Genomic DNA, 72,089 nt, shown 5'->3' with positions numbered 1-72,089 from the left:
ACACCTTGATCTTTTCCTTGGTACAGTTTTTCTTATAGCAATTTTCTTTGTGTTCATATCTTGAGTTTCATCTTTACCTTGTTCACCATTTTCCTCTAAGGAATATCCCACATATAATACGTTAAAAGCACTATCATATCGCTCTCGCTAAGTAAAATCAATATCTAAGTAATCATCTTGTTCATCTTCCTCATTACAGGTTCTAGCACTTGTACCCTCATGGGTAAGATCAACTGTAATTTTTTCAGATGCACATTTATTCCCAAAAATAATAAGTAAGTCACCATACTCTCTACCATTTTAGTCCCTTAGGTTAGTTTTCTTTGGATGGCACTGTTAACACAAAGAAAAAGATAAAACATGAATTAGAACTCCGCATAAATTAGAAAAAAAAAGTTCAAATTCAGTTGTCGGTAAATAACACACACATTCCTCAAAGTAATTGTTTCACATCTCGTTGGTTCTAGTAATAATGTTCTTACTGTCATCCCAATCGAATCCAGAAGCACAAGATTTAAACAAATCCTGGTAGTAACCAAATCTAGTCTTGAACCATCTACATTTCCCTTTAAAGTTCTCATAAGATTTGTTACAATAACATGCTTGGTTAAATTTTGGAAGTATGTAATCTTCCACTACTCTCTTAGTAAAACATCCATTAGTGTCTTTCTTCTTCTCAAGTGTAGCTTCTACTAATAGTTCCAGTAGTTTTTCAGTCTCTAGTGTTGTCCATTGATTATAATTCGTATTCATATATGTATTTTTATTCTTCTTAACATTCTTTTCTTCTTGTTGTTTTCAGCAGGTTGGCTAGAACTGTCCATTCTATGGTGTGACAGAAAATATGGACCCAAAATTAAGCATAGGATAAGAAACTAAATCCTAATACAATCATTTCACTTCAAAACTCAACTAACAAAATTATCAAGATATAAACATTTTTTGACAATGCAGTATAATACTACTGCCTTAATTAGCAGAAAAACACAGCATACGCAGGTTAAAAGAAAAATCAAATTCAAACAAAACATTTCCATGCAGAGCAATCAGAATTATTCTCCAACAGATGACTTTCTTGAGAAAAATATTGTTGTGCAGTCAGTGGAGAGGAACAAACAGCCTACTGCTGAGTTGTGTTCCAACATCCAGTATGTCCAAAAAGGTCACTGAATCACCAGAGTTTGGATTCCACAATTACAGAAGTGAGATCACAAGTTGTGCGTGGGTCTTGCTCTCAAACAACAAATGAGATGGCCATAATGCAGAAACGACTTTTTGAGATTGAAAACAAACAGTCAAATCTGATGGATATGTTGCAGGTATTTTCTTAAATGAGATGGCCATACACTTTAATAATTGCATGTGCCAGTTGTGGTTATAGAGTCTCAAATGCATGTTAAATACATGTTAAAGAAAACTTAAATATCATACAAGAAGCATTGCTGTTAAAAACGATAATATGACAAGTCTGATCGGTCAAACCAATTCTTAACGAATAAAACTTGGTGGAGTTTTACCAGTTTGTGTTGCTTGAGAGGTTGCACCCCACTTCGCCAACTTAAGATGTGTGAACACGTGAAACACAAACAGATGATACTGGTGTATAGTTACATTGTGTGGATAACAATGTATAGGGGAAGGGACAAAAAAAGGTAAAATTTTGTCTTATGTTGAACTTAAGACCCTACCATTGTATCACTGGGACTCTCTCAAGTATTTGATGTAATTTGTACACTACTCTTTAATAACTTCCTATCTACTTTTCATTAAAATATCATGTTAGTCTTTTTTTCATGACCTATGTTTCTTTAGCTTCATCTGGTTTTTTGAGTTGTTAGCTTAACTGCTCTAGGTCTAGCACATACTCGTTAATATTTTCATACTCTGTTACTGGCAAGTAACCTATGTTTAATATTGCCTATAAAAAAGCTGATGATGGTTGTTAGTCACATTGTTTTGATCATCAATTTCTGTCTCCGAAGATAAGCTGAGGGGTTTCAAATCGATAATATTTTACTGCAGTAGATTAATTTCCTTCATATAAGATACAAGTATGTTTCAAATGGCTAACTGATGACCATCAAATGTAAAACGATAATCTAAGGACGGCTCCATGTTTAAAGTTCATATGCAGTGAATAATTTTGAAACGAGAAACTAGTTTCAAAAATATAAGTTCCACAAACGCTCTTTCCAGCTTCAACATAAAGCATATTCCTAGTATCTTCACATCCAAAAATTGCAAAATACTACCAGATTACATAACTCTATGGATGGACATAATCACAAAATTCCCTCAAAACACAGAAAATACCGCGTTTCTCATTTTTCAAGTTTTGAGAACTAAAAAATGGGTTTGAGTCATTTTGGAAGATTTTGTTGTTCTAGTTCTGAAAACCAAACCATATTTTGAGCCAGACTAGACATGCACACAAATACAGAAAAATAAATCATTCACTAAACATGCAGAGATTCAAGATCTCTCGGGGGAAACAACGCCTCTTTCGAACAACAAGAAGGTCGATCTTGATGTTGGTGACCCTAAATCTGTGACGTGAAGGTTCAGGGTTTTTGACGGAGAGTAAAGAAGAGGGTTTTGATTGTTTATTAATCCTTTTGAATAAGAGGGTTTTACTTTTACGGAATAAACCCCAAAAACTGATACGAAAAATAATCAAAACAGTACACTAACAAATTATTAACATTAAAAACAAACAATCATGGAGATCAAAGAAGAAAAAAGGATGAAAAAAAGCATACATGAAAGCTGAGGCGTTTCCTTCATTCTCCTATGTTTTTCTCTGACCAAACTCCCTCCCAAATCTCTACTCATTTGAGAGATTTGTAATGATGCAAAAATACAATATAAACTCCCCAGAACTCCCCAAAACAACTAACTCCCTAGCATTATAGGGTTTTACGACTAACAGGGATTTTAAGAGGGGAAAAAAAACTGTTTAGTCCAAAAACGCATCAAAAGTACGGATTAGTCCATCCCGAATTAACTAGTTACAGTTTAGTCCAAAAGTTATTTAAAATATGTAAAATATATATATATAACCTTCTTTATTTACCATTTATTTCAAAGTGACTCATGATTATGTCAATGATTTTAAATATTATTATTATTATTTTATTATTTTTTTATCTTTCGAACGGTTTGTCCAAAATTCACAAACTTTATATCGGAAATCTCTTTCCGAGAGCTATAAAAAGAGTACCCATATGACAATATAATTCTCATTTTTAAAAAATCTTAGTTTACACTGATGTACAAACATGTACACATCTAGAAAAATCCAGAAAATCCAAAGACAAGACAAGATGCACCCGTCCGTACACCACATACAACTTGAATCGTCCACCTAAACACCACTAACAAGCATGCTATTAAAATTTAACACACGGCAAGTACCTAAACATAGCAAGCACGCTATTACAATCAGAAAATCCAGAAAATCGTCCATCTACAAAACCTGTCCATTGTTCTTTTCCACTTTCTTAAGCTCCCTCGAAAAGTACCTAAACATATAGCAAACGCGCTATTAAAATCATCCCATGATATCGAATAACGACAGCTTAGGTTTTCATCAAGAATTAGTTTTCTTATATTTTTGAGAGAGCAAAATGATGTACAATTATGTACACACCTATAAAGATCTAACATCCATATCCACAAAACATACCATATATTACAATGGTGTACAACTATGTACACACCTAAAAAATCCAACTAATCCAATATCATATATGTAATTGAAATTGTACAATGGTGTACAGACCTACAAAAATCCAACAAATCCAACATACATACCCACAAAAAAGACCATAAAATCATGAGAAAGCATAATGGCGATTAACTATGTACACCTTACAAAACCCATCATCTATACCTACAAAACATGCATATATTGTTAATATCAACTATGTACAGTGGTGTACTGATGTAGATTTTAGATAACCAAAATTAGTGATTAAATGAAACCCAGATATATCCGCAAGCGCACAGGTCAATAGTAATATAGGTAGCAAATGCGGTTCGTTCCCACAGGGAGTGTGAAATACTCTACCAACTAATACCAAAACTTAAATAATCAACAAGATAATGTTTTAAGGATTTTTAGAAATTCGGAACAAAATGAAATGATAAACAATTTAAAGATAAACAAAACGAGTGTGGGTTATTAGGATTTTCGGTTTCCACCAATTAATTATGCAAACTCTACTAATCTTTAAAAGTATATTCCATACTTTTTCAAATATTGTTTCTCCGCTATAGTTGTCTTCGCTTCATGAGTAGTGATTCTAAAGCATTACCTATCTATCCTTGCATACCACGTCTAGGGATTTAACCGAAGCATGCAGTATCAATTCAAAAGCATAAATAATCTAGAAAATCACATAAACAATAGAATACCAAGCCAAATGAAGAAAACCTACTAATCAATCAACTCATTATTAAGCATATAAATATAGAGTTTTCATAATAAAATTGGGTTCTACCTAGACCCTAACATAGCTTTAGCTAGCCATGCTTTCACAAAAAATCATAAAAAAATTAAAATCAAATAGCTAAGTAAAAATGGAGAAGAAAAACTCCAAACCCCTTTCTCTTCACGGCTCTGTGCCGCGGCCGTCTTCCCAAAAGAACTCCCTCCCTCTCTGTATTTCTGTCTCATCTCTATATACGTCTTGCGACAAGAGTGATTAGACCTAACAGATCATTTTCCAAGAGCCCAAAATGGACCGTACAATAATTTCCCAAAGGCCCATTCAAAACACTGACACCAACTTCCGAAATTAGACCCAGCAGCACGTTTTACTTCCTGTCAGTTTCTACCGAACCATAATATTGGGCATACCAAAATCTTCCAAGGCATACTGAATGAAGACAAAAAAGGTTGTGAAATAGCAAAATCAGATAACCCCTTAACCCAAAAAATTTTAATGGCAAATATGCCCTTTACGTATTAGTGTTAATAATCTTGATTAGTGATTAAATATTTTGTTTAGTGATTAAAATAATTTTCAGAATTATAAGAGTTGTTTAGATGAAAAATTTGAGGAAAAAAAATCAAAATTTTGGTTTGGTTAAGAAGGAGAGAAAGAGAAAGAGAAAGTGAGAAAATTCTAATTCTTGATTCAATGGAGGATGAGGAGGGTCATATATCATCTAAAAAACCTAGGAAAATGCACATCAACTACACCAATGATTCCCAAACCATTGGAGGATGAAAAGGTTCGACTTACATTTATGAGCCGAGCCAATACCTTTATGAACAGTTCGGCTAACTGAAACTGTTTAGGTATGCGCCGAACATTTGCTAGATACTAGTTCGGCTTGTATAAAATTTTCCTAGAAAGCCGAACCTATTCCTGAGAGTTCTGGAATAAAAAATGTTAATGGTTCGGCTTATGTAATGAAAATCGTATCAGCCGAACTGTTCATATACACTTTCAGGCTGAAAATTTGAAGAACCGTTCGGCTTAAAAAACAACAACATTATGCGCCGAACTTAGGTTCGGCTCACAACGCAACTAAATTATGCGCCGAACCTAGGTTCGGCTCACAACTCACCTAAATTATGCACCGAACCTTGATCTGAAACCTGGATATTGACAACTAATGAACAGTTCGGCAAGCTGAAAGTGTTATTGTTATGAGCCGAACCAACTAGTTCGGCTTGTTTAAAAATATCGTAATGAGCCGAACCTAGTCCTGTGTGATCTGGAAGAAAAATTATGTGAGGTTCGGCTCATAGATGTAAGCCGAACTGTTCATCAATGGGTTGGTTCGGCTCATAGATGTAAGTCGAACTTATTCCTGAGAGTTCAGGAATAAAAAATGTTAATGGTTCAGCTTATATAATGAAAATCGTAGATTTTAACCCATTAAAATCAAGTAGATTTTATCTTCATCTTCAAGAGAATGAAAATACGAAGATAACGCAAAAAGAATGAGGTCATTCCGACATTGGACGAAGAAGTTATGATCAAAACAAGATCGAAAGAATTCAGTCTACAGCGGGAAGTTCGGCTGATAACTCATCAACACGAGTCAGCCGAACCTAAAGCCTATAAATCAATATTTTCGAAGTGTTTAAGGGTGTATAGGTCATTGCATACCCATTAGACACCCCTTATCAATATACCCTGGTTAGGAAAATGACTTTGTATGCCTATAAAGTTTTTGGTATGCCCAATATTATGGTTCTTTCTACCAGTAGCTTGCTTTCCATCTCCACTAATGTAAACACGATCTGCAATTAGGCCCACAGTCACCACCAGCATCAATTAAAACACGCAGTAAGAAGACATTCCAGTTCGTCTTCATTCGAAGCAACACCCCTGTGGAAATCCAATTCAGCTGGCATATACATCTCTTCTTCCTTCGTCGAGCTAACAGTGACCAGCTAATACCCTCCGGCATAACCACCTACTCCACATTCTACTTCCTGATTCGAAGCTTCCTTTTTCAGGCATCTCGCATTCGAAATAATCTCTCGACCACAATCACAACAACCATGGCAGCGATACCAGCTCCTTGCCATTGAATGTAAGAACGAAACTCCAAACCCATCTCAAACCTAAGCCACTACATAACCGAGTCTCACTCAAATCCAGTACCAAAAACCCTTGTCTCGCCGCTGCCAAGATAAACCCATTACTTCCATAACCCCAATGATCTTGCTGCCGTAGAGAGCTTGAGAATCACCTAATGCCAAATCTGATCTTCATTCACAATCGTAGTTGCTGCCAGGTTCGCCTCTTCACCTTTCAATCTGCAGTTTCATGGAGTGCACGCAGACAACTTCGATTGCGAACTCCTCTTGTTACTTCCACCACGACCAACAACATTCTTGTTCTCTGACCAGCTAGAACAGCTTGCTTCACCGGAAACAGCAGCTTAGTCATTTCAAAATGCGTCTAATTATTATCACCTGCTTTAGCACCTAGATTTGCTGCTGCCTTTCCATTCGAGTGCCTGGAAGTTTAAGTACAAACCGGCCATCACAAACATCAATAACCAACAAATTCCATTGAGACACAGAGAACAAACCCCGCCGGAATCGAGCTGGCCATCAACCACACAACCATTACTTGTTGTAACGGCTCTTCTTTGCATCTGCAATTCGACTTCAATTAGATCGCAAAACTCATTTACATAGAACCCAATATCACCAGCAGATCCACTCCACCACCTCCTGTGTCTATTGACCAACCAATTCTCGTGGCCACCACTGTCCACCATTTGCCTGCAACTCTTCCATCCATGACAACCAGCTCAGTTCCATGACCTTCGTAACTCCAGTCACAACATCACATTTACCATCTGCAGTAATCTCTCCACTGCCAACTGTGCATTTCAATTCCCAGTAAAGAATCCTTCTTGCATTGCTCATACTTCCATCGCAGGTAGCGCCGAACACCATTTTTCTTCGCCACTGGAGAATACAGCTCAACACTCAAACTTCTCAGCAAAGGCAGCACCCAATGCTCTTATCTCGACACTAAATCAAGTTCGCAGCACCACTTCCTTTCTGTTTTCAGCCCGTCCAGGTCTTGGCACCTTCGGTCGAGACCATTTAGCATCGCACCTTCTTTCTCATGTCCGGCCAAGCATTTATCACTGTCTGAAATTTCATCTTGCCTTCCGTTTGCAAACCTGCATCTTCTGCATCTCCCCTGCCTTGAGTCCGTATGTTCACAGCTCCATTCTTCTTCTCACCGACTACAACACCTTTCTTGTTTGATGTGCAGCTAGGGAGTAAGAACTCCTTTTGCCAAAAGATTGCACAAATGTGCTAGGCACTCCAACATCCCGCGTGAACCCTTCTTTAATTAATTCTTACTGGACTCATGCGTAAGCAAGTAGTAAACAAGAGAGAATACTCTGCTTCTCAATATCATCCTCTCTGGCCGTAAAATGTAAGTAAGCAGTTGGTGAGACCATGTGTTATCTTTAGCTTAACAATTGAATTGTCACTTATCTGGTGCCATGATTAACTCAAGTGGTTGCTGATATATTGAAATACCAGGCCAACCCTATTCGATCATTGTGATTGCTGATATATGGAAATACCAGGCCAACCACATTTGGCCATTTTCGTCGCAAAGACCATTAAGTCTCACATTTTGTTGTTTATTTGCCGGATGATCGAATTCACTTGTACTTTCTACAAAAACACTAAAATAGTATTAGCAACTAAAATATCGAGTCCTACCTAATATAAATATGGGTATAAAATATAGCACTTACGTGCGTATGATGTACAACTATGTACACACCTATAAAAAATCTAAGAAAATCTTATTTACCCATCTCAGTTCCTAATAAACCATTTTTCTATTCTAGAATTGACTGCCCAGATATTATAGTGGGACTGGTTTTGTAAGTTTAAATTCATGGTACATCTTTGGTTATAAAGAATATCATTTCCCTTTGATTAAAGGAAAACATAGATTGAAACATGACATGTTATCATATAATGAATCTTTAGGGAGAAAAGGGCACCAATGCTACGAACCTCTTCTGCATCAACCAGGTATTCAGAGAAGATCACTGAGATCCGGGTTGTCAAAATTGCAAGACATATTATACATTTAGAGACCTCAGGAAATTCACTGTCGTCATCAACATCGTCTCCCCCCCGAGTTAACATCCCATATCATATTTGAGATGCAAACATAAAATGAAAAATAAATCTAAAATATAAGATTCTTGTATAGTGAGAACATGTGTACAACTATGTATACATAAACAGTTAACATGTGTACAATTATGTACACATTAACAATCAACATATGTACACCATTCTACACATTAATAATCAACAAGTGTATAATTATGTCCACATTAAGATAAGAATGAATATGAACTTACCACAGTATTACTGACAGCCTTATGTACAAGGTCCTTCAGTAAACTACGAACCTGTAATAATAACATAATGTGTGAAATGGAAGCTGAATTTCCAAGGTACGATCTTGTGAGATTATCGACTAGATTTAATCCTTGAGCACTGCAGTTATACAATGAACTGCTAAAAAAAAACTTTTTTTGCAGTGGTTATATGTGATTGCATTTTATTGATTAATTTTCTCGCATACAATAGATAATGAAATTGAAAACAATATCCTAGTTAATCACTCTTGAAAGTATCTCGATACCTGGAACTAAGCAGGTGACCAGCTGCTTTTTTGCCAGTGTAAAGAGCATCAACCCATGTTGCATTAAGCAATGAACTAAAAACTATAGACTTCTTTTGCTTGAAATAAAGTTACTGGTCATGATCACATTTAAGGGTGCACACGGTACGGTTCGGCTCGGTTCTTGCCGAGGCCGAGTACCTGTACCTCCTTAGCCTCGGTTCCAAAATTTTGGACCGATACCTGTACCTTGTACCTCGGTTCCGGTACCATTCGGTACACGTACGGTACCAGGTACGGTACCGGTACCGGTACCTATCGGTACTAATTAACTTCAGAGAGGTGTGGTGTTCGCAAACAAACTATAACTGCAGTTTGAGTAGTAATTAACTTCCTAAACTGTGGTACAATAACAAGTCATATGCTAGTGCAGTTGTGCAATTGCTATAATGACTAGTGTGTTGAACTGATGATGCTTCTGCTCATCTTTGATGAAGAATGATAGAGATAGGTGGTTGTGCTGGTTGCGATGGATGGACGTCGGTAGCAAACGAGAATGATGATGTTGATGATGGATAATGAAGACTAAGATGGTTGGGAGAGTTGCAGCCGAGGAATGGAGAACAACTCTGACAAAACAGGGAAGATCCCATCTGCCATTGTTGATCATGATGATCGCAGTTGAGAGAATGATGATTACTGCCAATGAAGAGGGTGACGTATCAGTGGTGTTGCTGTCATTGACTTTCGAAGTTGAGCTTGGTTTCTGAGACTGTTGGAATTGGAGCTTGGCAGTGATAAGCTGGGGAGGTTACCTTCTCCGCACCTTCTTCAGTTGCAAACTCAATATGGCAATGTCCACTGAATTTTCCATTATCAAGTGAAGAGAAACGCACATCGATAATTTTCCCAGCCCTTTTAAAGAACTTGATCCTACAACAACAGCGAAAAAAGAGTGTTGAGACAATGAAATGTGGCGAAGGTTAAAAAGTAAAAATAGGATATGTACGCACATATCTGATTTAGTAATGAACAAAGATAGGTGCTTGGCAATAAGTGTTTTTGATGCTCCAGTGGTTTCGGTTCCATATCGGTCAATTACAATTTCCATGTTACACAAGTTTTGGCCATCCAACTCCAATGCCTGCAATGATAAATTATTCATAGAGTAAAAGCTAACAGAGAACTTTCAACAAATTACGGAGCACAAACTGAGAAGTCTACCTTCTTTGCAGCTTCTTCAGTTGCAAACTCAATATGGCAACTTCCCTTGTACTCAATATGGCGGATGATTGCAATTAAACAGGCTATACATGGTCAATGATGCCAGCTTCACTTGTTGACATAAGAGTTTTTTCACTATCTACTCTGTACCTTTCTCAGCAACCCCATCGAACACCACCAACATTCGAACCCCATCTCTTCATTTCAACAGCAAACACCACCACCTCTCATCTCTGAACATGATAAAATTCAATTGCAATCTTCACTATAACATCATCATCGCCCCCATTAATAGAATCACTACCAAATCTTCACTATAACTCCACCTGTAGGTTCAGCTTAACTATTTTATCCCACTATCTCCATTTCTGCATCACTAACAACATCATCCCAACACTAGTTTATTCCATTAATCTAAACCTCACTGCAACTCTAAGAAATTACAGCTCCATTCACATAATCTGCACCACCATCCCTGGAACTAAAGTTCAACTGCATACTCAACTCCTCTTTTTCCCGAACTACAACTCAACTCAACAATTTCATTACCTCCAGCAATCCAATAAATCACTAAACCTAATACAATTCAACTTCTCAAACACTTAACCAATTCAATCATCTCCAACTCTGACAACTAGAGCCAGTTATACCAAACAACTATCTTAACTATAACTCACAGATTCACATACATTCATATACACTCAAGATAATCAATAATCTACCAATTGAAACGAAAATACTAAACTTAATCGAAAAAGGAATCTTACCCAAGCGTTAGAATCCTCTGAAAAGCTGAATTTCCAATTCAAGTTTATAACATGCATTCAAACTCTTCAATTCGACCAAACCCAATCTCTAATAATCCATGTAGAACCTTAAATTCAACTTCTAAATCTCATTTGAGTTCCTCTTGTGAAACCCTAACTCTTCAACCTAACATCAACAGCTTCTGAACATCAATTTAAACAACAACCCATTGATTCTGCGTGCAACAGATACTCGGTATCGTTAACAATTCTTCTCAAACCCTTATCTCAAGTTGGGGAAGAACACATGAACCCTAACCCTTCAATTTCTCAAATCAAACTCCCGAATCAGAAACCCTAATCTTCATCCTCAAATATGCCTTGATCTCTGCTCAACCCTCACGATCTCATAATTTAATTTCATCTGTCAAAACTTTCAGAATCGCCAGAGGCGAAGAACAGAAGAAGAAAGAAAGGGAAGTAGGAAACTGAAACCCTAACCGGCTAACCCTTACTTTATATATCCCTTTAAATCTAACGGCTAATACTGATCCTTATCCCCCAAATCTAACGGTTTATATAATTCGGGATTTTCGGTCCGGTACGGCACGGTACTTGTATTGGACCGTGTACCTGTACCTCTCAGACCTCAGTTCCTATTTTTGGGACCGGTACCTGTACCTTGTACCTCGGTTCGGTCCAAAACCAGGTACGGTTTCACCGGTTCCGGTTCGGTCCGTCGGTCCGGCTCGGTTCCTGTGCACCCTTAATCACATTCGAAGGAACTACTCCAAATCTGATAAAAATAAACAATACCAATAAGGATGTTAACAAGAAACCATCAAATTATGGCAAATATATTAAATTTGTCGCACTAAGCGGAACAGAATTATGAATAAAGGATACATTGAAGCCTAGAATGTTTTTACAATTAGACTTATTTTTTCTTCAAAAATTGTAAGAAAAATACCCGCCCGCATTTTCACTTGAACAATTTGTGTTTTATGACCAACTTGGGATCAAACAAGCACATTACCAACAGTCAGAGACATAAAAAGAACATGAATTTAAACACCTCAATATAGTGTATCGAAACTTGAATCTTAGAATCTTAGATATAAATTAAGTTCGGAGGAAAACGTGTTTCAGGAGATTAAGAAATGGTGATGTCATTTTGCTAAAACAAGCAAAATGTGTTGGTAACAGACTAACAAGAATTTCCTGATTATAAGGACACGTTGACACTTCATGCATCTTTTCATAAAACCCTAAATTATACTAAAAATAAAGACCCATGATGATGTAGGTTACGTGATTGAGTCAACTAAGTCGAGCACAACGATTCGAAGAGTTATAATAAAAACCATTTCCCCTATCTGGACCAAAGTTACCGTAACAAAATTAATGGTCATATAGAGTTTGGAAACAAAGTCAAACATATTAGCAAATTTGCATCTAGTAGAATTTTTAGGATCATCGATTGATCCTATAATTTATCAAGGTTTGAAATAAGAAAAAAGTAACAAATGCTCTAAGTCAGTAGGAAGCTACTGAGGTTGGTGTCTGAGTCCGCCAAATACTATAATCAATATGAAATGTTGTAGGGATCTCGGTCTTGAAACTAGTTACTGCTATTGAAGAAGATGTGAATGAAGACAAAGGCAATGATGAAATTATTGATGCTAAAGAGGATCACCACCCACCATAATTCAACTTAAAAGATTAGATCCAAAAAACAAAATAAAATATAAAACTTCTAAAAATAAGACCTAAAGCTACCAAAATAAGATGAAAAGAGATGAGACGATGAGGATAAAGGTGATTTGATGTCAATGATGTGCTCAGACCTGCTTCATGGTACAAATATGAGTAAAAACAGTTTCAAACGTCGTAGCATGTTGGGTACACACAACTTTGTAGTTAGCTAAACACTTTACAAACCTCTTACATCCTTATTACATGATAATCAAAACTTTCAAATGACATTCTTTCTTTTTTTAAATAAAAAGAGAAAAGAAAACTAATTTCACTAAAGTACTGGGGCATAGCCCAAAGTACAAATAAGAACGAAACACCCAACAAGAATTAAACACTAGAATGCTCTAAATCCCAAAGGATTTGAGTTAATACAACTGGAGGAATATCATTCCCTGAGATTCTAGAACATCTACTTATTCTTGCAAATTAATTTAGTCAGCCTATCAGGAGCTTCATTTGCACCTCCAGGAATAAAACTAACACCAACAACATTTAAGTATTTCATTCTAAATCTGAGTTTTTATTTAGCTTGTTCTTCCCTTTTAATAGACATATTGGTACTCTTGACAGTTTCCACCATATTTTTGTTATCTCCTTCAATGAAAATGTTGAATTGTTACACCTGAAGATGGGCATCCCTTTTTATAGCTTCCAACAAGATTAAAGCTTCAGCTTGCTCAGTGTACCTTGCTCTTTCTGCAATTATTCTTGCCTCCACCAGTTTTTCTGAAACATTTCTAATAATTAGAGCCAGGCATGCAATACAGTTATATTTTGTAAAAGAAACATCAATATTTATTTTCAACCACAATGAGGTCTAGTCCATATTATATTTCTATGACTACTTCTAACCCTTAGGTTGGTTAGTATCTTCGCATATATTATTGTTATGGGATATTTAATTCTATGTTAGAGTTATTGCAGAAGTGCATCATTGTGTAATAAGTATTTCTAGAAGGCTTATTCCGATCTTCAAAAAACAGTTCACATATGGCTTTCGAGATGAACCACATAGGTATAACAGTCCTATTGATAAGATAATGCTACTTAAAAGATATCTCAGCTGCCTATTGAGTCCAAGATTTCATCAATTGTTGAATATTCAGAACCTCACTTATGTTATTTAGGATGTTCCAGTCAATTTGTCTCCAAGATTCTCTTGCATAAAGGAAACTGATTAACATATGAGTGGAAGTTTCTTCTTCCAGACTATATCTCTTGCAAATGACACTTTGAACTTGAGTGTTTCTGCTCAGTCTTTTCATTACTTGAAGAATATCATGAGAAAGTTTTCACATGAACAATTGACATTTTTAAGTGCCAAACTTCAACCAATATTTGCATCCATCGTCTTTATTATTTCCTTGATATTGATCTCGAAGAATGAAATTATAAGATGATTTAACTGTGAAGTGACCAGTCCTAGTAAGAGGCCATTTTACCTCATCTTTTTTTGTCAACATAGTACCTGATACTAAGATTTTGTTTTAGTTGAATTGGATTGAAACATTGATTCAAGCTTGGCACATTCCAAATATAATTATTTCCATTAAAGAATTCTACCACTTTCATGTCTTCATTCCTCAAAGTTCAGTTAGAAACATTATTCTTATTATCATTATGTTGCCCACCTTTGATCTAGTTTGAGTGATCTTTATATCATAAGAGAAGGTTCTCAAGAATAAACAAACTAGGTACAATCAAAGTTTCAACAACCGTCAGTGAATCAAGTCAATAATCAAAAAATAAAATAACAATGCAATTATCTTGTTTCCCACAAACGGTACTCGTAGAGCTTCTTGATCCCATAGAAGTATTTAAACGAGCAGTCGTAAGAGATATCGCCTAATTAGGGTACTTTCTTCTCCGAAAAGACGGCTCCACCAGAAACTACACGAATGAAGTTTGCCTGGCTGTTAGTATAGTTTTCAAGAAACAAAACTAGTGACAAAACCCCTAGGTGAACAAACTAGTGATAAGAAAAAACCGGTCATATTATTTTTAACAAATAAAAACCATTTCAAACAAAACTGGGACAAAAACCCCAATTCAAATAAAAAATTTAAAATTTAGTTTTTATTTGATTTCTAAATTCCAAAACTGACCTTCCCTATATAAAAACATTTTTCAAAGGAAAGTTTGGCCAAAAGAAAACAGTAAAAACAATATTTGTTCTCTCTGAATCCAAACAAATCAGATACTAGTCTAATTACGATTCTTCTTTCCTAGTTTTCTTCGTTTTTTTCAGTTCCATATCTCAAAGATTCGTCATCGTCATTGTCTTCTCCCAATTTCTTCGTTTTAAATTCAAAGATTCGTCATCGTCTTCTCCCAATTTCAATTCAAAGATTCAGAGAGCAATTTTAGGTTTGATTGAAGAACCGGAAGAGAAGCTACAAGTTTTGAGATCTGTTTATTCGAGATACGTAGAAGAATCAAATTCAGTTGTTTATTCGAGATCTGGTTGCAATTCAATTTAGCTGAAATCATATTTCCGCTTTTCAAGTTGAAATTGAATCTCGAATTGAAGAATCCAGCTGAACAATCAATCAACTTCGTGTTGATCATCTTCGTCTTCATATTAATCTTCGTCTTCAAGGAATCAATCAACTTTTCAGGTATTCAATTCTCTTTTTTGTGTTGATTTTTGATTTTGTTTGTGTGAATTTGCTAGTCACTCTTGTCGAATAAACTGAATTGATGTTAGCATATGATTTTTATGTTTGTGTTGATGTTCTTATGAAGGATTCCATCTCTTTGGAACTGTTTTTCAAAAAAAAAATTGTTGTTGATATTCACATCTGGTGAAACTGTTTTTGGTTTCATCATTTTGTTCTGTAGATTATGGATTCTGTTCTCGCACTTGTATGTCACAAAGAAGATTGTTTAACTCTTCGTATTGGCCTCCAAGAGTCTTTTGCTAATTTGAAGACTAGTATATGCTCAAGTTGGTGTGAATTCTCTCCTCCTTCTATGGAAATTTTTCACATGGTTGATGATCAGCAAAAGGTCATTCATTCTGATTTTGATCTTCAATGTTTGGCTCTATTTAGTATGTATAATAAAGAAGGGATTATGGAGTTACTCGTAAGTCACAAAGCTGAGAGTTCTGGTTCAATAAGTTCAGGAATTATAGCTTTTGATGACCAGCCACAAAGTTCTGGAATTATACCTTTTGAGAAGCCACGGATTGATTATGATGTTCCAGATAAAATTAAGGAACCGTTGAAGTCTGCTCACTGGTTACATCTTTTCAAGGAGTTGAACAGTTGTTTCCGGGAGGTGTTGAACAAGTTCGTTGTGATTTACAGAAGTATCACGCAGCAGCTGGTTATGAATACATGGTATATAGGAATGAGAAGTTGAGGATTGGTGCACGTTGTGCTAATAAGAACAAAGAGGAGAAATGTGACTGGCATTTATATGCTGTGTCTGTTGATGGTGTTGTAGGAAGTCCTTTTATTATCAAGGAACTAAATAATCAGCATACTTGTGTTGGTGGATTTGTTAACATGCCAGGATATCGAAGAAACTAGTTAGTAGCTTGATTATTGATGAAATTAAACAGGATCCTAATAAGAAAACTAAGCATATTATGGAATCTTTTACGAGAGACTTCGGCTTTGACATTAGTCGTTATTATGCATACGCAGGTAAGAAGCATGCACTGAATACTTCATGGGGAGAGAACGAGAAATCTTTTATGTTCTTGAACTGGTATAAAAACAAGTTGATTGAAACCAATCCTGGTTCTCACGTGGTTTTGGAAGTTGAAGAAGGGACCATAATTTCAGAGGATGTTTATCTGTTTTGAAGCTTGTAGTCGTGGATTCAATTTCTGTCGTCCTGTATTATTCGTTGATGCGGCTCACTTGAAAAGCAAGTACCTTGGTCATATGATGGCAGCAACAGGTCTAACCGGAAATGATGGTAAGGTTTTTATCATTTTTTTATGTTGGTTTCATCATTTTTTATGTTGGTTTCATCATTTTTTATGTTTGGTTTTCATCGCATCTTATGCTTGTGTTATGCTTTCTGTTCATGTTACAGAAATCTTCCCTCTTGCTTATGGTGTGGTTTCATCGGAGAATGAAGCGAACTGGAAATTTTTTGGATAATTTGAAGAAAGTCCTTTCTCCTTTGCGACCAAAGCTTACTTTTGTGAGTGATCGAGGTATTGGATTGGTAACACAAATTCCTATTGTTTTTCCTGAGGCTTTTCATGGTTGGTGCTACTGGCATATGGAATGCAATATCAATACATGCTTACCAAAGAGTTGCAAAGTTTATAACAAATATGTATTGGGACTGTTTAAGAAATGTGCGTATGCTTCTACTCATAAAGAATTTTCAGAGAATTGGGATAAGTTGAGGAAGGTTCAAAATCAGAAGTTACAAGACTATCTAAGTAGAGCTCCTCTTGATAAATGGGCAAGTTTTTTCTTCAAGGGTCGACGATATGGTAGGTTGTGTTCAAATATTGCTGAGAGTTTCAATGGTTCGGTCGTTGAAGAGAGAGAGAAGCCTATAGCCATCATGGTTGATGAGATCAGGGTGAAGCTAATGGACCAAATGTGTAAACGTCGCGAGGACTCTGCTAACTTAATGAAATAGCGTCAAACTCTATGTCCAGAATATGAAGCTCTACTCCACGACAACAAGATGCATGGATGTAACTACCAAGTCACCAAGTCGTCGGAATATGTGTTTGAAGTTCATGCTTCATTAACACAGACTGTCAATTTGAAAAGAAGAACATGTTCTTGCAACCGTTGGCGTATTGACGGTTTCCCGTGTGCCCATGCTGTCCGTTGCATCATGGTGAATGGAGAAGATCCTTACAATTATGTTGAGCACTACTTTACAGTAAAGTTCTACCGAGAATCGTATAAACATGCAATCAATCCTGTTCCCACAGTCGAAAAGCCCGTGACAGTGTCGCCGAAATCGATGGTTTTTGGTCCGAATAATGGACTACAACCAGCACGTCCATCGAAGAAGAAGAGGATTTCTAATACAGGTTCAGTTGCCAATAAGAAGATGAGAACCTGTGGTTCCTGCAAGGTTTTGACCACCCATAATAAACGGACATGCCCTTCTCGTCAGATTTCATGAGAACTTGTAGTCATTTCGACTAGACTACAATATGTGGTTCCTGCAAGTCATCGAATTTTACTCTTAGTTTCGTTTGCTAGACTACAATATGTGTTTCATTTACTATTTCATATTTTTTGTTTTAGAAGTTAATATGCTGCAGGTGTTTTCATTTTATATTTTGTCTAAGAATAATAAGTTTGATTAAGTTTAAATTTTTCAGAATTTTTACAGGCCTTTATAGTTTGGTGTAACCGAATCAGGTTTCATCATTTTTTGGATGAAACCAGATAGGGTTTCATCTTATTTTGGTGGAACCATTGTTTTACTGTCACTTTTTCTTCTATATTTTTTGACAACACAGTAGATGATGTTTTGTCTACTGTTTATTGGTGCCGCAAATATATGACACATCATTTATGGATAGTTTTTATAAAAATGAGACATCATATTTCTGTAGACATAAGCTTTTAAGGAAATACAACTGAAATAGCACGAAATCGTTTTTTATATAAATTGTAACCATTTCACAAGTACTTTAAACTTCAACTAAAACTTGAATCTGCAAGGAGAACTGTATGTCAAGGAGTATCATCATTACAATAACCATTTCAAAAGTAATATAAAATTCAACTAAAACTGAATGTTCAATAGGACGGGCACGACATGCGAGTACTATTATATATTGTCAAGGAGTATCTTCAACGCCAACTTTGGTCTCATATTATGCACCTTTTCTCGTATATCATCTGTAGACATGTTTCCTTTCAAGAGGCTCTTCATGTAATAGCAAACATGCAGGCCACAATCGTTCCTGAAAAACCAAAACAATGTCTCAATTGTTACAAAGTGACTAGCTGAGAGTGTTCTGATATTAGTATCTATATGTAAAGCATTCGGTTACAAGTGATGTAATAATTTCAAGCATATGCATATGTGAACTATAAACTTCCAAACATAACTTACCCTATTTGTTCACAACATGTAGGGTTGTGCAAAGAGTATGTTGTTGGCTGACTTGCCTGCTGATCACAGGGGAGCTTTGCGTCGTGCTGTGCAAATGCTGATACTATACGTTGTTTCATGCTTTCAGCACTTTTTCTGCATTCCTCTCCCGTGGAAGCCAAGGAGTTGTAGTGATAAAATTCCCCGGTTTCAAAATCAAAAGTAAGCAATGTCCAATGGTTTACATCTCCAAGTGATGTCAGCAACGGAACGAACAAAAACCGCACGCTATAATCCATTTTGTCGATGAAGCCTTCTATTACAGCACCACATTTCTTTCCTAATGAGTGACATGTCTGAAACAAAATACCAGATAAAAACTCCTTAATTAGTTACAGACATGCAAGTTTGATGAAACCAAACTTTGTTCCATCAAAATTAACCATATAAACAACATCATTTTTTGTTTTCCACAACTATTTTTTGTGCCAAAAAATTTACATTAAAGAATTTCGGAGTAAACTTACATAGGCAAATGTGCTTATAAACACAGCTCTCTGGTACTTTGTAGAACCATCTTGTTTCAAATCATTTTTTTGATGTTGTTTTGCAGCTTCAAAATGTAGAACTCTATAATGTCTCCTGCGACGTCACCCTCTCTCATCAAATTATCCATCATCTTCCCCGATATATGTAATTGAAGATTTAAATGCTCCCACGCCGTTGACCTGTTAATTTTATTTTTTAAAAAGCTAGTCAATGATGGATAAAAAAAGGAGAAACAATGCATAACTTGGAACAAAATTTTGATGAAACCAGTCTTGGTTACATCAGTTATTTCCCAATTACCTTTCATTGTTCTTTCTGAAAAAAGTGGTCACGAGGGGTTTGTCATTTCTGTTGAGTACTTTAAAGATCTTCAAGTTATCAACTAGTTTCAACTTCACCCCCTGTACTTCCTGCACCTTCTTGTTCTCCTTGCACTTACGAGCTGTAACCTTTCTTCTTTTTTTTCACACTGGTGTTGTAATCCTGCATTCTGATAGGTGGAACCAAATTCCTTCTGTCTTCCCTCATTCTTGTAACCATGTTACTCATCCTTTGCGCAGCACTGAGTTCTCCCTGTCCTTTCTCTTGACTGTCACACTGCGACAGTCCTAAATCAAATCCAGGTTGTTCATTCTCTAACTCAAGTAAATCACTCGCCATCTTTACAGCTGGGTAGTAGTATACGCTTCCAACATTTGGCTTTGACGACGAACAACCTTTCTTATTGTATTCGTATTCCATTTTCCTGATAACATCTTCATCAATTACAAATTTAGTTTCGTTTTCTTCTTGTTCAATAATTTGCTTCGACGAAGAATCTTTGCTCATTTCAGATTCCACCCGCTCTGCCACCTTGATATCCTCAACGGTATTTGGAGTCAACTCAGTACCCTCTCCTTCTTGTTCATCATTAGTGACTGGCATCGACGAAGAAGCTTTGCTCATTTCAGATTCCACCCGCTCTGCCACCTTGATATCCTCAATGGTATTTGGAGTCAACTCAGTACCCTCTCCTTCTTGTTCATCATTGGTGACTGGCATCGACGAAGAAGCTTTGCTCATTTCATATTCAACCCGCTCTGCCACCTTGATATCCTCAACGGTATTTGGAGTCAACTCAGTACCCTCTCCTTCTTGTTCATCATTGGTGACTGGCATCGATGAAGTAGCTTTCTCCATTTCAGATTCAACCCGCTCTGCCACCTTGATATCCTCGATATTATTTGGAGTCAACTCAGTACCATCTCCTTCTTGTTCATCATTGGTGACTGGCATCGATGAAGTAGCTTCTCCTTTTCAGATTCAACCCGCTCTGCCACCTTGATATCCTCGATATTATTTGGAGTCAACTCAGTACCATCTCCTTCTTGTTCATCATCGGTGATTGTCTTCGACGAAGAAGATATGACCTGCTCTTGTTCAGATTCTTGTTCATTTATCATGTTAACATCCCTTGTTATAACCTGCAATATTAAGATACCTAAGTTATTTTATTTTTCATCTTCCTGTGTCAAAACCCTAATGCTGTAAAAATCAAAAACTTCTGAAAGAATAAAAAGAACTGGCCAATTCATCAAACAAATATTAACTTGAAATGATGAAACCAAATCTGGTTCCATCAAAAGAATGATGGAACCAAATCTGGTTTCATCAAAAAAATGATGAAATGTATAAGAAAATTGTAATATATGCGAGTAATTCAATTGTTACTAAGAAAAATCAAATCTATCTTTGTACCAGTTGTTGTTCCCTGTCCTCGGCATCATATTTTGCCAGCAGTGATTCTTCTTCTTTAGAAAGAACATATGTAGTATTGGTCCTAAGCTTTTCAATCAATGCTCGTGCAAATTGGTATTTGGCTTTGAAGGAGTTAGCTTCACTGCTAGCACCAACATTTTTTCATCTTGCACTTTAATCGGCACTTCATTTTCTTCATCTGGCACAACAATTTCCACTTCATCTACGGGATCAGCCAAGCGCATTTCTGATTCGTCATACTGAAGCAAGAATGATCCCTTTCGGTGACCAATATTCTCCTGCAGTACACAAGAAAAATTGGTTTCAGCTAAAAATTTGATAAATCCAAAACTGGTTTCATCAAAAAAGTTAATCTGAACAAGAAAATATTTACCAAAATTCGTTTAAAATAAAACAACGACATTCCAAGAAAAGCATTTTTAATGGTAACAAGTAATGGTAAGAACTCATAGCAATAATCTAATAAAACCCTCGAAGATTTCGAATATTGTCTAACAAAAATATCAAATAAAACCCTCGAAGTTATCTAAGAAACAAAAATTCAGCTAGAATTTTTGATGAAACCAAAATTGGTTCCATCAGAAAAGTAAATCTTCTAAGTAAATATTTACCTTAGACCAAAGTTCTGTTTTTTCTTCAAGATTCTCGAAGTTAGACAATACTTGTTGACAGATGTTGCTAAGGTTCCATCTAGCAAACCTCGGATACTTGTCTAGCCCATGCTTTCTTTGTGCGATCTTTGTCATCTCTGCCAACCAATACTGCAAAAAAAAAAAAAACAACCAATATTCAAATTAATCATCAAAAACAAGTCGCTTATTATTCAACAACCATATTGAAAAAAAATACTGAACTTATGAAAAAAAGAACAAATCTTAACTTACCAGAGGGTATATTACACAACCAACAACATTTCTACGTCTGTTCTGTTTGTCATTATCGAATCAAGTACATAGTCATGGAAGACTTCCGGCCAGCACACCTTGTTCATATCAAACACCATATACAAGTACTTTGCTGCGAGAGTCTGCCCACATTTGTTAGGGACAAATACTGAAACCAACAGAAACATTACGAAAAACTTGACAAAGTCATCCGCTCTGGTTTCATCATTTGCGGCTTCCAGCATACGCTTTTCAATATCGGTTTTTTTGTCTTTTTATTTCCAGCAAAATAATTAGCCACAAAGACGTTAACCTTTTTAACCAGATCTTCATCAATGTCGTCTGCTTCTACATAATTCACCATTTGGAAACCAAAAGTCACAGCAAAATGTTCTGGAATTGTCCGCAAAATCATTTTCCTTGATCTTGCTAATTTGAAACAATACGGGAGCTTACCATCAAGTCTGTTTTCAATTGTACTTAAAAACATTATTACTGCTTTTGTCTTTTTGATGAGCTCATCTTTGTTCATTACGCCATCATAGAACGCTCAAAGAAACGCCAGAAAGGACATGATTTAAGAGCTTTCAAATGCAGTTGTTTTTTTATCAACGCCTTAATTTTCACTGCTAGCTCGCACAAATGATGCAATGAGCACCTGTATGGTTCCTTATCTCTTTTTTTACCTATTGTGAAACCAAAATTAAACCATAAGAGAATAATAAATAATAATGATGAAACCATAAGACATAAACTTGTAATGATGAAACCATAAGCACGAACAAAGTGATGAAACCATAAGCATAATTGAAACTTGTATGAAACCATAAGATTACGTAACACAGCGCCAATCTCCACAGTTTGAATTCAAATCAACAGCCAATAACAACTCTAGAAGTAAACCAATAACTAAAAATGATGAAACCAATTTTGGGTTTCATTAAGAAACAGAAAATGATATCTGGTTTCATCGCAAATCTGTTACATCATTCTTGCAGACCTAAACCTAACAAATGAAAAGTGATGAAACCAAAATGGTTTCATCAAAAAGACCATATTATTATGATGTAACAGATTAACAATTGGTGGAACCAATTTACCAATTGGTTGTAAAATGATGAAACCCAGAATGGTTTCATAAAAAAAAACAGATTATACTTTGGTTTCATCAAATAAACAACAAATGAAATATGGTTTCATCAAATAGAAAAAAAAATATCTGGTTGCATCAAATATACAAACAATTGAAATCTGTTTTCATTTGGTTACATCAAACAAACTGAAACCTAAACCTAAACCAAAGAAACGATGTAACCAAATGAAAATAGAACCTAACCTAAGAAATGAAACCTAAAAGCAAACAGAAAACCAACCCAGAAATCAAATGAAACCTAATAATCTTTTGAATTCAAACTCGAAATCAACTTGAAAGCAAATTCAATTTCTTACCTTTAGAAGATGGTTTCGCTATTTTCTTTAGCTTTTTATCTTTCTTTTTCGCCTGTTGATTTTGTTTCTTCGCCATTTGTGGTTGAAAAATTAGGTCAGATTTTGTAGCAGTGGTTGAAGTACGCAACCATAGAATAAGAGAAGAAGGTAAAATCGAGAAGATGATGACGAATACAGATTGATTTTGAACGATTTTGGCTTAGGGATGAGCAGATTGATTTTGAACGAATACAGGAGCGGATTGATTTTTGAACGAACAGATTGATTTTGAACGAACAGGAGCGGAGGTTTTAAGAAATTTTGAACAAAACGCAGGTTGTAAAGTAATAAATTAGTGGGTCGTTTTCTTTCTCAGTTTCTTTTGGGTTGAATTAGGGGAGGGTAGTTTAGACAGTTTATGATATTTGGGGTTTTTGTATCACTTTTGTTTGGATGGGTTTTTTGTAGATGGGTTATAACCCCTTTGGGGTTATAACTCGCGGACCGTTCAAGAAATGCAAACTCAACTATTTATAGACCAAGGTTGTTTGGACAACAAGGAAATTCCAAAACCGAAAACATTCTCAAGATATTCACATTAAAGTACGGTTTTCCTATTTCCACTTAAATGCCAAAACCATATTTCCGAAAACATTCATAGAAAACTTCTATTATTAGTGTAGCACATTAACTAATAATATTTTCCAGAGGATATGTTTTAATTGCGGGTAATTAAAACATATATGATGAAAATCATAATTAAATGTTTTTCACTTTTTCGGTATGGGATCACCTTGAGTATCAAGGAATATCTTTGAATCATAAGAGTGGTCCAATAAGGAGATGTAATTTCTATGAACTTCAGTCGTTTTTTCCCCCTTCAATTGACTGCTTCACTCGTGTCTTTATGCACTAACTTTGAGGGTTTTATATGATGAATTTTGGAATAGACTTTAAAGATTTGAGTTCTTTGACATTTTTTTCTTTTTGTTAAACTTCTAGTCATTCAAGGAAGTATGTATGCCTTCTTAATATCCCTTCTCGTCTCTGATCAATTAGCTTTGACAAGTCTTATTTCTTTTGAACTACAGTGAGACTTGCATGGTATTTCATGTCATTTTGATTGCGGAATTTGTTGTTTGTTAAACTATATTGACTTTACATGATGTATTTAGTCTCTTCTTTTTGAATTTGCAATTTCATTTCATTATCTAAAAAATTTCTGTGCACAACTATACCAACATTTACGCACCTTTATTCCTAGTTTCCAACTTTTTATTTAGACTAGGATGTTCTTCATTTGTTTTATTTTTAGATTTGAGTAGATTGTTGGACTTGGTTAATTGGCTTCTACAGTTTTTTTGGTCATAATCATGTATTAATAGTATTATGCTGGTGAAGCTTATCTGTAAATCACATTGCTTGCTTTCATTGTTGTACTTCCCTGATTAATACTATTTCTTTTCCTTTCAACTCTCGTTCCCTTGCTAATTTATCATTATCTTTACTGCAATCCAAATCTTCAAAGCCCAAATTATTTGTAAATGTTGGACTATCCGCGGACACTGGTGGCAATAGTGGCAGTGGGATTGGTAATCACAACACAGGAGGAGATGGAAACAATGGTGGAGGAGGGGACTCTGGTCGACGTAATAATGATGGTGATGGAAATCCATACAACCAATCTTCTGCATCTAGTTTTGGAATTTTAGGGTTTTTACTGAATGGTTGGAGATCTAGAGTTGTTGTCGTTTAAGGTTTTAATGGAAGAAATCGTAGGTTTGAGTGCATGTGTTCTTGGTGATATGGCATCTCGCCCTAATCTTGGGATTAACGAGCTGGATTTTGTTTTCTCAACTCTTGTTGTCGGATCAATTTTGAATTTCGTTCTTATGTATCTGTTAGCCCCAACAATGGGTTTAGCATCTTCATCTCTTCCTGCCATCTTTGCTAGCTGTCCACATAGCCATATGTTTGAACCCGGGATGTTTACTCTTCTCGATCGATTTGGGACCTTTGTTTACAAATGAGTTGTTTTTGCTGCAGTTGGGTTTGCTGTTGGACTTGTTGGAACTACTATTTCGAATGGATTGATTCTAACGAGAAAGAAGATGGATCCTAATTTTGAGACACCAAACAAGCCTCCACCTACACTTTTGAATGCAATGACTTGGGCGACTCATATGGGTTTTATCAGTAACATTAGACATCAAACTCTCAACGGGATCAAATTTTTGTTAGCAAAGGGTTTCCGTCCAGTTGTGTTTAATGGCTCAGTTGTCGTCTTGAGGTGGACGAATAATGTTCTTGGAGGAGTTTCTTTTGTGACTTTGGCAAGGTTGACGAGATCTCAAAAGGTCGAAGGGAAGCCGGCTGTTAGCATAAAAGAAGGCGTTGAGGAAGAAACAGGAACTGCCGAAGAAAAGGTTAATTTGGTGGAAGAGAAACGAATTGTAAGTGAGTTGCATTGATCAAGTGAATCTCTAATCCAGCAAACTTTGTGATGTATATCTTAAGAACTCTAATCAAGCCAACACTAAATGTTTCCCTTTAGATTTCTCCCCATTTCTCTCTCCCTCCCTCCCTCTCCTGATAATAGTTGCAGTGTTAATTGTGTTGTTTTTAATGTTCTGGAATAATACTCAGTAAGTTGAAAAATAGTGAGGTCTAGCTTGTTATACTTGGAGTATGTGTAAAACCAACTGATGATAGCAAACTTGATAGAGTTTTGGTACATTTTCATATTAGGAAGCATTATTTTAGGTCATATAAATTCTCCAACTCTCATAGATAGTCTCGTTGAAGTAGAAGAATTATTTATTTTAGGATGCTTTGGATGGCTTTCAGCGAAATCGAATGTTTCCTCTAGTGATATTAATATCCTATCTCTGTGTTGCTACTTCTCTTTCCTTCTAGTTTGATAATCTAGTAGTATTTTGTACATGAAATATCTTTTGTTCTTCCTGGTTTTCACGACAATGGAAGATTCAGTCGGCAATGGAAGATTCAGCAATTGATGTGCAATGAACGTCTTTTTATTTGCATATTGGAGACCAGCGACCCAAAAGAGAAAAAGAGCCGGTTTTGTGACATATAAGTAAACCATGGTTTCTTTGCTTTCAATCATCAAATTCTTGCACCCATGCTAAATCTTACAGTAGTGATTTTACAGTAGAATTCCCTGGTTATCTGACGTGGTCTCTATACGTACAACATGGAACCTTTGTTATGATGACTACGACGTGCCTGTTTAGCAACGAGCATCTTTATAATACCCAAACAGGATGCAAAAGTCCATGTAACACATTTATTTCCTGTTGTCCTTTCCCCATCACACAACAATTACATCTTACGGTTGGGGCAATGCGTATAAGAAATCTCATACTCTTTCTGGCCTTCTCTAGTGACAATATTATTTTGTACTTGCTATTTAGATAAGAGCAGAGGATAACTTAGTTATTTCCTAATTTTAGGACACCCCTTAAGTATTGGGAAGGTGGCCTCAGTACGTCATGATCCCCATAAAAATGAACGATGCCCAAAAAAAATCGTTATTTTCCAAATTCTCGCAGGTCAGGTCCTATTTTGGATAGCAAGAGATAAGCCCAAGGATATTGGGCTGCATCCTAGTGTGCCCTAGCTGTCCAACCGAGAGCAGATACTTTAAAGAGAAAGGAGGAGAAATCTGTAATTAGAGACATATATCTTTACTCTATTCTCCTCTTCAATCAGTCCTGAAACCCTAGCGGCTGTTTCTTTCCAAGGTCTGTTCCTTGAAAAACTTCTCCCAAATCCATGAATCACGTTACTTGTTTACTAGGTTGGTTGATTCTTGATTGCGCTGACGATTTTGTTTGGGTTTTAACAGGTTCAGGTAAGTTTTGCTAGGAAACAATGGCGCCTCCAGCGAAAGGTACTACTTTCTCCTAAAAGTATTATTAATTCTTTGTTTAGTTAGATTTGATGCCAATGTTGTTGTTCTTTGCTAGTCTTATTTGATGGTTGGAAAGTCTTAACCTATAGTTGCGAATCTAATTTACTGTGACTTTGTTTTTTGATAATAGAATCATTTTAAAAATGACTCTTGGTTTTTCCCTTTTGCTCCTGTCTCACTACGTGTGAAACTATTCGTCCTTCTAATAGTTTTTGACGACCTAGATAGTGAATGTTATTAGAGTTGTTTATGCAATGATCTACTTAGTCGGTAGTTAAGTGCAGATTCTAGGAGTTTTTTTTAGTGTAGTTTTGATGAACATGAACATTAAATTAGGAAATCCTAAAAGTAATAGACCGGAAGAACCCTTTTGGGATGAATGACATGTATCACAGTGACCAAAGAATTTTTTAAAATTTCTTATGGAAGATGGTGTTGATAAAAGCATTCCATGTGGTTTGTCTTGTTGTTGTCTATTTTAAGATTTTCAACTTTGGTATTGGCTTTTAACTTGTTAGCTTCTAATCCACAAAATCAACTAAACTCTTTTTTAGAGGCTAGTGCTGTTTAATTTCTAGCCCAATATGTTGCTGTAAAATAAGAGGTGAAATCTTGAATAAGTTGTAAATTACTGTTGTGAAGAACACTATTAAATGTGTGACAAACCCATTGTGCGACTGATGATGAGATATTTGATCTGCTTACTGTTTGTTGTATCTTCCAACCAGCACAACTTCTAATTGTAGGTGTTTTTGATCTTATGCAGTAGGTACAAAGAAGGGCGACCCAAAAGCTCAGGCTGTGAAGGCTGCAAAGGCAGTAAAATCTGGTGCGTCAACCTTGAAAAAGAAAATTAAGAAGATCAGGACATCAGTCACATTCCATCGCCCAAAGACTTTGAAGAAGGAAAGGAACCCTAAGTATCCTCGCATCAGTGCACCTCCAAGGAACAAGCTCGACCACTACCAGATTCTTAAGTACCCACTTACAACAGAATCTGCAATGAAGAAGATCGAGGACAACAACACCTTGGTTTTCATTGTTGATATTCGTGCAGACAAGAAGAAAATTAAGGCTGCAGTTAAGAAGATGTACGATATTCAAACCAAGAAAGTGAATACCTTGATCAGGTCAGCCCTTCTACTCTCGGCGAATGATTGATTTGCCATCATTTTTGTTCCTTTAATAGAATACACAGTTTATTTTCTGAAAAAATATCTATGCAATGTTTATCAGGTCCTTGATTTCTCAAGTTATATACAAGCTAGATGCTAGATTAGTTAAAATAAATGTATCTGGGTTTATGGTTCAGCTGGTCTGAGCTGACTCTTTACTGTCAGATTACTTCAATTTCACTGTAGGCTTACACAGATTGTTGGCATCAGCAATTAGATTTGTTATATTAACTGTATTACTTTGCAGTTTGGTTAAAGGACGTTCTGCATAATCTGAGTTCTTGTTTGAAGATTTGGTACTTGTTGTGTAAACTGTATACCTTCAAATAGTGGTTTATTAATGCTGTAAATTATAGGTTTCGATTTCGAACATATTCAACTTAGTTTATATTGTGGTTAATTGATGCTGTAGGATATAGGTGTCCCATTCGAACACTTTCTACTTAGTTTTTATCTTGTGTAAATGAACACTTCAGCCTAATTTAATGTTTCTTGATGTGTTCTTGTAATTTCAGGCCTGATGGAACCAAGAAGGCTTATGTTAGGTTGACTCCAGATTACGATGCATTGGACGTGGCTAACAAGATCGGTATTATCTAGATGCAAAGCAGGTTTTTGGGATTTAAGGAAACTTTTTACTGAAGTGCCTACTAAGGCCTAAGGGTGTGTTTTGTTTAGTGAGTTATAGTAGAGAGATAGAACAACAAATTTCAGTTGACACAATTTCCATCAGCTTTTTTTTTCTTATTGGTCTATTTAATTTCAATGATTCAGTTCATTTTAGACCGGGATATTCCTTTTTTGCAATCTTTGAGTAATCAGTTCTCATGGCAGGTCTTTGTTTTTTTCTTTTAGTTCTGATGCCTAATTTTTTTCCTTTTTCCTTTTTTACTCTACTCCGAGCAGGAGTAGGACTGTAAATAATGACCAAAACTACTTGGCCTGCCTCTACCAGGAAAGATGGTGGTTCCCCTTCCCAACTATTACAGACCATATCGAGAATGTTTAGCTAGTTATCCTCCCTCTTTTCGAACATGTCGAGAATGTTTAGCTAGTTATCCGCACATTTATTAGCCAGCTCCCATGGATAGCTTGTATGGGACTTTGATGATCAGACTCTATAATAATCTTCCTGACTGTAGCCTCCATTACACTCCTTCCAGAATAGCTGAGCTCCCCAAATGATGAGCATCCAACACCCCTTTGAAACTGCTGCACTTTGAAGCTACATGAGTACCTGCACCATTATGAAAGATTAGTCCATATCCACCTGTTTTAGTTCTATCACAATAAGATACATCAGTGTTAAGTTTAATAATATCGTTATCAGGTGGCTGCCACTTAGGATCTACTATACTCTTACCATGACTATTGTTTTTCTTAGAAGTTGATTCAGCTAGGGTTGTTCATGGTCGGTTTTGGTTCGATTTCTTGCCAAACCTAAACCGAAATCAATACTATTGGTTTCTAAAAATCTAAACCAAACCAATCCATTGACCATTGGTTCGGTTTTCAAAGGGTTCCAGTTGGTTTCGGTTTGTCCCAGTGGTTTTTGGTTAACCAATAATTATGTCAAACCAAAAAAAAAAAATACGTAAATTTACAGATAAAAAAATCGTAGTTGCCGATAGTATTGGTTTACACAAATTTACAGACAAAAAAATAATAAAATAAATATCAAGAATAGTTAAAGCTTACTCTAAATCTAGAGATCAAAAGAAGATATATAATATATCTTAATTTAGTTGTTGACAAATAAAAAAGAAGGAAGATAGGAATAAAAAAGTCGAGTAGCAGCAGCTGTAGTTGGGGGTGGAGAAGAGAGGCGACTGAGAGAAGGAGAAAGAGAAAGAGGGAGAATATCATAATGAAATATTAGATTTAGGGTTTCTATTTATCCTCTAAATCAATGGGTAAAATCTAATACTTGTAAATCAACTGTAGAAACTAAGTTTAAAAATTAATCGGTTTTCCAATGGTTTTTGGTTCGGTTTTAGAGGTCAAACCAAACCAAAACCAACACTATCGGTTTTCCACTTTCTACACCGTAACCAATCCATTAGTAAATTGTTCAGTTTGGTTTCTTCCTAATTGGTCTGGTTTGGTCCGGCTCCAGCAGTTAGTTCATGTTATAGACAGATTTGCATCTACTGCAGATAACATTCTCCTGCCAGATTCTTCTACTCAATCTCTCTTTAGATGGAACAATGTCTTTGATACATTTCCAGATAAAGAGTTTAACTCTTGGGATGACGTCTATGTTCCATACTTCCCTTCAAATATCATCTGAGGAAGGTTTATAGATAGCTAGTCCATTGTGGTTTATCATATTGTAGAGTGCATAATAAGCTGACTTTATCGTAAAATTCCCATTCTTGGTAAGGGACCAATATAGCTTGTTTTCAGAGCAATGTGGAATTCTCATATGCAGAATCTGTTGAGCAGTACCTGGATCAAAGAGATTGTTAACTTACTGAGTTCTCCAACTTTTAGTATCTTCATCAATTAATTCTGAGACATAAGTATACGAAGAAGGATTGCTTGCAGTGCTAGAAGGAATAGGTGGTGTATCTTGATGCAGAATCCACTTGTCCTGCCAAATGAGAATTTGCTTACCGTTACCAATTAACTAGCAGCTGAATTTCTTAAAAAATTCAAACTCAAAGCTAACGCTCTTCAAAGACCAGGTAGAGTTGTTAGAGCACTGCTCGGTCGAACTCACAAGCTAACGCTGACTTTATCGTAAAATTCCCATTCTTGGTAAGGGACCAACATAGCTTGTCAAACTCGCAAGCGTTGCTATCTCAAGCTTGTTTTTCAAGTTTAGTTGCCAAAACTATAAGTCTTGATTTCTAGTCTACTTATAGCTAAGTCTCGGACTAGGATAGAAAGTGTAGTTGAGTTCTAGACTCCACGGAGTTCATCATGCAAATACGAAGAACTACTCAAGGAACTGGTGGAACTTCATCGACTAAAAGATATGTGGAGACTTGAACTTATCTATCACTCAAAAATCGCATTGCTATATAGACTTCGATTATACACATTTGCTATTTCGAGCCGAGTTTATCTCGCTTATCTATTTCTAGAAATATGTGTTGGTAAGCTTTCGCTTTGTCCAAGTTCATCTTTACAAGTGACGAAAGTCATGTTGATTATTTCAATATCTTGGAAATCGCTTTGACGAAAAATAGTGTGTGAATAACTTCTATTTAACATCCTCTAAGAATGTTTCAATGATTGATATGAGAGTTTAGAATATATAACCTTGAATGGATATAAACATTGTATGTGAACTCATACTTGTGTATTTCAAAATCCTTGAACTACAGTATGTGTACTTTACTGGTTCAGGATGTTCGGAAGCTAAGTCCGCGTACCCGTACGCGTACTGCCGGAAGTTCACATCCCGTGAATTTCTGCTGGAGTTTGTCAACTGAAAACAAACTCAATTTGGGTACTTAAGTATGTGTACCGGTATGCATACTTTACTGGGTTATTTTCTAAAAATGGTTTATTCGTGAACTAAGACATATATAAACTAAGGAATGCATTTTTGCAAACCGTGGCTATAATGTTCATGAATCGATTCGAGTGAATCAAAATCGTTTTTGTTTCGATTGTATCTTATATACTTCTATGAGATCTAAGCAATTGAACAACTCTCTAACTAGTTCTTTTGAGTCATCTGAACTAGTTATGGTGAAGATGAATAAGGTTGATATGAAAGTGCTCATATGGCTAACCATTGGTTAACTAATGTTGAACCAACTAGGTGTACATGTTTAGGTACGGTTACAAAAACCTAAATGAACGTGCATTTCATTTGTGTATAACAAGCCAAGGTCGATCTAACGGTTGAAAGATATTAGCTTGAATCTAATCAGGTTTTTATCTAACAGTGAATATTGAATGCTTTGTTACCAAGGTAGAAGTGATTGCAAACCCTAATTTGAAGACTATATAAAGGAGAACTCTAGCAACTAGGGTCTTGATGAGTGCTAAAAAGTGCATATTTCTATATATTTTTCTTGGCAATTAACTCATCTTTTGTGTTCTAATTCTCCATTTTAACCCATATTCTGTATTTTCATTGTTTTCAAGAATAAATACTTTTCTTAATTAATTTTGCATTTTTAGGTACTAAATAAAGCCTGGTTAACTCACGGAGTGAAAAGAGCAAAGAAACGACAAAGACTCCCGCAGAAAGGCAGCGAAGAATGATGTTTGCAAGAGCCGGACCAACTAGAAGTGGGCTTGGAAGGAATAATTTGTTCTTAAAGAAGGAGCGGGCTCAGAATTGTCTAAGCCCAAACTCTAACCTAAGTCCAAGCCCAAGCCCAAAGCCTGCCTAAGCTCGTAGCCGTCAGATTGGATCCACAGATGCATCCAACGGTCGCTCAAGATCTGCCTCCTTCTCGCTGTTAGATCGATCCATCATCTTCGCATCCAACGTCTCATCCTTGCTGCGCATCAACATTTGCTACACCCGCTCAACACCCGAGTACCCAATACCTATACCCTAACCCAAACACACCCTAACCCTAAAACTATCGGCTTCTCCTTCTTCTCCCCCTTTCTTCTCCTCTGCAACTCCACGACCACCACCTGCTCCGCCACCAACTCCTTCTCAACCACCACAACCACCACCATCTCTTCTCAAATCATCATACACACTCGACCCATCACCTATATCACGTTCTAATCTCTCTCAAATAACTAATTTCGCCTATTCTCTCACCTCTGAACCCTAGGAGTGAGTTGGTGAAATTAGTTGATGATATAGATCAATTGGAGGCGTGGGAAGCATCAGAAGACCGTAAGGAAGCATGGGTGAGAGCTATCAAGAGTTTGCAGTGATTAGGTAAACCTAATTTCTATTTCTTATAAACCCTAATTTCATAATTTGGGGATAATTGGGGGAACATGATTTTACGTCTAATTGAAGCATGGGTTGGTTGATTGGGTTGTTATCAGTAGGTTAGGTGAACCAATTTTGGGTTTAATTGTATTTTTTTACAAACCCTAATTTTGCTGTTAATTGGGGATTTTTTGGGATTTCCATTGTATGTATAAATAGGGGTCTTTGGGTGTTGTAATGGTCTATGCCTGGATTAGCCAGAGCACCCTTTGGAGGCCTGGATTAGCCAGTGCTCTCCACTGTTAGGTTTTGTAATTTTCTGTTTTAATTCTAATTCTAAATTTCAATTTCAATTACTCTTTATGTTTATCATGTTCTAATTTCATGTGCTAGGGTTTAGATGAAACTCTTGATTGTATGTTAAAATAGTAATCATGTCATTGTTCTTGTAGTGCTAAAAATGAGTTAGGACTGCTAGTAACCATTTGAATAAGCAAGCCTGTGATCAGCTGTGCTGTAGAAAGACAGCTGATGCTAGGGGTAAGTGAGTGATAATGGTTAAGAATTCAGTCCATTTGAAGGACTGTGCTTAATTGAAGTAGGGAAGTTAGTAAACTTAGTGATCAAATGCACCTGTGATTGAGTGTGTTGTAAGAAGACACTCAATGCTAGGGGTGAACTAGAGAACTTAGGGGATTAACCTTCTACTAATGCGGATTGCTAGATAACTGGTTGAGCAAACAAGCCTGTGATCAGCTGTACTGTGAGAAGACAGTTGATGCTAGGGGTAAGTTAGTAAGATTAGTTAAGTAAATCATCCATAATCTTCCCTGAGATGAAGCAAGAACATGATTTGATTAGGATCTGCCTTAGTTTAGGATCAAGAAGTGGATTCAAAAGCCCTAGCATGTTCCTGTTTACTTGCTTTACATTCTACTGTTTTTCAGTTCAGTCACTGCCATCATCTCAAGTGTGTTTTAACACAACCAAGACTCTTTGTTACAACTCAGTTTTAGTGAAACCTTAAGCTTCAACTACACACACCTTGTCCCTGTGGATCGACCCGTATTTGCATTGTTCTACACCTCGACACCGTGCACTTGCGGTTATAATTTCTGTGACTCTTTTAGAGAGCCACCAATTTTTTGGCGCCGCTGCCGGGGACTCGGTTAGCGGCGCTGTTGTTGTTTTTGTTCTACATTTGTTTGCTGTTGCAGGTATTGTTGCTGGCTAGCCTTTGCTAGCTAGCTAGCTAACTGTTGTCTGTTGCTGCTAGACCTTTCTTAACCTTGCTGTTGGGCCTTGGTCCTCCCTGTGAAGCATCATCTTGCATATCTTCTTGCACTGCATCCATTTGCATAAGCATCATTGTGTAACTGCATCTTAGTCTCACTTGCTTCTGTGCATTTAGTGTAAGCATTTAGCTGTTCTTGCATACTTTTTTGCATTACCAAGTCATCTTAGCTTGTTCATCTTCATTGCTTTTTTGAGCTAGTCCTTAGCTAGTTCCTACTGTTTTGCATATTGTTCTCACCCGCTGCTGCTGAGCGCTGTGTAGCCCTGCTGCTACTTGTTGTTGTTGTAGTGCTGCCTGCTAGGCTGCCCTGGTGAAGTTGGAGTGAACCTGGTACAGCTAGCCATTCTTGCTGGTGTTGCCTTCTCCAAGCTGCCTGGTGCTGTTGGGTTGACCCAACTGGGTTTCTGTTGTAAAGCCGAAGGAAAGCCAAAGCCCAACTGGGCCTCTCCAACAAAAGTTTAGGAAGATCCAAAGCCCAACTGGGCTTGTGCAACTTAAGAAAAGGGACCAAAGCCTAACTGGGCTTCCCTCCAAAATGGTAAGCCTAAACCCAAACCCAAATTTTTTGGGCTTGTAATTTTTTGTGGGTTTGTATTGTTATTCTCTTTTGGGCTTGTAATTTTAATTATCTTTTTGGGCATGTAATAATTATTTTAATTTTAATTTTATTTCTTTCTTTATTTGGGATTGTAATAATTTTAGTTTTATTTTCTTTTTTTTGTGGGTTTGTAATAATTAGTTTTATTTTATTTCTTTCTTTATTTGGGCTTGTAATTTAGTTGTTTGTTAGGCTTGTAGTTTCTTAATAGTGGGCTTGCTCTAAACTTAACTTTTTGGATTTTGGGCTTGCCTCTTTTGTGAACCAAACTTAACTAAATTTTGGGCTAAAAAAAAAAAAAAGAAAATTTGCTCCTTATTTCAAAAACCAAAATTTTTCTCCCTCTTTAAAAACCAAAATTTTCTTTTCAAAACCCTTTCAAACCAAATTTTTTCAAACCCATTAAAACCAAATTTTTTGAAAAAATGGGCGAGTGTGTGAATAAACTCCGTAGTCTCCATGAATACATGTACCCTAACATAATAAGTCAGTTATCATGTATCGTCTTACCCCAGACTGATGGCCCATTTGAACTAAACGAAAGCATGATACAAATACTTCCTATATTTCGAGGGTTCGATTCTGAGAATCCCTATAACCATGTAAGAGAGTTTGAACAAATTGTCCGGGCTTTACAACCTGACCATATATCCGAAGACTCTTTGAAATTGCGCTTGTTTACATTTTCTTTAAAGGAAAGGGCTAAAACATGGTTTTACAATCTGAGACCGCAGTCAATCACCACTTGGGACCAACTCACAAATCAATTTGTCGGAAAGTTCTTTCCACATCATAGGACCATCTCTATTCGTCGAAGTATTAATTGTTTTGTCCAGTTAGATGGAGAAACACTTTTTCATTATTTTGAACGATTTAATGATTTGTTGTTTGAGTGTCCTCATCATGGCCTCGAGAAGTGGAGACTGGTCGCCATTCTTTATGAGGGACTAGACTTTAAGTCTCGAGCCTTGGTTGAATCTATGTGTAATGGTGAATTCATTGATAAAACTGTGGACGATGCATGGTTATTTCTAGCTGAAGTTGCAGAGAAAACCCATCAGTGGGAAACCTATAGGGAAACTAGGACCATGCCACATGATATGGGTAATCACCATGAGTCAGATGTTGATTTTCCCAATGAGCTTAATTCTGGATATAGTGTTTCATACCCTATTGCTGAAAATGTCAATCCATATTCACCTATTTTAGAGGCAGATGTATGGACGAAAAACACTAATGGTTTTGACAAAGTAGGATTTCATGTATTTGTGATGATGATGATTATGATGATGTTATATTAGAAGAACATGTCTATGCTGAAAATGTTATGGAACCTTTGGGTTCAAATACATTAGGCTTTTCTGCCCCGACCTTCATGAATGATGTTTCTTCTAGTATTCCATATACATGTGATGAGGCTACTGATTTAGATATTGTGCAGTTATCCTGTGAAGAGCATGACTTAGGTAATGTTGAATCTTCTGTTGACACTAATGATCCTATGCATGAAAATATAGTTGATGTGTCTGATTCCATACCTAAGCCACAATATATTGCTTCTTTTGATGTTAATTTGGATATTTCGGATAACCATGATTCTGAATTTGGACTTGTGAAATTGTGTTGTGATGATGAGCATGCTACACAACTTGATTATGATCTAGAAAATGCTGATGTGACTGATAATATTGGTACTTTTGATCTCATGCATGTGAGAAACTTAGATGTCACCTTCTTGCCTAAGTCACAGATTGAGATTATTCCACCCAACCTAGATTTGGTTTGTAACAAAAATTTTAAACCAACTTTTCTGAAGATTCCCAACCTAGGATTGGAACTGTGTGACTCTCAAGTCCTCTTGGACTATTTTGCATCTAAATACAATACTTTTAAGGAGCCACAGTTGGAATATGCATGTTTGTCCATCCCAAACAAAGTCCATTTTGAGTTAGACCTTGTGAATCCTGCACCCCTAAAATGGAAAGATTTTGTGCTTAAAAGTAAACCTGCTGAAAATTACAGGTTTGTGGGTGATTCATCCGGTTTTTCACTCTCGCTCTCATTTCAGTCCAATTTTAGTGTTTTGAAACTGTCTATGTTTCAACACTTTGTCTTTTGGGTTGATCCTCAACTCTTTAGACTTTATGTATATAGTGAATTTTTTGTATATAATCTGGTAGGTAGTTTTTAGTGAAATTTTATGTTTTCTTTATATTTTGCTACTCCATGGTGATCGCGGCTGAAATATGTTGGATTCTAACCATGAACAATGGAGTTCGGTTCTTTCTTTCGTCAAATCGGGTAATCTCTTTCCTTTCTCTCAAAACTCAACATGTTCTTCTGATTTGTCCAAGTTATGAATATTTTATCATTAGAAACATTGAGGACAATGTTTAGTTTAGGTTTGGGGGTATAGAGTAGATACCACGATAACATGTTATAATTGAAAACAGACTCCCTCTTTTTGAAAAAATTTAAAAAATTCCAAAAAAATTAAAAAAATGAAAAATCATAAAAATCGAGCTCATTTACCTTGAAATGTTGATCTTGTGCAAATATGTATTTTTATTAGGATTCTTAGTCTAGATATTTAGGCACCCCTGATTCTAGCACAATTTACATGTGATAAGAAACTTGCACGCGCACGATCTACCAATACATGTATAGCCTCGATCTTCAAGGTGTTTGATAGGAAGTTAGATTGCCAATCACTTTAGAATACTGAATGAGACTTGACTAGCTTGTTCTTTGGTTGGCTGGGATAGAAGTTGGAGGATACGTTAAGAAAAGCAACCATAGAATTTGACCGGATGCATTCGATAAGGGCCACCTCTTGCTAAGAGTCATGTAATTATGTTTTTCTTTTTGTTCATGTATCAAAAGTGTCACTATGTTGTAAAGATCAAAGTTATTTCTTACAAAAAAAAAAAAAAAAAAAAAATCAAAAATTAAGAAAATCAAAAAAAAAAAAAAATCAATAAGTATTGTATTTCTTCCATGTTTTGTCATGTTAAAGACAATATTCTCTCTTGCCAAAAATAAAAGACGAGTAATCAATGTAAATAAGAGTCATGTAAGAGTTATCTTTTGTGTGTATCGTCTTGTAATAAGCAGGCGGGGCAGCCATCGATGTATAACGCGGGTAACACTGAATATCACCAACTCATTGGGTGACATTCACAATTCTCGTAAAGCCGGACAGCTAGCTTGGCTTAGAATTCGGTTCTTAGCCTAAAAACATATCTTGGTGATTCGTCGTCATAACTTCAGGTCATTCTAGACATGTGTAGATACACTTTTACACTCTTATCACGTGTCTTTATTTGTTATCAGTGTAGGCTTGTGCCGCTTTGATAGCTAGATTGACATCTCCATTTTGCTGTGAGCTAAAACTGTCTTGCACATGTCAAATTTCATGGAATCTGAGCTATATTTTGGCCTAGAACTTTGAAGGTACGTTCTAAGCAAACCTTCACGAGACTTCACTCGTCCACTAGGGACACTTAGTGGTTTAAAAGGCTTAGTGCATACGCTAAATGCATTCGAGAAACCAGCGACAGGGTATAGGTATGATTTCCTTAGTTTTGTTTTACTTGAGGACAAGTAAAATTCAGGTTGGGGGTTTGATGAGTGCTAAAAAGTTCATATTTCTATATATTTCTTGGCAATTAACTCATCTTTTGTGTTCTAATTCTCCATTTTAACCCATTCTGTATTTTCATGTTTTCAAGAATAAATACTTTTCTTAATTAATTTTGCATTTTTAGTACTAAATAAAGCCTGGTTAACTCACGGAGTGAAAAGAGCAAAGAAACGACAAAGACTCCCGCAGAAAGGCAGCGAAGAATGATGTTTGCAAGAGCCGGACAACTAGAAGTGGGCTTGGAAGGAATAATTTGTTCTTAAAGAAGGAGCGGGCTCAGAATTGTCTAAGCCCAAACTCTAACCTAAGTCCAAGCCCAAGCCCAAAGCCTGCCTAAGCTCGTAGCCGTCAGATTGGATCCACAGATGCATCCAACGGTCGCTCAAGATCTGCCTCCGTCTCGCCGTTAGATCGATCCATCATCTTCGCATCCAACGTCTCATCCTTGCTGCGCATCAACATTTGCTACACCCGCTCAACACCCGAGTACCCAATACCTATACCCTAACCCAAACACACCCTAACCCTAAAACTATCGGCTTCTCCTTCTTCTCCCCCTTTCTTCTCCTCTGCAACTCCACGACCACCACCTGCTCCGCCACCAACTCCTTCTCAACCACCACAACCACCACCATCTCTTCTCAAATCATCATACACACTCGACCCATCACCTATATCACGTTCTAATCTCTCTCAAATAACTAATTTCGCCTATTCTCTCACCTCTGAACCCTAGGAGTGAGTTGGTGAAATTAGTTGATGATATAGATCAATTGGAGGCGTGGGAAGCATCAGAAGACCGTAAGGAAGCATGGGTGAGAGCTATCAAGAGTTTGCAGTGATTAGGTAAACCTAATTTCTATTTCTTATAAACCCTAATTTCATAATTTGGGGATAATTGGGGGAACATGATTGTACGTCTAATTGAAGCATGGGTTGGTTGATTGGGTTGTTATCAGTAGGTTAGGTGAACCAATTTTGGGTTTAATTGTATTTTTTTACAAACCCTAATTTTGCTATTAATTGGGGATTTTTTGGGATTTCCATTGTATGTATAAATAGGGGTCTTTGGGTGTTGTAATGGTCTATGCCTGGATTAGCCAGAACACCCTTTGGAGGCCTGGATTAGCCAGTGCTCTCCACTGTTAGGTTTTGTAATTTTCTGTTTTAATTCTAATTCTAAATTTCAATTTCAATTACTATTTATGTTTATCATGTTCTAATTTCATGTGCTAGGGTTTAGATGAAACTCTTGATTGTATGTTAAGATAGTTAGTAATCATGTCATTGTTCTTGTAGTGCTAAAAATGAGTTAGGACTGCTAGTAACCATTTGAATAAGCAAGCCTGTGATCAGCTGTGCTGTAGAAAGACAGCTGATGCTAGGGGTAAGTGAGTGATAATGGTTAAGAATTCAGTCCATTTGAAGGACTGTGCTTAATTGAAGTAGGGAAGTTAGTAAACTTAGTGATCAAATGCACCTGTGATTGAGTGTGATGTAAGAAGACACTCAATGCTAGGGGTGAGCTAGAGAACTTAGGGGATTAACCTTCCACTAATGCGGATTGCTAGATAACTGGTTGAGCAAACAAGCCTGTGATCAGCTGTACTGTGAGAAGACAGTTGATGCTAGGGGTAAGTTAGTAAGATTAGTTAAGTAAATCATCCATAATCTTCCCTGAGATGAAGCAAGAACATGATTTGATTAGGATCTGCCTTAGTTTAGGATCAAGAAGTGGATTCAAAAGCCCTAGCATGTTCCTGTTTACTTGCTTTACATTCTACTGTTTTTCAGTTCAGTCATTGCCATCATCTCAAGTGTGTTTTAACACAACCAAGACTCTTTGTTACAACTCAGTTTTAGTGAAACCTTAAGCTTCAACTACACACACCTTGTCCCTGTGGATCGACCCGTATTTGCATTGTTCTACACCTATACACCGTGCACTTGCAGTTATAATTTCTGTGACTCTTTTAGAGAGCCACCAGGTCTTCTTCGGGAATATAAGTCTGGTATATCAATTGGTTCCTGTTCACCTTAATTTATCAAAAGACGGAACAAAACTCGTAGGCATTTCAGTGGGAGACATATTTATCTATTCTTGTAGACTTTTCTGTTTACATATTTGTTTATTAAAGTCTTCGACTTTGGGTCGTAGCAACTCTTAGTTGTGGGTGAGATCAACTAAGGGAATAAAGTGCGTAGTATCCTGCTGGGATCAGAGACGTAAGGAGCGCAACTGTACCTTGGATCAGTGTGAGATTGATTGGGGTTCAACTACAGTCCAGACCGAAGTTAGCTTGTAGTAGGCTAGTGTACGTAGCGGATTAATACAGTGTATGTTCAATCTGGACTAGGTCCCCGGGTTTTTCCGCATTTGCGGTTTCCTCGTTAATAAAATTCTGGTGTTTGTGTTATTTATTTTCCGCATTATATTTTGTTATATAATTGAAATATCACAGGTTTTGCGTTGAATCGATCAATTGGTAAATCCAACCTTTGGTTGTTGACTGAAATTGATTGATCCTTGAACATTGGTCTTTGGTACCATTCAAGTTATTTCTCTTGTATTCAATCAGGCTCGCAGATTTCTATTTGTTTGAGTGAGGATTGAATCGAGCAATTGAGATATAACTCTTTGATATACTTTTTATTAAGATTGAGTTTGACTGTCTAGTTTATTCTCTTAAAAGTATATTGGAGTTAGTCCATACAGATTGCTAAGAGAAATATTGGGTTAGGTTGTTGTACCTCCACTTTTTCAATTGGTATGAGAGCAGGATAACACGTTCAAGACCTCATAAATCTGTGTTTATAGCAATCTGATCATTATGGACGAGTCTATCTCTAATAACGTACCATTTCAGAAATTACCAAATGATTTTCAAAGATTGAATTCACCTGAGAGAACTGTCACATCTAAGTCAATATCTAAACATTCTTTGAATGTATAAACTGTTGATAAGGAAATACGCTTAGAAGAACAGTTGGATGAACTTTCTGATGAAGGTGATTCAGATATTAATAGAGATGTTTATGAGGAAGTCTCAGAGTATGTTAAGTTTTTGGATTCATTAAAGATGAAGAATATTATAACTTCTCACATCACACCTCTTATGACTCATCTCTGTCGAGAAAACAAGAAATTGAAAAGGATTTATGGAGGTCTTTATGGTTGGAATCGCTCTTGCGAATCGATCCTCAAAGATACCGAGGAAAACCTGAGTAGAAAGTCACTTGAATGTGATCATGTTTATCAAAAATACTTCTTGTTAGAAGAGAAACTTGCAGAAATTGAAGCAAGGATTAATTCCCAGCAAGCAAGTTTTGATGACAGAAAAGGCGCGTATCTCACTCGAGAAAAATGCCTTGAGGCTGATGTAGCTGCTGCTCTTGATATAATCAAGATGTTGGAAGATGACTTGAAAAATTTCAATACTAGTTCAAGCAAATTAACCACTATAGTAGGAGCAAGTAAAAATCATCGTGATACACGAGGATTGGGCTATAAGGGAATAGATGCTCCAAGTACTAACAAAGAGGTAAAATTTGTCAAGGCTAGTGATTCTTCTCAACAAAAGGTTTCCACTGATGGAAAAAGTGAAATACCTTCACCGGCAGTTAAGGCTCAAAAAAGCAAAGTATATCAACCTCCAAAGTCAGCACACACGGATCGAGGTAAGAACATTCCTTATGTTTGTTACTATTTCGGAAATAAAGGTCACCTGGAAAGGAGATGTCGTTTCCGTATAAGTAATCAGAAACTTCATGATGTTCTTGTTTGGGAATCACAACAAGTTGTGAAACCAAGATCATATGTTAAGACAAATCCCCTTAACAATGCAGGTTGTAACTGTCCAACCTTTAGGCAAAGGAATCAGTGCTGTGATAAACCTAGGTTTTCCTATAAACGTCATACGAAGCCTTTTCAAAATCATAATGGTTATCAAAAGGATAACTTCGTAAAGACGAAGACAAGATCCGATGCTCCCAATTGGAGAAAGACTAACTTGCAAAAGAATGGTCAATCCAATTCTCTTCCGAGAATTCCAGAAGAGAGTAATGTGAACAAGGGTCAGGTTGTTCCTAAACACACTCAGAAGTGGGTTCCAAAGAAATCGAATGACGCTTTGAGTGTGAAAATGAATTATCTCCCATAAAATCCCATGACTATGGAGAAGGCAATATCCATTATGTTGGAACTTATAGAGTTCTTTCGAAAGATGGATTTGGATGTGAAAGGTTCTAAAAGCGATCTCTTTCATAATAATCCAAAAGTCACTTGTGGTGAGCAAGATATTGTTCACCTCAACACAACTTGGGTGTGTTGAAAGTGCATCCTCACCAAGGAATGCCCTGCTATGTATACGATGAGGGAAGCACGAGAATTGGCACACACAAATTATGTTTGGTAAGGATGTAGAATTCGATTGGGATCATCTAAAAAGGTATTTCTATAAACTTGAGCAATATTTGTGCTTTTATTTATTTACTTAGATTACTTATAATGATCTAACTTTCTTATCGTTCATTTCTACCGAACTTGATATGTGTTTAAGGTTCTTAAATGTTTAGGTTTGAAAATAGTAGTTCGAGATGTTTGGACTTCATGGTATACATACCAGGTATGCATACCATCATTTAGAATGAAAATCCATGGGTTTTAGTATGCATACCCGTTTGCATACTGCTCCAGGACACGAAAATTCGTTTGCAAACCCTTATGCATGCTTGACCTGTAGACGTCGATATTCGGTAAACTTATTTTGGCCGTATCTTCTTCGTCCGAACACGTAATGACCTCATTATTTTTGCATTCTATTTTTCTTTGAATTCTCTTAGAAATGGAGAGAAGAATTCTTGAATTTGTATGAGTTAGGATTGGTATTTGTCCTGTTTCTTGTTTTTGAGTGTTTTGCTACATTTCGTCGCACTTGTTCCACTTTTATTGGACCTGGGCACTTGGATTCTTGGAGTAATACTCTTCTAATCTCATTTGTAGCTTTTACAAGAATGTTGTTGGTGAATCACAAAGAAGGAAGTTCAAGAATGGACAGTAGTAGGCATTGCTATGAGATTCTTGAATGTTCACAATTATCTTATGTGAACTATGGTGCATGGTCATTAATGACTTTATATGTTCTTCTTTGATAAGAAAATCTTTTTATACGCATTTGGTAGCTATTCTTGGTGTAAATCCATGCAGAAAAGATTGATTTTACCCTCCAAGGACAAATCATCTTATACGTGCATTTCGAGTTTGTCTTGATGTCTAGGAAACTTCTTATGAGAATTTATTCTTGTGTTTTTAAGAAGGATTACTAGAGTTTGGAATAGACATTATTGTGAGTACACATATCTATGTCCAACGATTTTCATCTTCAATATTTTTAGATTTATTTGTTTAAATTCTAAAGTTTGTTTGGAAGATGATTATTGCAGTATTAATCTTTATGATTTCATATTTTGCAATTTTTTATGGGATATGTGTGTTTGCGTCTGTGAACTATGATTGTCCCATACGTGGTCAAAATTTAAGTCTATCGTATGTCGATATGCAAGTATTGATAAAAGATTGAATGAACTTTTGACAAACGAAAGTTAAGCCTTTTGTGTCATTATGCAAATATTGATGTAAGAAAGGATGAGCTTTTGTTTACAAAGATTAAGTCTATTATATGTCATTGTGCAAATAGTGATGAAAGATAGAATGAATCTTTGTTTATTCAGCAGTATTGATCTTCCCTAATCCATATTTCTTATGTATATATTGTACAGCTCCGTACGTTCTCTTATGTTGACCATTTCCGATTAAATTAATCATGGGTTCTCTTGTGGTTAATTTAACTGAGTATTTTGGATACAAATTCATGTTTCATGTGATTTGCAATGTCCAAAGAAATCCTTCTTTTTTTGTGAAAGTAAGGTCGCTCTTGTTGTTCTTTCGGGAATGACATTTTATGGGTGAAAGTTCTTAATTGTGAAAATGCGGGGGTCTAACAACCACACCCAACAATTCATTTGGAAATCTGAGAGGACTTACTCCAATACACTTTCTAGAGAATTAACTAGACAGTCAGACTCAATCTAGAGTAAAGTATATCAAATAGTTTAATATCTCTATCTCTTAATTCATTCCGCAATCAGCAAATAGAAATCTGCGAGCCCGATTGAATATAAGAGGAGTTACTTGAACGGTACCAAAGACCAATGTTTAAGTGTCAATCAATGTAAATCAACAACCAAAGGTTGGATATTCTAATTGATTGATCTTAACGCACAACCTGTGATATTTCAATTATATAACAAAATATAATGCGGAAAATAAATAACACAGACATCAGAATTTTGTTAACGAGAAAACCGCAAATGCTGAAAAACCCCGCGACCTAGTCCAGATTGAACACGACACTGTATTAAGCCACTACAGACTCTAGCATACTACCAATTAACTTCGGACTGGACTTTAGTTGAACCCTAATCAATGTCACACTGGTTCAAGGTACAGCCGCGTTCCTTACGTCTCTGATACCAGCAGGATACTACGCACTTGATTCCCTTAGTTGATATATCCTACAACCAATAGTTGCTACGACCCAAAGTCGAATACTTGATAAACAAATATGTCTCACACAAAAAAGTCTATAGATTGAATAAATATGTCTCCCACAGAAATACCCAAGAGTTTTTGTTCCACCTTTTGATAAATCAAGGTGAATAGGAAGCAATTGATAAACCAGACTTATATTCCCGAAGAACATCCTAGTATTATCAATCACCTCACAATAATATTAATCGACTAGCGAAACAAGATATTGTGGAGTCACAAACGATGAGACGAAGATGTTTGTGTTTATCTTGCCTATCGGAGAAATTAATCTCGAGTCAATTATTTCAATTGTACTCAATACGATAGAATCGGGCAAGAATAGAACACACAACTATAAAGAAAATAGTTGGGTCTGGCTTCACAATCCTAATGAAGTCTTTGAAGTCGTTAACCTACAAGGTCTTGATAGAAACCTAAGGTTAAAGGAGAATCGACTCTAGTTATGCAACTAGTAACACACAGGAGGTGTGGGGATTAGGTTTCCAAGTTGCTATAGTTCTCCTTTATATAGTTTTCAAATCAGGGTTTGCAATCCAAGTTACCTTGGTAACAAAGCATTCGATATTCACTGTTAGACGAAAAACCTGATTCAACCAAGATAATATCTTTCAACCGTTAGATCGAACTTATCTTGTTACACACAAATGAAATGTACCCTCATTTAGGTTTATGTAACCGTACCTAAACGTGTACACCATGTTGGTTCAAAAATAGTTAACCGAGGTTAGCCATATGATTACTCTCATATCAACCTTATTAATTTTAACCATAACTAGTTCAAATGACTTAAATGAAACTAGTTAAAGAGTTGTTCAATTGCTATATTCTCATAGAATTATAAAAGAACATAATTGAAGCAAAATCGGTTTGATTCACTCGAATCAATCATGAACATTATAGCCACGGTTTGCAAAGATTGCATTCCTTATTATATAAATGTTTATGTTCGTGTTTAAAACAGATTTTAGAACTTTAACCTTCAAGTATGCAAACGGGTACGCATACTTGAAATACCCGGACTAAGAATGAGTTACACCAATACGCAAACGGGTACACGAACTTCAAATCCCAGTGGAAATTCTCGGACATGAACCTGTACGCCAGTACGCAAACGGCTACGCATACTTAGCTTCCCGGATTTCTCAAACCAACAGGTACGAAAACGGGTGCGCATACTATGGTTCCCGGACATGATTACATATGTGCAATAGTGCACAACATGACATATCCAATAATGGATTACATATGTTCTAAACTCTTATTTCAATCATTGAAACTTTCTTGGAGGATGACAATAGCCGTTTTCACACACTATTAGTATCAAAGCAATTTTCAAGTTATTGAAATAATCATTACGAAACATTCCAAAACAACACCAAATGATTGTATCACACAAACCATGTAAGATGTTACTCAGTAATTTTCACATGATATAAGATGAACTTGGTCAAAGCGAAAGCTTGCTAACATATATTTTGAAAAATATGTAAACGAGTTAAACTCAGCTCGAAATCTCAAATGTGTATGTAGAAAACTATATCGTAATACGATTTATGTCTCAATATAGGAGATAGAGTAGAAATAGACTTTCCAAGTGATAGATGAGTTTAAGTCTCCACATACCTTTTGTCGATGAAGTTCCACAAGCTCCCCTTAGTAGTTATTCGTCTTCAAATAATGAACACCGTAAAAACTAAGCTCAAGTACACAATATATGTCCTATCCCGAGACATTTATAAATAGGCTAGAAATCAAGTCTTATAGTTTTGATCACTAACATTGACAAACATGCTTGAGATAGCAACGCATGCGAGTTCAACCGAGCAATGCTCTAACAAATTGAACTTGTGCTTAATTGCCAAATCTTTGTGGGGAGTGCGGCTGTGGATTATTATAGGAGTTATCTTGTATCTTTATAAACTCCTTGATGAATGCATTTAGTTTTGGATATATGATTGCATCTAAAAATTTCATATGTGCTTTATTTTGGTCATGAAGTGTCTCTATGGAAATTTCTTTAGGATCCCACTAGTTTTCGTACCTTTGCATATTTTATTGACAAAAAGGGGGAGAATTAATATGTAGTTCACAATGGTTTTCGGATCATTATGTAAGGGGGAGTGGTTTTTATGTGAGATGAAGTATTGACTAAGGGGGAGTGATACATATCACCATAGTATTGTTGTCAAAGTTGTGATACAATTGAACTTTGATGCTGTGTAATAATACTATGACACTGCGTAACAGTGATTGAGAACTTTTGTTTTCTCATTGTTATGGATATGGATCTTCAACAACGATGACGCTAATTTGAATATCTTTGAAATCATTGGATTACTTGGAAGTGACGAAGATTTCGAGTAATGTTGAAGAACAAAGGAGATCATGCATGTGGAAGATAAGCTGTAAAGTTTATTTATTTTGTATTCCATATGTATTGATTGTTTTGTCACTGAACTTGACAAAGAAGGAAATTGTTCGCACGCGTTCCTATCTCAAGCTTGTTTGTCAAGTTTAGTTTCCAAAACTATAAGTCTTGATTTCTAGTCTACTTATAGCTAAGTCTCGGACTAGCATAGGCGTTCATCATGCAAAGACGAAGAACTACTCAAGGATCTTGTGGAATTTCATCGACTAAAAGGTATGTGGAGACTTGAACTTATCTATCACTCAAAAGTCTATCTACTCTATCTCCTATCTTGAGATAAAAGTCGTATTGCTATATAGACTTCGATTATACACATCTGCTATTTCGAGCCGAGTTTATCTCGTTTATCTATTTCTCGAACTATGTGTTGGTGAGCTTTCGCTTTGGCCAAGTTCATCTTTACAAGTGACGAAAGTCATGTTGATTATTTCAATCTTGAAAATCGCTTTGATGAAAAATAGTGTGTGAATAACCTCTATTTAACATCCTCTAAGAATGTTTTAATGATTGAATTGAGAGTTAGAATATATAACCTTGAATGGATATAAACATTGTATGTGAACTCATACTCGTGTAAGTCCAAAATCCTTGAACTAAAGTATGCGTACTTTACTGGTTCAGGATGTCAAGGAAGCTAAGTCCGCGTACCCGTACACGTACTGCCGGAAGTTCACATCCCGTGAATTTCTGCTGGAGTTTGTGAACTGAAAACAAACTCAATCAGGGTACTTAAGTATGTGAACCGGTATGCATACTTGAGTGGGTTATTTTCTAAAAACGGTTTATTCTAAGAGATATATAAACCAAGGAATGAATATTTGCAAACCGCGGCTAAAATGTTCATGAATCGATTCGAGTGAATCAAAATCGTTTTTTTTTTCGATTGTGTCTTATATACTTTTATGATATCTAAGCGATCGAACAACTCTCTTACTAGTTCTTTTGAGTCATTTTAACTAGTTATGGTGAAGATGAATAAGGTTGATATGAAAGTGCTCATATGGCTAACCATTGGTTAATTACTGTTGAACCAACTAGGTGTACACGTTTAGGTACGGTTACACAAACCTAAATGAACGTGCATTTCATTTGTGTATAACAAGCCAAGTTCGATCTAACGGTTGAAAGATATTAGCTTGAATCTAATAAGGTTTTCATCTAATGGTGAATATTGAATGCTTTGTTACCAAGGTAGCATTGATTGCAAACCCTGATTTGAAGACTACATAAAGGAGAACTATAGCAACTGGGAAACCTAATCCCCACACCTACTGTGTGATACTAGTTGTATAATCTAGAGTCGATTCTCCTTTAACCTTAGGTTTCTACCGAAACCTTATAGGTTAACGACTTGAAGACTTCATTGGGATTGTGAAGCCAGACCCAACTATTTTCTCTGTAGTTGCGTGATATGATCTTGTTGTTTCTATCGTGATTGAGTGCCATAGTAACATTGGCTTGAGATTAATTTCTCCGATAGGCAAGATAGAAAAGTAGTCACAAACATCTTCGTCTCATCGTTTGTGATTCCAGAATATCTTGTTTTGCTAGTCGATTAAGATTATTGTGAGGTGATTGATATTTCTAGGTTGTTCTTCGGGAATATAAGTCAGGTATATCAATTGGTTCATGTTCACCTTGATTTATCAAAAGACAGAACAAAACTCGTAGGTATTTCTGTGGGAGACAGATTTATCTATTCCTGTAGACTTTTCTGCGTGATACAGATTTGTTTATTAAAGTCTTCGACTTTGGGTCATAACAACTCTTAGTTATGGGTGAGATCATCTAAGGGAATCAAGCGCGTAGTATTCTGCTGGGATCAGAGACGTAAGGAGCACAACTGTACCTTGGATCAATGTGAGATTGATTGGGGTTCAACTACAGTCCATACTGAAGTTAGCTTGTAGTGGGCTAGTGTCTGTAACGGCTTAATACTAGGTGTGTTCAATCTGGACTAGGTCCCGGGGTTTTTCTGCATTTGTGGTTTCCTCGTTAACAAAATTCTGGTGTCAGTGTTATTTCTTTTCTGCATTGTATTTTGTTATATAATTGAAATATCACTGGTTGCGCGTTGTATCGATCATTTGGTAAATCCAACCTTTGGTTGTTGATTGAAATTGATTGATCCTTGAACATTGGTCTTTGATACCGTTCAAGTTATTTCTCTTGTATTCAATCAGGCTCGCAGTTTTCTATTTGTTTGAGTGAGGATTGAATCGAGAAATTGAGATATAACTCTTTGATATACTTTTTATTAAGATTGAGTCTGACTGTCTAGTTGATTCTCTTAAAAGTATATTGGAGTTAGTCCATACAGATTGCTAAGCGAAATATTGGGTGAGGTTGTTGTACCCCCACTTTTTCAAGGGTACCCCTCTTTAGGGGCATGAAGCGGATGAAAGTTTTTTAAGTATTTGGATTTTATAGAACGTACTAGAAGAATATCATCTGTAGTACAAATTCTCCATGCTGCTTTTGCCAAAAGTGCATGCTTAATGAAAGTTTTTCCAAATAGGATTCAAATAAGTTATTACAGATTTTTTGTAGGTAGAAATAGCTTGTAGCCTAGTCGATCGCCTGACATGATTAATGGAATGTGAAAATTACTTTTATCTGTGGGCTTCAAATTAATTGCTTTTAGCTGGCTTGCGCGGTCTGACAGGATTTTGGGTAGCTAAATATAAGGCCTGCCTGTCCTACATTAAGAAACGAGCAATCTGCCCGACCTAGCCCAATTTACACCACTATGCAGGAGATGTTGGTGTACCTGTATAACTACAGTAAAATTTCGATAAATTAATAGTCTCGGGACTGCCGAATTCTATTAATTTAGCGAAGTGTTAATTTATAGATAAATTAATAAGTTATCAAATTACCGTAACATTATAACTTTAAATTTTAAAAATTAAGTAAAATAAAATATTTAAGTTAAACTTAAAGATATCTCCTGATAACAAATATGTTAATATTTTATTTTCAATTCAAATAATTGTCTAATAAATTTTTGGCATAATATAATGTAATATATTGCATGTTGTGTACATAAATTTATATATTTTCGAGTCCAAATTTATGCACCCCTCTAAAATCAAGATGCTTATTCTGACCTCTCCTATTGATAACTTTTCAATCATGATGTAGTTTTGAAAGTGGTAGTAAAGTTCGTTCAATTCGGATTGTGTAAAGGTTTGATTTAAGAACTAAGAATAAAAATACTAAAAATATATTCACAAGGTTGTCACGAATATCGAGAGGTACTGAGACTTAGGATTTCACCACTAATCACATTCAATTGGTTCATATGATGACTCACAACATTTCTAGCTCTTTTGTTGACTCTTTTCTTTGCCAAAAGTAGATTTTATAAAGCTTTAGATGTAAATCACAAGCATGACGCATCAAAAGTTCCTAAAACCCAGCATGCGATATCAAACAAAATCACAACTAATCAAGAAAAATCATAAATCGATTAAAACAAGTGCAAAAGTCATAAAGAATCAATTATAATTACCAAGTGATTGTGAAATAGGGCTTCCTCCATCATCCTTGTGTTGGGGTTTAGATCCTCATGTCAAAAACACGCTCAAAATATTTAATCATGGCTCAAATAGGTGTTTTATTGAAGAAGTGAATCTGTAACAGATATAATTGTTACAGAATCCACTGTTACGGAAGCTGCCCTTACAAATAAATTCTAACAGGAATAGTTGTTGCAAAGCTGTTACAAAGGTATTGAATTTGAAAGATTAGGTAACGTTTTCTTGCTAAGTTGCGAAGTGTTCTACGACGTTGTTCTTCAGCAGCAAAAACGTCTTCTCTGCAACTCTTGATTTTCACCTCTGCAGCTTCACCAAGCCCCCAGCTCGGTCCCCCAAAGTCTCGACTCCCTTCTATGAACTCCCAGCAACTTATATATAGCCAACAGAGCGATTTAATCTCCCCAAAACTTCTCGAAATCTCTTCTTTTCTTTTCTTGGCAGTTACGACAATAATCTCTTCCCAAAATTGTTTCACGCGTTTCTGAGCTTTCCAACTTATCTCAAACTCTTCCTTAGATAGATATGTATCTTTGGGAAGAGTTTTAGGTCTTTAGTCTCTCTAGAACTTCTAAAAATAATCTCAATAGGGTCCGTGTAAAAACACTTTCCCTGTTTAGCTCCAACTCGGTTTCTAGTCCAATTCGATCCAACATACGACTATACCAAGATGGTTTAGTAGAATCACGTCCATCCCAATCAATTCTGGCGATTCAATATCACTAAAACACATTCGAAATCAATCCCCAACTCTGCCAGTTGCATGCACAAAATTTCCCGCCAATTTCAGTTTTTAAAACGATGAAGATGACCCCCCCTATCCTGTGCTGGTCTCCCTTTAGCAGATGCCTGGAAATGGGTCACCCCTTAGTAATTAGGTTACCCCTTATCCAAAGTGAGAGTTCGTATAGTAATTTTCTCCTACGAGCGCAAAAACCACTTTTTTAGCCAATTTCGCCGCAAAAGCTTATTTCTCCAAAAATACCTACAGGGACATAAAAAGCCATAATAAATATAAAATCGAGCACTAATAATATATACAATTGAGATTATATAAGACACAAAAATGTGCCTATCAAATCACAAAACCAGTTTTACTTTCTAATCAAATTGTTTTCTCTTTCTTAGTTATTCATCATTTATCTCTTCCTATTTCCTTACACAACAACAACGCCATGGCCAACTCCATCACCATCAACGCAACATTTCTTTCTTTCATTGTTGATCACATGACGTCTCCTTCGACATATTTAAAGTGCACGGATATTGAGGAATTAATCATGATTAATGGAACAACAAATTGAATTTATATACTTTAATTACCTCTTGATGAGTGTTCTTGATACCAGGAACTAAGATTTGAATAACAAATTAGCACTTATGATTTATTAAAGGGTCACATGATTATGAGTTAATCAAAAATGTTCCTGAAATCGAAATAAATCAGGCTCTTATATCCTTATTCTAATCAATTGTGAAAGGACAATAGTCCCATATTGCTAGTTTCCGCATGATTAACTTAAATATAATATGGAAAGGCCGCTCCACTCGTTGCCAATTGGTTTTGAATTGGATGCCCGCAATCTTTAACATGATCTCAGAGCAAGATTCGTACCTGTACGTGGGGTGTAGGCCAAATTACTGGCCACTGTAACCGAATGTCACTTGTACACCCGTGACCAAATGACTAGTCACTCGTATTACTTTTGCATGGGATGTATCGTGACCGAATGTCACCAGCACACCCATGACCACTCGTACGTAGGTCCATGTGTTAGACCGATTGACTTTCCTTACACATGAGGGGGCATGTGAAAAGACAATAGTCCTACATTGCTAGTCTCCACATAATTACCTTTAATAAAACATGGAAAGACTGCTCCACTAATTGTCAATTGGTTTAAAGTTGGATGCCCGCAGACTTTAACATCAATTAATCAAAGATCTAAAATTTGGTTGGTAATTAAGTTTAGGATTTAATTATTATTTGCAACTCTGAATAGTCATCTTTATTCTCTTGAATCTTAGTTTTCTATCATATTTCCTTAGGGTTAAACTTGATGAAGCATTGATAATTTTCACTGAGATTTTTCTCTCACTTAACCAAATGCAAACTCCATCTATGGAAAGAAAAACCCCTGATATGTTTAAATTTTTTTAGATAAGAAAGAGTTTGACTTTAATCAAAACATCAAACAGAGAAAGGGCAGGAGATTTCACTTGTTTCAGAAGCGGCGATAAGAATTTGATTTTGACCAAAATATCAAACAAGAAATATATATTCTTCTATAAAGTTTAAAAAAATACTAAAAAACGAAAGAAAAGTAAATAAAGTAAAAATAAAAAAGTGGTTTATGTCGTTTTAGTGACCAATTGGTATGGTGGGGTGCACCAATTTGGACTCAAAAAGAACAACAAGACAAAATAAGAGTGTAACAATGGCTCAAAACTTTCATCTCAAAGGTGTCAAAAAAAATACACGACATATCATTATTATAGTGATTATTAATTTATATATTAGTTGGGCTATTGAATATTTAAAATTCTTATTATCTTATCTACGTCGCAGGCTTATAATTTAATACACTGACCCAAATTGGTATTGGGAGAATATATTATCTTAACGAAGTTATTAATTTATCGCGGATTAATTAATCGAAGCTCTATTGTAATTGGAACATCACCCCCACCATATGTCTTTTTTCTTCCCTTTCTATTTAGGCCCATTTTATATGCTACTTGTTGTATTTTACAGCTTCTAGTTCCTAATGATATAGCCTAATAACCCATTTACGGTTTCCCATACGAATTCTTTATTAATATCGGATAACATTATCCATAAAATGGAACAATCTCAAAGGGATTTCAGGTCGGGGAAAATTCGAGTGGTTGTTTTTATCATAAAATAAGGGAAAAAGTGCACTGATGAAATGAGAGGAGGATTAAGTTTTAGGAATCTTAAATTCACTAATAAAGGGAGACATTTAGTGTTGGCTTGATTAGAGTTCTTAAGATGTACATCACAAATTTTTCTGGATTAGATATTCACTTGATCAATGTAACTCACTTATAATTTAATTCTCTTCCATCAAATTAACCTTTTCTTCGGCAGTTCTTATTTCTTCCTTTATGCCTTCTTTTATGCTAACAACTAGCTTCCCTTCTACCTTTTCAGATCTCGTCAACCTTTCCAAAGTCACAAAAGAAACTCCTCCAAAAACATCATTCATACACCTCAAGACGAAAACTGAGCCCTTAAACACAACTGGAGGGAGACCATTCACTATCAAAAATTCGACCTTGTTGAGAGTTTTATAACTAAAGATACTGCTCAAACGCATATGAGTATCCAAATTTATTGCATTCAAAAGTGTAGGTGAAGGCTTGTTTGGTGTCTCAAAATTATGATCCATCTTTTCTCGTTAGAATCAATCCATTCGAAATAGCAGTTCCAACAAGTCCAACAACAAAACCCAACCGTAGAAAAAATAGCTCATTTGTAAACAAAAGTCCCAAATCGATCGAGAAGAGTAAACATCCCGGGTTCAAACATATGGCTATGTGTACATCTAACAAATATGGAAAGAAGAGATGAAGATGTTGAACCCATTGTTGAGGCTAACAGATACATCCGAACGAAATTCAAAATTGATCCGACAACAAGAGTTGAGAAAACAAAATCCAATTCATTAAGCCCAAAATTAAGGCGAGATGCCATATCACCAAGAACACGTGCACTCACACCTACGATTTCTTCCATTAAAACCTTAAACGAGAATTGTGGATCGGCAACAACTCTAGATCTCCAATTATTCAGTAAAAAACCTAAAATTCCATAACTAGATGCATAATATTGGTTGTCTGGATTTCCATCACCATCATTATTACGTCGACCAGAGTCCCCTCCTTCACCATTGTTTCCATCTCCTCATGTGTTGTGATTACCAATCCCACTGGCACTATTGCCATCAGTGTCCGCAGATAATTCTGCATTTACACAGAATTTGTCCTTTGAAGATTTAGATTGCAGTAGAGATAGTGATAGATTAGTAGGAGAATGAGATTTGAATGATATATTAGATAGACTAGAAAGAGGGAGTGATGGAAGAAGAGAATAAGTTCGAGTTGAGAACTGAGAGTTTCCAGCGAGGTCGTGTGGGTTTGACTGAGGAGAAAACCGAAGCTGGGATATAGCCTCCATGCTGGCTAGTAGTTGTACATAACAGACCAGCTAACCTCTAGGCAACGATGGATGTTGAGGCTAATAACTGGTGGACCCGGGAAAGCGTATAAAATTGAAGTGAAATGAAAACGGGCCTACAGTAATACCGCAAGTGCACGGTCGTCAGTTGTAGCTCGTGCAAGTACGGGTCGATCCACAGAGATTGGGAGTGTTTGGAGTTTCTAGCTATTTGGGATCTAAATTGCTATTGGGCTTCTAATTGTGCTTTGGGCTTAGTGGGTTTTTGGATTGACTGTGAACTTATGGGCTTTTGGTCTTTTGAATTGCACTGGACCTTGGTGATGAATTGTGAACTGAGCTTTGGATTCAGTCAAGGATCTGGGCCTTTGGAAATGTAATGAATTTGGGTTCAAGTGAACTGAACTGAGCCTTGAACTCAGTTGGCTTGTAAACCAAACAGTGGCTGGATTTGGGCTTTTGGGCTTTGTTCCTGGGCTTAGCTTTTGACCTGAGAGTAACTAGGCCTTTGGAGTTAACTGTGGACTGAACTGGGCTTGTGCTGTGAGCCAAGCTCAGTTGCAGCAGCAGCAGTGGAAACCAGGTTGCAGCAGCAGTGGTGGCTGGCACAGCAGGAGCAGGTGCACAGCAAGGGAAAGGAAAGAAAGCAGCAATGGTGACAGTGCAAGCCAAGTAATAACAAAACAGAGATAGTTGCAAACCAAGGCTACAAGCCAAGGGCAGGAGTGTGGAGATAAGCTGACAATGAAGTAAAAAAAAGGAAAAAAAAGCAAAGCCAAGGCAATGGATTTAGGCATTCATCTAGAGTGGGAAGAGAACCAGCTTGCTCACAGTCACTAGTGAGCACTAGTTTCTCCCCACTGCTCAATCAACTCAATGCTCTAAGGCTCTAACCTAGCATTGACACACAACAGTAAACTAATCCTAACATTTGAGAAGCTAACAGTTGACAAAACAAGAGATTCAAAACAGTGACAAAACAGGAAACAAAACCAAAGAAACCAAGGCTGTGAGCCAAGGGCAGGGAGGAGAAGAAGTAACAAAACAGTTAAGTTGCAAGTGACTGTGAAAACAAAATGTGGGTTAAGCTAAGGCTTTGAATCCACCCTTGTGTCCTAGCCAAACAATGTGATCCTAGGTTGAGTTGAAAATCCTATGCATACATCTAGAATGGGAGGAAAACTAATTTGCTCACTAGTTTGCCCCTAGCATTGACTGTCTTTTGACAGAACAATCAATCACAGGCACTATGAGCATCAATATCTTCCCATTGCTCAATCAAAACACTGCACTAAGGCTCTAACCTAGCATTCCACTATCAGACAGTGCACTAAAGCTTCATCTGAGCCTCAGCAGTGAACTCAGAACATAATTAACACTACAATGGAACTAAACATGATCATGTGAAATAACATAGCATTTAAACTACTAAACAGTGAATGAAAATTGCAAATGAAGAACCCTAAAAATTAACAGTGAAATCAAATTGGCATTGAGAATTAAATTAACCCAATTAGGGGGTATCTCGGCTAACCAAGAACACCCTTTAACATCCTACATCACTTCCTATTTATAGTTTACAACCAAAACCCTAAATTACAAACCCTAATTTGAAAATCCCTAAATTTTTGAATTGAAAATTACCCACTGATTTTGATCTGAATTTGTCTCTGACCCAGGTTTTCTTCTTGTCTTCTGCTTCCTCTCCTGCGCTTCTTGTCGTCTCTGAAATACTAGCTCGAGATGTTTTACAAATCCCACACCCTAGGGTTCAGAGAAAGAGGTGCGAGTTTTGTAAAATGTCTAGGCTAGTAGAGGGATGGGTTTTGGGGGAAGGACGGAGCTGATGGAGGTGGTGGCAGTGATAGAAATGGTTGCGGCAGAGGAGACAGAGGAGGAGGTGGTGTTGCAGACGAGAAGGGAGTTTTGCAGAGAATTTGGGAAGAAGAGAGGAAGAACCCGATGGAGAAGAAGGGTCTGTTTGGTTGGGTAATAGGGTTCGGTGACTAGGGTGTGAAGCAGGTTCAGCGGAGTTTGATGAACAACGAGTGGAAGGCGTTGGATGATCCCATATAGATTGAATCGAACGGCTACGATGGAGAGGTATGTGGCGACCGTTGGATTATGAGATACAACAAAATTAACGACACCAGATGGAGTTAGGCGTTGTAGTGTTAAGCGGAAGTATCGAGGTTTGATGCGCAGGCAAAGAAGCGACCGTAGGATCTAAATGTGATCTAATCTGAAGGCTTGGAATTTAGGTACTATGGTGTTTTGCAGGGACTTCAGATTTTGATGAACGATGAAGAAGCGACCATTGGATGATGAGATGGATCCGATCTAACGGCTGAGAATGGAGGCGGGTTTGGATATAGAAAATGGGTTTGGGTAAGGGTTTTGGGCCTTGGGTATGCCAAGCCCATATCTTCTTTAAGGACAATTCTTCTTCTTCAAGCCCACTTCTACCCTTTTGGTCTTGTGCACAACATTCTTCGCGGCTTCCTTGTGTAATTCCTCCCGGCTTTTCACTACTTTTCTGCTCTTTTCCGCTCTGCTATTCATCCAAACTTTATTTATTACCTAAAAATGCAAAATTAAGTAAGAAAAATATTTATTCTTGAAAACAATGAAAATACAGAATATGGGATAAAATGTAGAATTAATGCACAAAAGATGAGTTAAATGCCAAGAAAAATATATAGAAATATGCACTTTTTAGCACTCATCAATAACCTTCTTGTGTTGCACTCTCAAACCCTACAAAAAATGAAAAGAAATAGTATTAATCAGGGAAGTACAACAATGACTGCAAGCAATGTGATTCGCAGATAAGTATCACCTTCATAATACATTATTATGACCAAAAAAACTATAAAAGCCAATTAATCAAGTACCAACAATCTACTCAAATCTAAAAATAAAATAAATCAAGAACATCCTAGTCTAAATAAAAAGTTGGAAACTAAGAATAAAGGTGCGTAAATGTTGGTATAGTTGTGCACATAAAATTTTTAGATAATGAAATGAAATTGCAAATTCAAAAGGAAGAGAATAAATACATCATGTAAAGTCACGATAGTTTAACAAACAACAAATCCCACAATAAAAATGACATGAAATACCATGTAAGTCACACTGTAATTCAAAATAAATAAGACTTTTCAAAGCTAATTGATAAGAGACAAGAAGGGATGTGAAGAAGGCATGCATACTTCCTTGAATGACTAGCAGGTTGACGAAAATAAAAAAATGTCAAAGAACTCAAATCATGTTAGATCATTGCTCGGTCGAACTCGCAAATGTTGTTATATCAAGCTTGTTGTCAAATTTAATTGGTCAAAACTATATCTTGATTTTTAGTCTACAATTAGTCAAGTCTCGAATTAGGATATAAGTGTAGTTGAGAAATGGACATCACGACATTCATCATTGTGTCTCAAGTTATATTCGTCTTTCTATCTATAATACTATGTCTCACGACTAATTAGACTATGCACGCATAACAAGAATTTTGAGTTAAGGACAAGTTATTGTTCGTAAACAAAATTGTGATTCAAGAATTATCATTCGGAAATATCATACGGAATAGTGATATGTGTAATTGATGTTATTTGGAAATGTTTCGAATCATTTTAGAGAGAATGGAATTATTGTAAATCCGAATACAAGAAAGAAGTATGCATACTAGTATTACAAACTAGGAAAACTGTTATAAGTCCGAAGTGGTAGTACATGTACTTAGTACATGTACCAGAGTAGCTATATGTCGACAACATATTTTTAGTATGCAAACCAGTATCCACACCTTAAAAAGTCTATGACCCGTGAACCTGGATTTGTACGCATACCTGTATGCACACTGGAAAAGAACTGTTGGTCTCGGAACCGGTTTGGTATCCATACTAGTATGCATACAGAAAAAGTTCTGTGAACTTCGAAACTCGGTTATGTCTTAAGGTATACATACCGTCACACGTACCACGACATAATTGTTCACGAACAAGGTTAGTACTTGTACCTTGTACACTTACTTACCATGTCGATTGTTTTTAAATGCACATAAAATTATTTATATGTGATAATTAGCATTTGAATAAATCTCCAGAGGCACTATAAACATATTTGATCACATGATTGTGATTCAAGGCTAAAGTCTTAAGTGTTTATGAAAATGATTAAGCTTATAGTTCAATTGGCTAGTTTCAGCTAACCATTCATGAACGTTATATTTGTACACAATTCAGTTACGGTTCAACCTAACCAGAGTGTATATCTTGTTTATGTAAATCAGATTTCAAAGATTCATCTAACAGTGGATATTGTTTGCTTGGTTCCAAAGCTGAAAAACGAGGGTACCAAATATACCACAATCTTTTATTTATCAACCTATAAGTCCAGTATCTTAAGTGATCGTCTATGGACAGTATCGAGACAATACAACGTAACTCCTATACCTTGTGTGATTTTCTATGGATGAGGTCGAGATAATACAACGACAAAATATTTACTTAACAATAGTTACGGTAAAAAACGATTCACTATTAGGATCAAAGTCAAGTAATTCGGGTTAACGTACAAGTGCAACTTACTTTAATTATAATAAAATAATTATAATGTGGAATAATAAAGTAAATGGCGTAACAAGATTTGGTTAACGAGGAAACCGCAAATGCAATAAAAAACAGGGACCTTGTCCAGTTTTGAATACTCTCAGAACTAAGCCGCTATAAAAAATATATTACCAACTTTGTATAGTTAAGACCAAGCAGACTACCCCTAGCTACTTAGTTTTGTTAGTATCCCTGCGTCTTCGACTTCAAGAGTCACGCACGTGAATCACTACTTCTTTGGATCGTATTCCAAACAGTAAGGATGAAAATTTATTTGGTAACAATTCTATTCAATCTTAGTAATAAGATAATGAGTTTGACAAAGGCTCTTCTGTTAAACCTAATAAAATCCTTTGTCGGGTTAGATCAATCAAATCTTTGATTACCGAAATAACTAAATTCTAAATTTGTAATCAATCAGTATAGAATTCAAAGAGTAACTATAAGATGATGCCGATCTCACACAACTAGACGATCAAGTCTATCAAAGATAAATACGATTCTATTTGGATCACATCCGATCAAGATATGTGTACAAATTTCACAAAGATACAAAAACTAATAAGAAAATATTCACCGTCTTCAAATCTCCAATCGCCTTCTTAAAACCTGCATAACACAAAATTGAATCCTCTTGTGATCAATCACACACATAAAGGAGTCTGTTAACAATGGATTATCACAATATTTCTTTAGATCCGAAGATGGTTATAAAGATCCCGTTGATACTTTGACATAGTTTGAGCAACCTTTATATCAGAAGAGAAGGCTCTCAAGAATAATCAAACTAGGTGCAATCAAAGTTACAACAACCGTTAGTCAATCAAATCAATAATCGAAAACTAAAATAACAATGCTATTATCTAGTTTCCAACCAACGGTACTCGTAGAGCTACTTGATCTCACAGAAGTCTTTAAACTAGCATTCATAAGAGATTTCGCCTAATTAGGGTATTTTTCTCTCCGAATATACGGCTCCACCAGAAACTACACGAATGAAGTTTTTCTGGCTCTTAGGATAGTTTGCAAGAAATGCAAACTCAACTATTTATAGACCAAGGTTGTTTGGACAACAAGGAAATTCCAAAACCGAAAATACTCTCAAGATATTAATATTAAAGTACCTAATTTCGATTTTCCTATTTTCAATTAATTACCAAACCATATTTATGAAAACTCCCTTAGAAAACTTCTCTTATTAGTCTAGTACATTAACAATAATATTTTCCTGATGATATGCTTTAATTGCTGGTGATTACAACGTATATTATGAAAATCATAATTAAATATTTTTCAATTTTTCAGTATGGGTCACCTTGAGTATCAAGGAATATCTTTGAACAATTAATGATAAGACTTGTGCACATGTTCAAATAATGTCGACATCTAGAAGCTTCTCATCTTGGCAAACCCTAAACCCTAATTCACACGCATCATGAAGAAATATGTGAACCTTGGAAACTTGGTTTTTCTCACGAAACCAATTATACCCTCACTCAAAAATACATTGTGACCGGTTATAACATGATTCCCAAGATATGTTGTAATCACTTACACCTTGATCCACAAAGTAACTTGTGACCGGTTACACCTTGCTTCCCGAAGTAGCTTGTGACCGGCTACATCTTGATTCCCAAAGGTAGCTTGTGAACGATTACAACTAACTTCCCAATTCATCTTGTGACAGGTTACAATTTTCATTCCAATATAGCTTGTTATCGGTTATACCTTGATTTCCAAATTAATTAACTTGTGACGACTACAACTAGCTACATATCATAGGATATGACCGGTTATACCTCATCTCTCAACCAAAGTTAATATTGGTTCTACCTAGTCATCTTGTATTGATGAATCAAAATATTCAATGATGAACCGGATCAACACATCATGATTTCCCTTTCGATTATGAAACAAGTTCATACATCTACTTCCTTAAACTAATGTAATAATACATAGTTTTCTAGGATGAAATCATACCTATATAATGCACACATAATCAAGTAACTAAATACAATAGATTATGTCAATGTCATATTTACGAAGTTAAAAATATAAACGTTATATACTTCGTAATATAATTACTTAATACTTTGATCATACTATTAAGACCAAGTCTAACACTAGAGTTTCATATGTATATATCTTCGCATGTTATGTTTTCAACCTAAAACGACTTGAAAGATATGTTAGGAATGGAAACAAGATCAAGTCAGTATTATTAACCTCAAGAGGAAGGATGATGTCTTCGTTGCAGTCGTTACTTTTTCACTTTCTTCAGGTCTTCGGAGTAATACTTGTACGTATCAACATTCCTAGACTTTCTAGTCTAACCTAAACGAAGTTGACTCTAGTATTTAACTAAGCGACTCTAGATGAGTTTTGATACTAAAATATGAAAAACCAACCTTGACATACCAATAATTGGTGGGTTCAACCAAGCTATGCTCTAACAATCTCCCCCATTTGTCAATTTTACTGACAAAACTCTATAACATATAGAGATAAAGCAATTACAAAATAACTCATTCTTCATACGCTTGATTCCAAGTTTTAACAACATAATAATCTGCATATATCCAAAAATAAATGTTTTTGTTGACATTTGACATTTGAATAACAAAAGCTAGGTAAATATCCAATCCGAACATCTTTGTTATTCCCCTTTTGTAGTATGAAATACTACACGGCGTGATATGTTTCCCCCCCTTAGTCTATGCTTTACTCTTTCGTTAGATATAACATTTAGACACCTATATCCTTTCCTAGTGATTGAAAATCAATTGTTTAATTCATATATTTCTCCCCCTTTTGTCAAAAAAATGATAAAGGTACAAGCAAACAAAAGGACAAACCGAAAGGATCTTACAAATCCATAAGACTTGTACAACCTATAAGAATTAAGCATGAAGGTTTCATATACCATTTTAGATAACCAATACTAAAATTGTAACTACAAAAGTAAATTAGCTTTAGTATGTTATCAAGGAAACAATTGCCCGAAGCAATTTCCCTTTAGTCCGACAAACCGACTAAGATAACTTAATTATTTTGTAGAACCGATTGTGTATGTACAATCACTTATTTCGATATGGCACAAATAGAGATCAGAATTAACTCTATTTCTCTGATCATGCTCTAATTATTCCATAAAATAACTTAGACCTTTCCCTTTAGAAAAGACAAACACTAGGTTGGTTAACTAGTTTTTCTTATCAAGGAATTCGATTAGACTTGAGTAACTGAATCCTCCATTTGATAAGTCTAACTAAGAAATTAACTTAATTCCACTTATCCGGAATCAAATGGGATAAAAAAATGACCCTGTAATTTCTTTAAGCTAAACACAATAGAAAAAACCAAATAAATGACTTGCTATAGTTTTTCTTAACCGGAAGCAATTCAAATAATATAACCAATGTAAGCACCGCAATTGCACCGAATTTCTTTAAGCAAAAACACTTGATACCAAACAATAAAGAATATACCAAATCATAAGTCAATAAATTGACACACTTTTTCTTAACCGGAAACAATTGAATCACAATAATCAATCCAAACAACATAATGGAACATATCAATTGTACCAAAATTTTGTTAGGCAGAAGCAAAATATATGCAATAAAATCATGCTTTTCTTAAACAGGAAAAACGATTAACTAACAATAAAAGAACCGTTACCTCAATTTCCGCAGCCACTTCTCCCCAGAAAGATATACCGTTTAAGCACCAGTTCAATAAGAACTCTCCCCCAGTTTTTTGTCATCCTCTCGCAAGAACAAAAAAACAACAAGAAAAGCAACCTTTACCAGAGAAAGGTTGGATCATGAAAAAGCGGAGTTCTAACAATCACACCCAATATTTCGTTTAGGAAATCTGTATGGACTAACTCCAATATAATTCCAAGAGAATCAACTAGACAGTCAGACTCAATCAAGGAAAATATATCCAAGAGTTATATCTCAATTTCTCAAATTAATCTGAAATCGAACAGATAGAAATCTGTGAGACGGATCAATATGACAAATAACTTGGATGATACCAAAGACCAATATCCAAGCGTCAATCTATTTCAATCAACAACCAAGGGTTGGATTCAACAATTGATTGAACTACGCACAACCTGTGATATTTCAATTATTTAGAAAATATAATGCGGAAAAGAAATAACACAGACGCCAGAAGTTTTGTTAACGAGGAAACCGCAAATGCATAAAAACCCCGGGACCTAGTCCAGATTTGAACACTACACTGTATTAAGCCGCTACAGACTCTAGTCTACTACAAGTTAACTTTAGACTAGAATATAGTTGTGCCCTAAGGTGACTGGTTTACTAGTTTGCAAACTTACAAACTCCGGCAGAAATTTTTGGTTTGAAAACTTCCGTGGGTACGCGTACTCAACCTGTCTCCTTTACCAATACTGCATGCATACATATGCACGCACTTGGATTCCGATACATGGATTTATACACTAATATGCGAACACACTATATGTGATTATATCCATAGATGGTAATCTCAACTCTACATTTCAATCATTGAAACATTCTTCTGTAATGTTATAACATTCGTTATTCACGACTATCGTCATCAAAGCTATTTTCAAGATTGAAACGTCCTCATGACTTTTATCACGGGTAAAGATGAAAATGGTTAAAGCGAAAGCTTACCAACACATATTTCGAGAAAATATAGGCGAGTAAACTCGACTCGAAATAGCAAATGTGTATGTATGAAAACTATCATACTTATACGAATTTGTCTCAAGAGTCAGATATAGAATATACTTTTGAGTGATAGATAAGTTCAAGTCTCCACATACCTTTTAGTCGGATGAAGTTCCACCGGTTCCTCGAGTAGTTCTTCGTTTTCGTAAGATGATCTCTATGGAGTCTGGAGCTCCAACTACATTTGACTATCCTAGACCGAGACTTAGTCATAAGTAATCTAGAAATCAAGACATATAGTTTTGATCACTAATATTGACAAACATGCTTGAGATAGAAACGCATGCGAGTTCGACCGAGCAATGCTCTAACATACCCTAATCATTTGACTTACAATCGTATTAGTCACAGCATTAATGCTCATAATCTCGTCAAAATCTTCTCCTCCGACTGATTCGCAGATTTTGGTAATTATGCACGAAAAACCGAGACGTCTCTTGATACCAGAAGATAAGATAGAATCTGATATCTTGATCATTTGGCTGACAATGATACCGCAAAGATCTATTTGAGTATCCTCTTTCAGTAGAAAGTAGAAAAATTCTGCAAACGTCTTATCCCAGACTGATTTATCTCTTGTACTTGCAAATATGGTTGCTAAAGCAAGTTTACCGAAGACCCTAAGATGAAAGGGTATATTATTTGTAGGTAATCTATCATTTTTCCATTCAACCTTCTTTCCAATGAGACATGTTGAATTGGTATCGTGTTCAATTTCAACTACGGTAATCAGGTGATTACTTTCCTCATTGTACTCAATAGCATTAGAAATTGTCTTACGATCAATATAATAGATACATCGACCAACAAAGGTCACAAAACTAAGTTTTTTGTGATCAACATTGTGTACATTGGCATTAAGCATTCTTACCAAATCAGGTGAATATTCTTCAAGATTAAAAAGATTCCCCCAGTTTCGATCTTGAACAAAATTCACATAATCCTTATCTTGGACATCTGGATCAAACTTCTTTTCAGTGGTAAAATCCATTCCCTTAAGTGCTTCGTATTTCCTGAAGCAAGATCTATCATGAAACGTGCAAATTCATTCTTGTTGTCAATATTGTTAGGAAATCTGATTTCATCCATATTTTCAATTCTGATCTGTTTATTAGCGGATTTAGTTCTTGATTTACCTTTTCTCAAACTTGAGAAAATATGAAAAACCCTAGTTGCGGTTTTGAGCAATCTTCCCCAATATGTTTGATCACATAGAAAGAGATTATCTTTTATAGGAAGACTTGATATCAAAAACCAGAAATAACTAGTTTTAGGAAATACACTCAGAATCGGAAACCGTGGCTTGTGGGGAAACAATTCCGATTTTATATCCAGGTCTTTCTTTTGGAAAACTGGTTTTTCATGGTCTGGATCTTTGTTTCAGATTGATTCCATGTTTTTGTCCAAAAACCTGTTTTACTCCTTTATTACCAGAAGGTGGCAATATCACTTGAATCTCATTCAAGTGTTTACTAGAGTATACAGAGATAAATTTGAACAAGATATGATATTTTTCAAAAATACCATCAGAATCATAATCCCAGCAACATTTCAAAAGATCACTTGCTTCATTAAAACAGTTGTGGGGTGTGTGAAGCAAACCATTGTTAATAGAATTATTAACTGAAAATATATTCCTTGTAGGAATACATATTTTCCAAAATCGCATCCTAGAAAGCGAAACATTGACAGTCCTTGATCTAAAAATATACATGTGTATACTTTGGTAGGCCATCCAAAATATATTCAAGATTCCTGAAATTTCCAGAACATAATAGCCGATGTTCATAAAAATATTGAGTAGAATCTTATACATTTTCACGATATGACATGTCTCATAGGTCATTGTATCATTGTTACTCAACATAATGATATACAATCCTATGACAGCCAAAGGATTATGTAATACATTCAAGACATACATAAGCATCATTCCTAACATGTTTAGGAATAAGACTATTACATACTTCATACGTGATTTCCACCACGATCTTATAAAGTAGCCAAATCCTGCCATTACGTTAACTGAAGTCGATTCATGAGAACTCGAGTTCATTCTTATAGGTTGGATCGCACCAAACACAGATTGTTAGATCTTTTCGTGTTTGCCTACTCTGATACAAATTGAAAACGCGAGGATACCAAAATATACCTCAAGCTTAAACTTTTCCTACCTATAAGTTCTTTCTCAGAAAGTGATTGTCTATGGACTGAGTCGATACAGTACAACTAATCGGTTCACACTTCGTGTGATCGTCTGTAGATACGAGATCGAGACAATACAACAACGAAGTATGTTACTTGATAAAAAGGTTCGGACTTAACCAAACACAATAGGATTCACTTATCAAGTAAACAGAAATTAACATTTGTGAGAATTACTTTAATTATAATAAAACAATTATAATACGGAAATATAAATTAAATGACACAACAAGATTTTGTTAATAAGGAAACCGCAAATGCAGAAAAACCTCGGGACCTAGTCCAGAATTGAATACTCTCAGGATTAAGCCGCTATACAAAATTACACCAACCTCGTATAATTGAGACCAAGCAACTAAACCTATAGTTCACCTAGTTCCGTCTGTATTCCCATGCCTCCAACCTATGAATAAGTCACGTACTTGGAACAATTCCTTTGGTTCGTATTCCAAACAGTAAAGGAACAACAAATCTGTTTGGTATCAACTCTATTCAACCAAGTGGTATGAGTAGGAAAAAGGCTCTTCTGTTTATCTTAACATAAACTCCTTCGCCAGGTCCTTAGATCTATCTTATGTTCAATTACCGAAGTAATCGTTTAAGATTAAGACAACAACACTATTAATCCCAATCTATCACAAGGATAAACCGATTATTAATTGGATCCTTTTTTACCGAAACAAGTATTGTGCACACCAAATATTATGAACCCACAAATCAGAAATATTCAATATCTTCTTCGTCTTCAAATATTCTTAGATCTTCAATAATAACCTGCATACAATCACTTGAATCTCTTGTTATCAATCATGCACAGAACAGAGTCTGTTAACAGTGGATTATCACAAGATCGTCTTTAGAACTAACAACAGTCTAAAGATCTCCGTCGAAACTCTGAACTAGTTTGAGTGAATCTTATATCAGAATAGAAGATTCTCAAGCATAAACCAACTAGGTGCAATCAAAGTTAAACCACTGTTAGTCAATCAAATCAATGAAAACAAAAGATAAACCGCAATTATCTAGTTTCCCACCAACGGTACACGCTAGAGCTTCTCAACCCCAAAGAAGACTTTAAACTGAGTAGCCGTAAGAGATTTCGCCTAATTAGGTTACCCTCTTCTCCGAATAGGCGGATACTCCAGTAACAACAAACAAAGAGGAAGGTTGTTGTTACGAAGTATTAGTTTGCTAGAAAGGCAAACTTCAAGTATTTATAGATAAGGAAGTTTGGACACCAAGGAATTTCCAAAACCGAAACTATTCTCAAGATATTCATTAAAGCACAAATTCGGTTTTCATAATTCCTGGAAATGCTCTGTCCAAAAATAATGATCGAAATCTCTCAGAAAATCTCTAATTAGTAAATGCACATTACTAATTCTTATTTTCCTAAAAATAAAGTTAATTACCTTAATTAAAATATTCTTAACTTATTTATGTTTCGATCTTCGGATTCCCTTCCTTTATCTATTAAGGAATAACTTTGAACAATTAAATAAATAAAATTCACAGCACGTGTTTAAAGTATGTCGACATCCTTACTTTGTAAGTTCTCTTTCACACTTACAACCTTGAAACCAATTTTCCACACTTCGAAATAAGTTTGGAATTGGTTCATCTGACTTTCAAGAACTAAGAGATTGATCAAATAACATTCAATCACAATCATGGGTTTAACGGTTCTACCAAAACAAGTTTCGGTTCTACCTTTCATGTGAATATTGTGCATAGTCATACTAGATTTACAAAATTCGGTTGACTAGGTACTAGGATCGGTTCCACACATATATATGGTATCTAACTTATATGTGTTGCACATGTCCATAGGATCAGTTCCCCTTTCCTTAAAAACGTGTTGCACATGTTCATTGGATCGGTTCCCCTTTCTGCTATAAACCTTGCTGCACCTCATACAAGGATAGGTTCCCCTTTGTGATGTACTGCACCTCTTACTAGGATCGGTTCCGCTTTCCCATATTTGGTCAGACATAAAATCATAAACCCGGTCATACCATCTCAGGTGATTACTTAAGATCGGTTTCACTAATAAAAGTCATACCAATACATAAGTCAGACCTTTGTGAATAGTTCTACCAAGAACAGAACAAGTCGTGAATGGTTATACTCAATCACACATATTGGTTGTTCATAAGATATGCAATGAATAACAAAACCAATAATGCCCGACGATTTCCTTTTCGATTCACAAACAAGTTTATGAACTTACTTCCTTAGAACACATGTAAAACATTGTTCCCTAGGATGAAATCCTCACCTCATACCCATACGTAATCACAATAACGTTCAAATGATTATGACGATGTCTTATCTACAAAGTTTAATGGTTAAGCAATAAACCTCGTATTGTATTCCTTAATACTATGTCTATCTGGAGTTTAAATATGCTTCGAAGTTTTGTTTTTAATATGCACGACTTGAAAGATACGTTAGGGAATGGAACCGTTCAAGTCAAATATCACTAACCTCAAGTGGAAGAATGATTGTTGTCGTTGTAGATCCTTGCTTCTTCACATCTTCAAATCTCGCAATACTTGTAATGTCTGATTATCCTAAACTTTCAAGCTAACCTATACAAAGTTGACTCTATTACATAATCAAGCGACTCTTAACATGAGTTTTGATTCACTAAAATATGACAACCAAACTTGACATACCAACGCTTGGTGGGTTCAACCGAGATGTGCTCTAACAAATGGAATGTGGCCATAATCAACGGCCACCCTCTCTCCTGAATTACAATATCAGCCGTTCAAATTCGCCACAGAATTGACAGGCCTATGGCAAGTTTTAGGCGACCAGCCAAGACAAGCCTAATAGCATCACACGCTATTCTCCTGCGGCAAGTCTCCTGACTTTGACTTGCAACACATGGCTACCTGCTACTTAGTTGGCGTACAATTAATCAGAATAGCCAGGTCTTGCACACAAGACCCAGTCAGCAAACTTATGCACTTTTTCATACTCGAGACCTCAAAAATGTCACAAACTGGGGGATGCTCATCAGGGTATTGGTCTGGCGGTTTACAGCGTGTGACGTGCAACACGTCCATTATAGGAAGGTGTCAGGAAAACAGGGCAGTTAGTGGCGGCAAGAAGTAGTGGGTGTAAACGAACCCGTTTCCTTCATACTAGAGGCGTGGTTTCTGGCAGTGACAAATTACCCCACTTCTCCATCACTCAACCACTGCCACTTCCTACGAGATCAGGGTGCATTCAATTATGACTTGTATAAATAGATTTCTACCTATTTCAACCGGACGACAAGTTTGGGGTTAACAACAACACAAGTATACAGGAAAACACCAAAGAACTGATAGCTTACACTCCACAAGCCAGTTCCATATTCTGATACAAGTCATAAAATAACCACACCTTCATAATTAATCATTCTGGTCTCAACATCTTCTTTGCTTCCCTCCCTAAGACCAACCATTCTCCTTCATTTTGTGACCGAAGCAAGACTGGAGCGACCATTTCTTAATTTAGGCCAGGATTGTACAGATTGATCTCTCGAATTTAAAGTACTCCTGTGCAGTGCATTTGTTTGAGGTTTAGGCTTGTTTCTCATCAACACACCCAAATTTACCAAAACCGGCATAAACAGTTTTCACCCATAAACAATTGGCGACTAGAGTGGGAGATTAATCTCTCGATTGCAATATCAATTTTCAATTTCATTTTTCAATCCCAATTTCAAGATGGTAGAGCTCAGGTCCGGGTCAGCAAATAATCCTGATGCCGCTAACGCTGAAAACGCCCTTGGTATCAACGTTCCTTCTAATGGCATCATTGTACCACCTGTCAGCATGATAAACACCCTCAGCGCCGCAAACTCTACCACCAACACCAGCGTCGTTCCTTCAGGTGTTACACCTCCGATCACCGGAGCCTCTGTCGCCGCCCCCAATGTTTCTTCAAGTGTGATGCCCCCGGTTGTCACAGATCTGCTGCCACTCCACCATCAGGACGAGAGACTGGAGGAGACAGAGGAGACCAACCTCCCATTTCCATTATCGATTTAATGGAGAGACAAGAAGTTCTTGCCAAAACCCAGAAGTAAATGGCTACAACACATAAGGAGCGAAACAACAAGCATCCGAATGATTATGTCAAGAAGTTCAAAATCCAAAGTGACTTAACATCAATTGGAGGAGTTGTGCATTAATGCTTTCTGGGGACTATGTTCATGAAACCGTGCAATTTATGATGGAGCATGCGATTATTTTCAATTGGAGAATTTACCCGGAAATCCCAGTCTCTCTTGGAAGGTACGACTGGTAAATGAAACTGGGGACTCCTAACCACTGCTCACCTTAAAGGTGTCGAGTTTGAAAGCACACTGATTGAAGCGGCCTCTGACTTCAACATTGTCACCGTCAAGACTCTGAGAACTGCAGGAATTTCGAAGCAAGAAGTTGCTCGCTGCCCGATTATTTTCCTTATGGGTACATTCATCTCGAAATCAAGATAGGAGGTGCCCTAACACGCGCTAATCTTCGTATTGTCAAGGAATACCCGAATTATGATATGGTTCTGGGGCGCTCATGGATACATAGCAACAACACGAAACTAGGACTATGTTCTCTGCCAATGTCTATACCTGAGAGGGTCTCCAAAAAGATACTGTGTTGTCAGGCGTACTACTGTGTTGAGACGTGCAAATTCCTCAACACTCACTACTGTGTTGCCAGGCATGCTG

General features: G+C 36.2%; 1 protein-coding gene and 2 pseudogenes across 1 annotated transcript; 2 read left to right on the top strand and 1 right to left on the bottom strand.

Annotated features, from left to right (window-relative positions):
* The first annotated feature begins 24,924 nt into the window (after positions 1-24,924).
* Positions 24,925-26,006, top strand: LOC113352608 (annotated as a pseudogene).
* A 1,169-nt stretch (positions 26,007-27,175) lies between these two features.
* On the top strand, positions 27,176-29,487 carry LOC113350292 (60S ribosomal protein L23A). The gene is made up of 4 exons (XM_026594413.1): positions 27,176-27,299; positions 27,404-27,448; positions 28,236-28,599; positions 29,160-29,487. The coding sequence occupies exons 2-4, from the start codon at positions 27,430-27,432 to the stop codon at positions 29,242-29,244; spliced, it is 468 nt and encodes a 155-aa protein (XP_026450198.1). The 5' UTR covers positions 27,176-27,299; positions 27,404-27,429; the 3' UTR covers positions 29,245-29,487.
* A 25,207-nt stretch (positions 29,488-54,694) lies between these two features.
* LOC113352607 lies at positions 54,695-55,821 on the bottom strand (annotated as a pseudogene).
* Positions 55,822-72,089: the final 16,268 nt, after the last annotated feature.

Source organism: Papaver somniferum, chromosome 2 (genome assembly GCF_003573695.1).
Source record: "Papaver somniferum cultivar HN1 chromosome 2, ASM357369v1, whole genome shotgun sequence".
NCBI lineage: Eukaryota > Viridiplantae > Streptophyta > Magnoliopsida > Ranunculales > Papaveraceae > Papaver > Papaver somniferum.
Note: the sequence above shows the minus strand (reverse complement) of the source record. Positions and strands in the feature narration are given on the sequence as shown.

Coding starts and splice junctions, on each gene's coding strand:
- LOC113350292 (XM_026594413.1), top strand. Junction 28,600..29,159: donor AAAGTGAATACCTTGATCAG/GTCAGCCCTTCT, acceptor TTGTAATTTCAG/GCCTGATGGAACCAAGAAGG.